The sequence below is a fragment of the Tasmannia lanceolata genome, unplaced genomic scaffold, assembly GCF_043159265.1.
Source record: "Tasmannia lanceolata isolate RefF3 unplaced genomic scaffold, GAP_Taslan_0.1 ptg000013l, whole genome shotgun sequence".
NCBI lineage: Eukaryota > Viridiplantae > Streptophyta > Magnoliopsida > Canellales > Winteraceae > Tasmannia > Tasmannia lanceolata.
In genome coordinates this window covers 16,778,053-16,849,439 of record NW_027518690.1, presented here as the reverse complement: position 1 = coordinate 16,849,439, position 71,387 = coordinate 16,778,053, and the positions used below count along the sequence as shown (strand labels likewise).

The 71,387-nt window shown below is 42.5% G+C and overlaps 4 protein-coding genes and 1 long non-coding RNA gene across 6 annotated transcripts; 3 read left to right on the top strand and 2 right to left on the bottom strand.

Moving 5' to 3' along the window:
* The first annotated feature begins 3,846 nt into the window (after positions 1-3,846).
* LOC143891022 (uncharacterized) lies at positions 3,847-4,422 on the top strand. Its single transcript, XM_077395680.1, has one exon. It carries the CDS (start codon positions 3,847-3,849, stop codon positions 4,420-4,422), a length of 576 nt encoding a protein of 191 aa, XP_077251795.1.
* Positions 4,423-23,689: 19,267 nt separating this feature from the next.
* On the top strand, positions 23,690-39,428 carry LOC143889900 (DHHC-type zinc finger family protein). Its single transcript, XM_077394296.1, has 5 exons — positions 23,690-24,052; positions 32,208-32,390; positions 37,284-37,580; positions 38,061-38,294; positions 38,412-39,428. The coding sequence occupies exons 1-5, from the start codon at positions 23,969-23,971 to the stop codon at positions 38,910-38,912; spliced, it is 1,299 nt and encodes a 432-aa protein (XP_077250411.1). The 5' UTR covers positions 23,690-23,968; the 3' UTR covers positions 38,913-39,428.
* LOC143889901 (uncharacterized) lies at positions 37,162-43,215 on the bottom strand. Its single transcript, XR_013254987.1, has 2 exons — positions 43,124-43,215; positions 37,162-37,623 (listed from the first exon to the last, which is right to left on the bottom strand). It is a non-coding gene; the product is annotated as an uncharacterized LOC143889901 (long non-coding RNA).
* Positions 43,216-47,596: 4,381 nt separating this feature from the next.
* On the top strand, positions 47,597-49,323 carry LOC143889898 (uncharacterized). The gene has a single exon (XM_077394293.1). The coding sequence runs from the start codon at positions 47,805-47,807 to the stop codon at positions 49,161-49,163; it is 1,359 nt and encodes a 452-aa protein (XP_077250408.1). The 5' UTR covers positions 47,597-47,804; the 3' UTR covers positions 49,164-49,323.
* A 100-nt stretch (positions 49,324-49,423) lies between these two features.
* On the bottom strand, positions 49,424-70,222 carry ARP2 (actin related protein 2). 2 transcript variants are annotated; one of them, XM_077394294.1, is made up of 15 exons: positions 70,066-70,222; positions 65,719-65,829; positions 65,312-65,446; positions 65,099-65,170; positions 64,874-64,952; positions 64,582-64,631; positions 63,635-63,738; positions 63,459-63,527; positions 63,299-63,362; positions 61,423-61,491; positions 60,910-60,993; positions 60,465-60,523; positions 56,799-56,865; positions 49,923-50,006; positions 49,424-49,827 (listed from the first exon to the last, which is right to left on the bottom strand). In XM_077394294.1, exons 1-15 carry the CDS (start codon positions 70,105-70,107, stop codon positions 49,747-49,749), a joined length of 1,170 nt encoding a protein of 389 aa, XP_077250409.1. In that variant the 5' UTR covers positions 70,108-70,222; the 3' UTR covers positions 49,424-49,746. The 2 variants fall into 2 exon arrangements, with proteins under 2 accessions (XP_077250409.1, XP_077250410.1); XM_077394295.1 differs by having other exon boundaries at positions 65,719-65,870; positions 70,066-70,111.
* Positions 70,223-71,387: the final 1,165 nt, after the last annotated feature.

The following is a 71,387-nucleotide window of genomic DNA, read 5'->3' as shown; positions in this document are numbered from 1 at the left end:
GAAATATCAAACTATCCATTTGCATTACCCAAATATATCTATCAAATTGTCCAAGATCAAAGCAAAATTAGAGTAAAAGACCAAATCACGACCTGTACTATTCGAAAATTCCCTCCAAAGGCAAACAAAATGAAATTTAAATTGAAAGCGATGCCCTTCCTCCGAAAAATAAACATGTGATGCGGAGGCCAAATAGGGCATCGAGCCTATGCTAACATGCTTCCTAATAAAAACCAACATAATTCTCAGGGCATTTTTTATATTAGGAACTAAGGACCGATTGGGAATAATGAGGACAATGGGGACAAAAAAGAAATGCGGAAATTCAACCTGCATTTGCAAGACTCACAATGGAGACATTTCACAAGCCATACCATCTACAAAATATTATGCTTGGCTTAAGCTAAGCATCCATAAAACAATTCAGCTGAACCCTCGACATGGGTCTCCTGTGAAATCAGATGATGCTTGTATCATCTGATTTCCTACATCAATTAGGCACACACCACCTCACCCTCCATTAACCACAGAAACTCATTCAAAGATCAAATTAGCATCCAAATCATAGTGTAAAAATGGGCCGCATATATGATAAATTCAAATCAAAGAATTTGATTCGTATTCACATCAAAGTGCAAAAGAAAAAGGCTGCAAAGAAATCAAGATCAAAGATCTGATCCAGATCCAAATCACAAAGCCAAACGGGCTGCAAATATGAGAGATCTAAATCAAGAGATTTGATCTGGATCCAGATCAACATTTTCTCGGCATCCAAACAGGCCTTAATGGTGAATAAAATTCTTTTTCAAACATGATCTGCAGAGAGGGTGATAAGATTACCTGTTGAAATGGTGACGATCAGAGACAAGAATCAGATCTATGCAACGATGACGCTCTTCCCTTCTTCATGACCTCCGATCTGAAATTGCCGGGATGGAATTGCCGTCGGGATGGATTGCTAGAAATTGGAGAGGATGGAGGAGTTTGAAGGAATGAAAGAGGGTTTAGGGTGATTCTGGGTTAGAAAATGAGATGGGTTCGAAGAGGAGTTTGGGCTGGGATTTGAAGAAATGGGTGGAGCGTAGTTGGCCGGTCGGAGGAGGCTTGGCCGGAATGTTGCCGGAGCTCGACGGAGCTTACCTCTGCAATATCTCTCCTTCTCCCTCAGTTCTCCCTCTCTGCTCTGTTTCTCTTCGTTTCTCTCCCTCTCTGCTTTTCTCTTGAAAATGATTTTTGTTTTTTCTCCTTTTTGTTTTGATGGGTGGAAATGGGTTGCAGAGAGGGAGGAGGGTCGGATTGGGTTGCAGAGGGAGTGGCCGGAGTAGGTGGGAGACGATTGGCCGACAGCTCTGTGGTGGTAGGTGAAGTGGAGCTTGGCTCCGGTAATGGAGGAAGCCTTGCCGGATTCCGGCTTGAAGTGGTGGCGGCGAAGGTGGTGCGGATTGGATCGGAGCACCGGCACCGTTGCCGGAGGAGAATCACTCTCCCTCTCTCTGCAATCTCTCTCTCTCTCTTTCTCTCCCTCTACAAACCCTCTTGATAGAAAAGAAAAGGCTGATGGGAGGAGTTGATCGGGATAGAGGAAAATGGGTTTGGGGGTTTCTCACCGGAGAAGATGATGGTGGAGGGTTTGAGGGGGTTTTGGTGGAGGTGGAGATGGGGTTAGCGGGAGGTGGAGGTGGCTGTGAAGGGTGAAAGGGGTAAGATAGAGGAGGTGGTTGGTGGTTGGCCGGTGGGTGGAGAAGATCGGCGAAGATGGAGATGAGGCGATGAGGCCGTGGAGATGGCGGCTCAACCCCTTCTCTCTTGCGGCTGCAGGAATCCTTTTTACAGAAAATGAGGCTCTCCCCTTAAACCCTAACTCGGTTTTTCTCTTTTAAAGAGGAAATGAGTCATTCGATTCCCCCCCACTTCTTACTTGGACAACCCTATTTAATGCATTTTATCACTACTCTTTTAATCCTATAGGGAAGGCTTTGGGTAAGAAAAGGATCAACATTTAAACACTCTTTTGCTACACAAAGGATTGGTATTGGCACTCTCCTAATGGATATCCCACCCCACTTCTATGATATTTTAACTTAAGCTCGCCCTACACCCCAAACATGGGTTCGGGTACCACTCATGTCAATTTTCTGGGATTCAAGCTATGCTTTTAACATAAAATCGAATCAGGTTCGGGCCGATTAAGCTCATTTTCTCATAAGAATTTTAATTTGAGATGACCTGAGTTGCACACTTAAGCGCGAGGTATCAAAGACAACAATTCAAGGCTCGAATAATGGGGTACCAACATCAAAGTCATTTGAGCCTCATAACAATGGTCAAGGATATTGGGGCGACTAAACAAGGGTCTCAATTGGCGCTTAGGGACCATTCAAGCTTCAAGAGATTTTGAAAATTATCCACCAATGAGAACTCTTCGGGTTTATTTCACACTCAGGATTCAATTTTTCTGAAATTTCAAAATTCGATTTTGGTAATTTATTCAATTTTTTGGGGCTTTTTAGGGTCTGGTCAAAATGGGGTGTCTACAGTTAGGCTGCGTGATGGATTATTTACCTTCTACTTACCTTGGTCTTCCTCTAGGGGTTGGTAGACCGAACAAGGAATTCTGGGAGCCGGTAATTGAAAAGATTGATAGGAGGTTGGACACTTGGAAAAGGAATTTGGTGTCCAGAGGTGGTAGACTTGTGTTGATTAAGGCAGTGTTGACCAACATTCCCATCTATTATATGTCTCTTTTCATGTGTCCGGTTAGTGTCACTTTGCACCTTGAAAAGATCCAACGTAGATTTTTGTGGGGAGGAAATGCTAAGAAAAGGGGATATCCTTGGTGAGCTGGAATGATGTTTGTGTCCCTGTTAAGATGGGTAGTTTGGGTATTAGGAGGATCAGAGAGTTCAACCACGCTCTTTTGGGAAGGTGGTTGTGGAGATTTGGAGAAGAGCATCTCCATTTGTGGGTTAGGGTCATTTGTAGCAAGTATGGATGCCAAGATGGGGGTTGGGAGTCTTTTGACTTATGTAGGAATAAAGGGGTGACTGTGTGGAGAGACTTTTCGAAAATGTCAGTCCCCTTTAATTCGAAAATTCGGTTTACTGTGTATGAGGGCAATAGGATCAAATTTTGGAGTGATGTTTGGTGTGCTGAGGGGCCACTAAATCTTTTATTCCCCAATATTTTTAGGGTGGCTAACAAGAAAGAAGCCTTTGTGAGTAAATGTTTTGATCGTAGTAGTGGGAAGTTACTGTGGTGCCCTTCCTTTAGAAGGAATTATTTGATTGGGAACTAGTGTCATATTCCAGTCTGTGTCGTCTTCTTGAGGGGTGCTTCATTAAGGTGGAAGGGATAGATAGAAGAATATGGACCGTGGAACCATCCGGGAGTTTTTCTATCAAATCTTCCTACATGAGTCTGATGCCTAGTACTACTCCATCCTATTCAGCCAAGGTTTGGAAATATCATTGTCCACCACGGGTGAGTATCTTTGGATGGGCTGTTTGTCGCGACCGGATTCAGACAATTAATTTCCTGAGAAATCGTGGCATGTGGCTTGTCGATCATTGCTCTCTTTGCCTTAAGGAAGGGGAATCTGTTGACCATTTATTCATGCATTGTTCTTTCACCCGATTGATCTGGAGATGTATCTTTTTGAGGTTTGGAATCAGTTGGGTTTTTTCGAGGTCTATTCGGATGTTGTTACATTAGTGGAGCGCCGTGCCTTGGAGAAAAAAAGGAAAAATCTTGTGGGAAGTTTGTTTGCTTGCTGCTTGGTGGGTTGTTTGGAAGGAAAGAAATTCTAGGATCTTTGAGGGTAAGGCGAAGTCTCCGTATTTTCTGTACATGCGCATTATCGCCTTGGTGATTTCATGGACGAGATGTCTTCCATCATTTCAATTTGTTTTGGCTTTTAACCTTTGGGAAGGTTGGAGGAAAGTGTGTTTTAGTAGTGAAAGATTGTCTAGCATCGTCCAAAGATGGGAACCGCCTCCTCTTGGTATGTTCAAACTTAATTTTGATGGTGCTTCTTTTGGTAATCCCGGGCCAGCCGAGGTGGGAGGGTTATGCCATAATGGCGAGGGCGTTGTTCAATGGGCCTTCTTTGGTTCAATTGGTGTATGCGATGATTCGGAGGCGGAAGTTAAGGTGGTATTCCACGGTATCAAGAAAATAATTGGTGATTGTCTTGACAAGGTTATTATTGAAGGGGATTCCTTAAATGTTATCCAGTGGCTTAAGGGGGGAGTGGCACCTCGTTGGAGATTCTTGCCGTTCATAGATGAGATCCACGAGATTATATCAGGGTCATCGGCTATCTTGAAGCATGTGAGGAGGGCGGCCAATGAGAAGGCTGATCTGTTAGCCAAGAGAGGTGTGAATAGTGACTCTTTACAATTGTTTGATTATCTTCCCCCTTGATCAGCCATGTCTTGTTCTGATGATGTGTATTTTTTGTTTCTTCTTTCTTGTCTTGTAATCTGTTCTATTGGGCTGTCCCATCTCGGGCTTCCCTTTCCATTCTAATATGATTCACCATTTAAAAAAAAAACAATAATAATTATGCCGCCCAACCTTTGACCGATGAGGGCACCCTCAAATCTTCTCAAATGGAGGACCAATCCTGTTCTAACGCTAAAGAGACTCCTTGTTCATTCCGAGGACGTGATGTTTTTGCTCTCAGAGAAAGGGGAAGATGTGGAGCGCACAGCTTGAGCAGTTGGGGGCTTAATAACAGAGTTTCAGGAGATCATTATAGATGACTCGAGTGATGAGTTGCCTCCTGATGGGGTCCGGACTCAGCACTGATGGGTCCGGACTCAGCACTGATGGGTCCGGACTCAGCACTGATGGGTCCGGACTCAGCATCCAATTGGCTGCTGGCACGTGGCCCTCACAAGGACCGTTGGAAGGCCAACACCTGTCCCTACTAGGTGTGACACCTGGACCAATCAGGGACTTCCACTTGCCCTCCTTAGGTATGAGACCTGGCCCATACAGAGGCCACCACCTGTCCTAGACAGGTGGCTCAGAATCACTATAAATAGCCTTCACTTGTGCTAAGGTGAGGGATCTGAAAATCAAAAACTCTAAGCTTTTGCTCTGACATTGCTCTGCACTCCTGCTCATACTGACTTGAGTGTCGAAGCGCCCGTCCGGAGTACCACTCCGGGTTGGTCCTCTGACCCTTTTCTTTCTTGTCTGTGCCCTTGTGCAGCGCAGGACTCCACTAGCCCTTCAGCCGTGACTTGTTAGCTCAGCCCATCCAGCCCTACCATAACCTGTTACCAATTTTAGACCTAACAGATTTGGCGCCATCCGTGGGACCCGTAACAAAAAGCTGTTCGGAACCTCACTTAAGCAATGGTAGGAAAACACGGAAAGCATAAGCCAACCTCCCGGACGACCCGGGCTACAGCCCCCCGCGAAGGGAGAAGCGAGCGATTGGCCTCGCAGATAGAGGTCGGGGCACCAGGGGAGCGCAGTCCGACTCGATCGGACCGTTCGGACCCTACCCCGACCCCAAGGGAGATGCGGGCCCTTTTTCAAGAGATGACTGCTGTAATTGCGCAGTTTAGAAATCCGGCCGCCGCTCTCCAGCAGCACCCAGCCGAAACCTCTCAGCCCGCCCAGGGGAGGGGAGGCTCCCATCGAGAGCACACGCCTCCGCCCCGGGAGCAGACTCGCCACTCTACAAGACGAGATCACCTCTCCCGGGACAAGCATGTGCGTCCCGAGCCTCGCTTACATCACCGGTCACGATCGCCCTCCGTACAAAGGCATGGCAGCAAGAGAGACGCCACGCACGGAGAGGGATCGCGGCACCGGCGAAGGAGTCCGGATCGGCTATGAGCCCGCCAGCAAGGAGAGGGAGGCCCGCCCACCGGGCTGAGGAGCGAGAGGACCCGGTGTTGCGAAGGATCCAGCAGATCGACCACCGGATCGAAGAGCTCGCCAGAGAGCAGGGCCGACCTGCTTCCCGGATCTTCACAAGCGCTCAACCATTTTCAGACAGAGTGCTCAACACGGAGGCCCCCGCGGGCTGGAAGATGCCCCAGGTTCCGCAGTATGACGGGACCACCGACCCCGTGGACCACCTAGAGACTTTCAGGACCACAATGCTTCTCCACGGGGCGTCGGATGGATTCCTTTGCCGGGCATTCCCCACCACGTTAACCGGAGCAGCGCGGGACTGGTACTCGCGGCTTAAGCCCAGGTCCGTGGACAATTTTGATGATTTTGGGGATAACCTGGCCCGCCATTTCATGAGCAGCAGGAGACCCAGGAAGACGACGGCTTCGCTGATGGCCCTCAGGCAGGGAGAAGATGAGGCCTTGAAAGTGTTCGTTGGTCGCTTTAACAGGGAAGCTCTCCAGGTCCCTAACCTGGATCCCTCTGCGGCCACGAACGCCCTTCTGGCCGGCGCCCGATCAACTGATCTCAGACGGGCAGTGGCTCGGCGCAACCCGCAGTCTCTCGCAGACCTGATGGCCGGGGTGGAGGAGTACATCTCGGTGGAGGAAACTCTTGCCGCCCTGGACTCCGCTGGCAGGAGAAGGCCCGAGGAGAAGAACCCTACCAAGCAGCGTAGGGATGATAAGTCTCAGAAGAAGGAAAGAAGCCCTCCCCGCAGGGAGAGAAGCCCTTCTCGAAAGGGGAGAAGCCCCCAAGCGAGAGAGCATTACACGCGGCTGACCGCATCCAGAGCACAAATCCTGGCAGCCATTCGGAAGGAGGACTTCATCCGTTGGCCGGAGAGGCAGAACTCATCGACGAAGAAAAACATGTCTCAGTACTGCAGGTTCCACAAGGACCACAGCCACGACACCAACGCGTGCCTTCATCTGAAGGAGGAGATCGAGCAGTTAATCAGCCGTGGGTACCTCGGAAGGTACTTGAAGAATGATGACAACAATAGTGAACGCAAGGAAAAGCCGAAGCCCAGAGGCCGAAGCCCTCGCGGCGCTCAACCTCTAGGCGACCGCATTCAAGCTCCGGCCCCGGACAGCCCCCCTCCTCAGGTACCTCAACCTCAATCTCATGGTGTTATTGGTACCATTTCAGGAGGGCCGACCGCAGGAGGAACCTCTTCATCAGCCCGCAGGACATATGCCCGGCAGGTGAACGCCGTCCATACCTGCAGCAAGAAGGCCAGGCTAGAGAACGAGATATCTTTTTCAGATGCAGATCTCGATGGCCTGATCCTCCCGCATGATGATGCCCTGGTCATCACCATGCTGGTGGCCAACTGGGAAATGAAGAAGATCTTGGTCGACAACGGGAGTTCCACAGACATTCTCTATTATCACGCTTTCGAACGGATGCTGATCGGAACCGACCGCCTGAAGCCGGCCAACTCGGATCTGTTCGGGTTCTCCGGAGAGGTTGTCAAAGTCGAAGGACAGATCGAGCTTCCAATCCTTATCGGGGAGCCGCCCTGCCAATCCGTCGCCATGGTAAACTTTTTGGTGGTAAGGGCCAAGTCAGCCTACAATGCTATCTTGGGCCGCCCCGGCCAGAATCTCCTCCGAGCCGTTCCTTCCGCCTATCATCAGAAGATGAAGTTCAATACACCAGGGGGTGTAGGGGAAGTCAGAGGGGACCAGCCCCAGTCAAGGCAGTGCTATGCAGCGGCGCTGAAAGGAAAGAATGCGTCCGAATCTCTGCCGATCGAGCTGTTTGATCTAAGGGATGAAACCCAGATCACAGTAAACGAGCCGGCCGAGGACGTCATATCTGTCCCGTTATATAGCGGCGACGACCAGAGGGTTGTTCAGATCGGCTCTGCCCTGCCAGAGGCCGCGCAGCAGGATCTCGTTCAGTTCCTCAGAGCCAATGCAGATGTCTTTGCCTGGGCTCCTTCAGCCCGGCATCGACCCTGCAATTAGCACCCATGAGCTCGGGGTTGATCAGACCTGCAAGCCTGTGAAGCAGAAGAGGAGGCACTTTGCACCAGAGAGGCGAAGGGCCATCAGAGAAGAGGTGGAAAGGCTTCTGAAGGCCGACTTCATTCGCGAGATCCAGTATCCGGACTGGCTCGCGAATGTTGTGATGGTGAAGAAGTCTAATGGGAAGTGGAGGACGTGCATAGATTTTACAGACCTCAACAAGGCCTGCCCTAAGGACAGCTACCCGCTCCCAAAGATTGATCAGCTCATCGACGCTACCGCGGGTCATGAGCTGTTAAGCTTCATGGACGCCTTCTCAGGATATAATCAGATCAGAATGCACGAGCCCGACATTCCGAAGACATCCTTTGTAACCGATCAGGGGACTTATTGCTATCGAGTTATGCCTTTCGGACTGAAGAACGCAGGGGCCACCTACCAGCGGCTCGTCAACAGGTTGTTCAAAGAGCAAATCGGCCGCAATATGGAAGTCTACGTGGATGATATGCTGGTCAAGAGCAGAGCTGCGTGTAATCATGTCGCCGACCTCGAAGAAGCATTTCAAGTCTTGAGGGACCACAACATGAAGCTCAATCCGACCAAGTGTACGTTCGGCGTCGAAGCGGGCAAGTTTCTGGGCTTCATGGTAAGCCAGAGAGGGATAGAAGCGAATCCTGAAAAAATCAAGGCGGTGATGGAGCTGACTCCACCCAGAACTATCAGAGAGGTACAGCGCCTGACCGAACTAGTGGCTGCCCTGGGGCGGTTCATCTCTAAGTCCGCAGAAAGATGCCTTCCGTTCTTCAACGCAGTCAAGGGTATAAAAACCGCGCCCTGGACTCCGGAGTGCCAAGCGGCGTTTGAGGAGCTGAAACAGTACTTGTCCTCTCCCCCGTTGCTGTCAAAGCCAGAGCCAGGAGAAGAGCTGATTCTGTATCTCTCAGCGGGACCTTTGGCAGTGGCAGCAGTACTGATCAGAGAAGAGTACCACCAGCAAAAGCCGATCTACTAAGTCCGCTTCCGTGTTCTGAAGAGCCGCTCTGGGAGGTGCATGTCGACGGATCTTCAAATAAAAGTGGCAGCGGTGCCGGGCTAGTTCTCACAGGACCACATGATTTCATCCTGAATTATGCCCTGAGGTTTGGATTCCGTGCGTCAAACAATGAGGCAGAGTACGAAGCCCTCATCGCCGGAATGAACCTCGCCGCTCAGGCCCGCGCTCAGAAATTGAAAGCGTACTGTGATTCGCAGCTAGTCGTATATCAGATTCAAGGAGTATATGAGGCCCGTGAAGAGCGAATGATCAAATATCTGCGAAGGGTCCGTGTCCTGGCCGGCAAGTTCGAAAGTTTTGAGCTCATCAGAGTCCCCCGGGCTGAAAATACAAAGGCTTATGTGCTCTCAAAGCTGGCGGCTTCAGGCTACACCACTCTCAAAGAAATCCGTATGGAGTTCCTAAAGACCTCCAGTATTGATGACCAGCCCGTCGTAGTAATGCAGATCGACGACGAGCCGTGCTGGATGGATGAGATCATCAGATATCTGCGCAGCGGAGACCTCCCCGGGGAGAAAAAAGAGGCCAGAAAAGTCGTACAGCGAGCAGCAAGGTTTTCATTTGATGGCGAGACTCTGTACAAGAGATCTTACACCCTCCCGTACTTGAAGTGTCTCCGGCCCACCGACGCCCTGTATGCCCTGTGAGAGACCCATGAGGGGATTTGCGGAGAGCACCTTGGGGGCAAGGCCCTGGCCATCAAAGTCCTTCTAAGAGGCCTGTACTGGCCTACATTGAGACAAGATGCACTGAGCCTTGTGAAGAAGTGCGAGAAATGTCAAAGATTTTCTCCCGCCTTTCACCAGCTTGCCGTGCCAATGGCTCCGATCATCAGCCCTCTCCCTTTTGCCATCCAGGGAATGGACATCTTAGGTCCTTTTCCGCCGGCCTCCGGAGGCCGTGAGTTCGTCGTTGTCGCCATCAACTACTTTACGAAGTGGGTAGAAGCTGAACCCCTGGCCAAGATCACCGAGCAGAACGTCCAGAACTTTTTCTGGAAATCAGTGGTGTGCAGATTTGGGATACCCCGGGTCCTCATAACAGACAATGGCAAACAGTTCGACTCGAGAAATTTCAGAAAGTTTTGTGCGGATCTGAAGATTGAGCAAAGGTTCACTTCAGTGGCACACCCTCAAACCAATGGGCAGACTGAAGTGACGAACAGGACTCTGCTGCAGGGGATAAAGAAGAGACTGGATGATAAGGCCGGACGCTGGGCGGACGAGCTATACCATGTGCTCTGGGCATATCGGACTACCCCACGCACTGCAACGGGTGAGTCGCCTTTCAATCTCTCCTTCGGAACAGAGGCCATGATCCCGGTTGACATCGGGGTTCCTTCACTAAGAATTGTTCACTTCAACGAACAGCTTAACAGGGATGGGCTCCGTGCCAACCTCGACTTGCTTGAAGAGGTCCGTGAGGAGTCACAGATCAGGGCCGCAGCGTATAAGCAAAAGGTGTCTAGATATCATGACACGAAGATCCGACCAAGGGAGTTCCGCACAGGCGACCTGGTTTTGAGGAAAGCGGCCGTCTCCCAGCCAAGAAGGGCGGGCAAACTCTCCCCGACTTGGGAAGGGCCGTACCGAGTCAAAGAGGTCATCCGTCCAGGAAGCTACCGCCTAGATACACTTGACGAGCAGCTGCTGCCGCACGCCTGGAATTCCAAAAATCTTTGAATGTATTATCAATAGTCTTTTTCTTTTGCCTTTGCCTTTGAAGGCCTGTAAAGAGTCTCTGTAATGAAAGTTCAAAAATAAATAAAGTGGAGTTGTCACTAAACTGTGTCCCTCACTTTTGAGTCACTAATATATGCCAACTCCGCCAAAAAGACTCTAAGTGTTTGCAAACTTAGCTCTTATTCTAAGTGTTTGCAGACTTAGAGAGCAGCAGTGGAGCACTCCGACGCGTCCAATTTGGTGTGGAGACCAGTTCTGACCACATGGACCCGCCCTAGTGAAGACCACCTCAAAAGACCTGCCCGGCCTAGGCGTCTACATCCGAAGCCGGCCAGGATACGGCGCAACCGCTAAATGCCAAAACACCTGTCCGGCCTAGCCGTCTACAGCCTTAGCCGGACAGGATGCGGCACAAACGCCAGCCGCCAAAAAGACTCTAAGTGTTTGCAGACTTAGCTCTTATTCTAAGTGTTTGCAGACTTAGAGAACAGCAGTGGAGCACTCCGGCGCGTCCAATTTGGTGTGGAGACCAGTTCCGACCACATGGACCCGCCCTAGTGAAGACCACCTCAAAAGACCTGCCCGGCCTAGGCGTCTACATCCGAAGCCGGCCAGGATACGGCGCAACCGCTAAACACCAAAACACCTGTCCGGCCTAGCCGTCTACAGCCTTAGCCGGACAGGATGCGGCGCAAACGCCAGCCGCCAAAAAGACTCTAAGTGTTTGCAGACTTAGCTCTTATTCTAAGTGTTTGCAGACTTAGAGAACAGCAGTGGAGCACTCCGGCGCGTCCAATTTGGTGTGGAGACCAGTTTCGACCACATGGACCCGCCCTAGTGAAGACCACCTCAAAAGACCTACCCGGCCTAGGCGTCTACATCCGAAGCTGGCCAGGATACGGCGCAACCGCTAAACGCCAAAACACCTGTCCGGCCTAGCCGTCTACAGCCTTAGCCGGACAGGATGCGGCGCAAACGCCAGCCGCCAAAAAGACTCTAAGTGTTTGCAGACTTAGCTCTTATTCTAAGTGTTTGCAGACTTAGAGAACAGCAGTGGAGCACTCCGGCGCGTCCAATTTGGTGTGGAGACCAGTTCCGACCACATGGACCCGCCCTAGTGAAGACCACCTCAAAAGACCTGCCCGGCCTAGGCGTCTACATCCGAAGCCGGCCAGGATACGGCGCAACCGCTAAATGCCAAAACACCTGTCCGGCCTAGCCGTCTACAGCCTTAGCCGAACAGGATGCGGCGCAAACGCCAGCCGCCAAAAAGACTCTAAGTGTTTGCAGACTTAGCTCTTATTCTAAGTGTTTGCAGACTTAGAGAGCAGCAGTGGAGCACTCCGGCGCGTCCAATTTGGTGTGGAGACCAGTTCCGACCACATGGACCCGCCCTAGTGAAGACCACCTCAAAAGACCTGCCCGGCCTAGGCATCTACATCCGAAGCCGGCCAGGATACGGCGCAACCGCTAAACGCCAAAACACCTGTCCGGCCTAGCCGTCTACAGCCTTAGCCGGACAGGATGCGGCGCAAACCCAGGCGCCAAAAAGTCTCTAAGTGTTTACAAACTCGGAGACAGAAGTGGATCAGTCCGGCTAATGACATCCGGTTAACCACTCCAGCTCGGCAGAGGAATGAGGAAGAAGCACAGTCGACTTACGCACAAAAAACAAGATAGCCGTACAGACAGTTAGACAAAATTGAATTTGTATTCGTATTACAAAAGTGCTCTTTTTCGCCGAGCTGGCTTACAAAGATTGAGCCTCTCGGGCCATTACAAAAAAATTTACAAAAATAAGAACTGGAGGCGTGCCCAACCACTCAGGCCTCCCCGTCGGCCGCCTCGTCAGCGACCACCTCTGCAGTAAGGGCTGCATCCTGGCCGGCCTCGGCGGTTGGAGGGGTGACCTCGGAAGCCAGAGCGACTTCCTGTTCTGCCTCGTTGGGTTGGGAGGAGCCCACTTCACCTTCTTCCTCCTCGTCCTCTTCATCCTCTGGAGGTGCGTACGGGACGTCCAGTCCGTCCAGAGAGATGTCGGGGTAAGCCTTCTTAACCTGCTCAGAGCAGAGGAGGAACCCCGCCTTATAGGCTTGGAGGCCCAGGTTGAAGAACTGTGTGTCCTTCCTCTCTTCGGCCTCCCGTACTGCCACTTTTACGGTCGCCTCGATAGCCGCCTTTTCCCTCTGGTCGGCTCTCTCCCTCGCAGTTAGGAGATCCTGGACGGCTTGGTTCTTGACCCTTTGCACCTCGTCCTTGAGGCTATTGCACTCAGCCTCTTTGACCTGAACGATTTCACTAAGCCCGTCCTTGTCCCTCTGGAGCTCGCCCTTCTCAGACTGCATCTGTGTGAGCGTCTCAGAGAAGAGATAACTCTTCTTTGCCATATCTCTAGAATATACTTGGAGCTGATAGAGGGCGGCGGCGATCGCCTCTGCGCAGGTCTCCGGCGCCTCTTTCTCGACTTCTCGTCGGTCATTCGGGAGGACGCCCTGGAACATCAGTTCTGTGGACACCCGGCTATCACCCAGGCCGGTGTCCGTTTTCTGCACGGCCCAGTTCGGACGAAAAACATTATCCGCTCTCGCCGCCGTGGCGGCGGGCATACCCAGAACTGGCCCGCCGTGCCGGGGCTCTACCGCCCGTGCAGACCCTGAGCTCTGCCCGGTGAGGCTTGGCCGGCTCGGCTTTACAGCGAGCTTGTGAGTCGCCCGGCTACTTTTGAGGGGATTAGCCAGTGCGACCATCGCCGGGGTCGACTCCGGCACCTTCCTTTTCTTGCCCTTAGGTTGGGGCTGTTCATGCGTTGGGGACGATTGGGAGCTCTGCCTTATTCTGTCCATCATGGACATCTGCTTCACCATTTCTGGACGTGAAAACAGAACAGAGTTAGAATTATAAAAAGAAAGGAAAAGAAAGGAACGGTTCAAAACATAATAGCTGGCCTAAGAATATTTACGTACATGCCGGCGTCGCACGGCTGACACCGAGCTCCACCAGGGCGGCCTCCTCGGAGAATTCCGAGCAGTTTGTTTGGCCGCGCTTCAGCTCTTCTTTGATCAGAACAAAGGTCATGTAGTCGTAGCCTTTGAGGACCGGCTTTCGACTAAGACTCTTGGTGTCCGGCGTTCTCCATTCCAACGAGAACGGCCAGTGGGAGCTCTGCTCGGTGTCCCAAGCATAGAAAAACCTGTTCTTCCATGTGTGAATGGAAGTAGGTATACCGGTGATCATTTTCACCTCGGGCCGTTGGCTGATGTAGATCCAACCGCCGTCTTTATGCCTCTTCAGATGTGCACACATTCTGAAGACGGGCAGGGTAGGATTCCTACGGACCCGAACTGCCAAGAGGTGCAGGAAACCGACCAGCGTCCTCCAAGAGTTCGGCACGACCTGTGTGACCGCCAGCCCGTAATAATTCAGTACCTCAACAAAAAACGGATGCAGGGGAAGTCTGAGCCCGGCCCGTAAGGCTTCTTCGTATAGGCATAGATCTGCACTATCGTTGCTGGCCCGGTCCCCTTCAACGGCTGCCCTCAAAAGGTACCGGTCAGGAATACAGTATTTCCCCCGGATGGCCTGCAGTTTGCTCGGGCCTAGATGATTCACCTCATACAGAGCCCCAACGTTGTACTGCGGGTTGGCCTCCATCCGTGCCTCTGCTATTACCTCTACGGGTGCGCGCGGCAAGCAAGGAACTTCAATATGTTCTTCGTCGTCGTTGGTTTCTACCCGGTGCGGTCCGTCCCCACGGACCGGGATTGTGTCTAAGTCCACAATCTCTTCCTCTCCGCTCTCCTCGTCTACTACAATTATCACCTCCTCGTCCTCAACACCAGCCTCTACAGGAGAGGCCGGCCCCGTCCTCTCCGACGCCCCGGACCCACTACTACTACTGGTCGAACCGAACTCCTTTGAGCCGGAGTCCGACTCGGAACTAGTGCTAGACATAAAAAAGCAACAAAAAGAAAAGCTAAAAGAAATTACCGAACTGAGGTGCTGACTGAAGATCTCCGGGCTCACTCATCCGAGGCGGGCAGAAAATCGACTAGCCGAGCAGCAGAGAAGGAGAGGAGAATGTAAAAAGTGAAAAATGAAGAGTAAAAACTCTGGTATATATAGGCTTGCAAGAGCGGGAAAAATCCCGCCCTTTTCCCACCAGCCGGAGTGCGCCACGTCACCTACCGCATTAAATGTGCCGCTCGCATTAAATGCGCCGCTCCGCATTAAATGCAAGGTACAAGTTCCAAAGCGCTAAGTGATGACGCCCAGAAGACAACATATCTGTCCGGTCTGGCCGTCCAACGCCTTAGCCGGAGCCGGCCAGGATATGGCGCAATCACAACGCGACAAAATACCTGCCCGACTTTGCCGCCCAGAAGGCTTAGCCGGACAGGATATGACGCGTCCGCTGGAAGACAACATATTTGTCCGGCCTGGCCGTCCAACGCCTTAGCCGGAGCTGGCCAGGATATGGCGCAATCACAACGCGACAAAATACCTGCCCGACTTTGCCGCCCAGAAGGCTTAGCCGGACAGGATATGACGCGTCCGCTGGAAGACAACATATCTGTCCGGCCTGGCCGTCCAACGCCGAAGCCGGAGCCGTGCAGGATATGGCGCAACCACAACGCGACAAAATACCTGCCCGACTCTGCCGCCCAGAAGGCTTAGCCGGACAGGATATGACGCGTCCGCTGGAAGACAACATATTTGTCCGGCCTGGCCGTCCAACGCCTTAGCCGGAGCCGGCCAGGATATGGCGCAATCACAACGCGACAAAATACCTGCCCGACTCTGCCGCCCAGAAGGCTTAGCCGGACAGGATATGACACGTCCGCTGGAAGACAACATATTTGTCCGGCCTGGCCGTCCAACGCCTTAGCCGGAGCCGGCCAGGATATGGCGCAATCACAACGCGGCAAAATACCTGCCCGACTCTGCCGCCCAGAAGGCTTAGCCGGACAGGATATGACGCGTCCGCTAGAAGACAACATATCTGTCCGGCCTGGCCGTCCAACGCCGAAGCCGGAGTCGTGCAGGATATGGCGCAACCGCTAAACGACAAAACAACAGCCCGACTTTGCCGCCCAGAAGGCTTAGCCGGACCGGCTATGATGCGTCCGCTAGGCGGCAAAGAGGCTGTCCGGCCCAGCCCCCCGTCCAGGAGATCTGCCCGGTAACGACGCCCAGAGAGTTTCACCGGGCAGACTTCTGGTTCAAATTTTGATCAGACCAGATTGCACAGGGGCTCCTGCCCGGCCGTGCTCCTTCAGGTCAAAACACAAGACCGGACCAGGCCGCCCAGAGCCCCTGGCCACTGCAATTCTTCTGGCCTCTGCTTGAGGCCGGCCTCAGATGCCCAGAGGCCTCAAGGCCGGCCAGATGCTGTTTTAACCCTCTTTTTACTTCCCCTGGCCGCTGTAGCGACTCGGAGAACCAGGGGGCAACTGATGGGGTCCGGACTCAGCACTGATGGGTCCGAACTCAGCATCCAATTGGCTGCTGGCACGTGGCCCTCACAAGGACCGTTGGAAGGCCAACACCTGTCCCTACTAGGTGTGACACCTGGACCAATCAGGGACTTCCACTTGCCCTCCTTAGGTATGAGACCTGGCCCATACAGAGGCCACCACCTGTCCTAGACAGGTGGCTCAGAATCACTATAAATAGCATTCACTTGTGCTAAGGTGAGGGATCTGAAAATCAAAAACTCTAAGCTTTTGCTCTGACATTGCTCTGCACTCCTGCTCATACTGACTTGAGTGTCGAAGCACCTGTCCGGAGTACCACTCCGGGTTGGTCCTCTGACCCTTTTCTTTCTTGTCTGTGCCCTTGTGCAGCGCAGGACTCCACTAGCCCTTCAGCCGTGACTTGTTAGCTCAGCCCATCCAGCCCTACCATAACCTGTTACCAATTTTAGACCTAACACCTCCCATGAGAGACATCTAGCATATATTGGTCTTGTTCCAGGTGCCAGTTTACTGTATCTACTCTCTTGCATAATGAATCCTAAAGAGAGCGGTATTATATGATAGGAGAAGGTGGATGGTTTGGTTTAGATGGGCATTGTGAGGCTCATCTTAAGCCCATGTGTCGTCCCACCATTACTCACTCCTTACAAGTACGGATCCTACTCACTCCTTATAAGAACAGATCCTAAAGGCTGCGTGTTGAAGGCAGAGCTATCAATTCGAATTATACGATTGCAATGAAGTAGAGGTTCCTTATACAATATTGGATGGCATGCTCACTCTTTGGAGCCGATATTGAAAACATTTTGAGAATATCAGAGCCTTAAATAGTTAAATAGACAATATATGTAGGGCGATGATAAATTCGCTCCTCCCGTCAGAGAAATTCGCACCCTTTAACGTGAATCGATGCCAAAAGCATTAAAGGCTGTCACACACACCCCTTTAACCAGTTAATAGTAAGAGTATGCCACAAGCCCTCCTTTAACCTAGACTTGGCTAACGGGTAACCCGCGCGGGTACGGGTCCTGCGGGTACGAGTAAAAAATACCCGTGATTTCCACGGGTAGGCTTTCATCAACCCGGACCCAACCCGGCTGGGCCGGGTAGATCCCCAGGTAACCCAGCAATAAATTCACCCCCTTCTATTTAAATATTCATCCCCCTAATTTTCAAAGTTGACTGTTCAGCCCACACCACATGATGATCTAAACCGTCCATTTGATGGGTCACAATGTAAATAGGTTGTGCCCCAAAAATCATTTCTGTTGGATGATCCTAGCCCTCTGATCTATAGAGGTTTGATTATACAATTTATATGGAGTTCCTCTATAGATCGGAGGGCTAGGATCATCCTACGGAAATGATTTTTGGGGCACAACCTATTTACATTGTGACCCATCAAATGGACGGTTTAGATCATCATATGGTGTGGGTTGAACAGTCCATTTTGAAAATAGGGGGTGAATATTGTCAAGGGAATAGGGACTGACCATTTATACTCTATTATTTGGTTAGCCCGGGTAAACCTGCGGGCACCCGGACCCGACCCGACCCAGCCCGCTGGTCATAGGTACGAGTACAAATTCCACGGGTTGGGAGATTGGTACCCGTACCTGCGGATTTGGTTACGGCCGGGTGTACCCGCGGGTACGGGTACTGTTTTGCCGGGTCTACTTTAACCGGTTAATACAATAACCATCCCTCCCTCTCTCTCTCTCTCTCTCTCTCTCTCTCTCTCTCTCTCTCTCTCTCGTACCCTTGGTGGGGCCGGCCAGCAGCCCTCTCTCACCTTAACCTGGAGGACCCAAAAACACTCTCTCTCCACACCCTTGATGGGCCCAATAACACACTCTCTCTACACCCTTGGTGGGGCCGAACAATTGAATGGTGTAAAATCTTTGATGGCGGGCCTCATTGAATTTTGTTTAAAAAAAAAAATACATACACCTATATATTAGCACCATATAAAGTGTATTTAAGAAAAAAAACTCTTGGGTCACTTTTAAAAGATCCAAACCGTTCAATTGGCCTTAACATGAATAGACTTGCCCATAAAATCTTCTCCATAGGATGATCCTAACCCTCCGATATGTACACGGACAATACTAGAATTTGTATCCGCAAGTAGGTGTGTATACCTTTTTAAAAATATAGTGGACCCTACTTTGTTCAGAGATCTAATCCCTTCATATGTAAGGTCCCAATGTTATCAAGTCATGCCCCAAAAGTCATTTCTATTGGGCGATCATAATGTAGGGAATCTAACTGGGTAGAACTCACGCCTAAAAGGTAGCTGTTAGAAGGAGGGTGGCCATTCCCTGATAACCCATCCCCATCCATATTACTTAACCGATGTGGGACTATTTTGCTTTTGCATGGAACCCCAACAATCTCCCCCTCCACGCGGAAGCAACGTGGACAATCTCCCCCTCCACGCGGTGGCAAGGTGGACAATCTCGCCCCTCCACGCTGTGGCAACGTGGGAACCACGAGATACTACACCAGGGTTTCTGAGATCTTCCCCGAGGGACATTCCCGCCCCTCGGAGTCAAGCTGGGGTTTCCGAGATCTTCTCCTAGGGACATTCCCGCCCTCGGAGGCAAACTGGGGTTACCACGCCCTAACTCTGATACCATTTGTAGGGGATCTAACCGGGTAGAACTCACCCCTAAAAGATAGATGTTAGAGGGAGGGTGCCCATTCCCTTATAACCCAGCCCCATCCCCATCACTTTACCGATGTGGGACTATTTACTTTTTTGTGGAACTCCAACAATCGCCCCCTCCACGCGGAAGCAACGTGGACGTACCATCTCGCCCCTCCATGCGGCAGCTACGTGGGAACCCCAAGATCTTCTCCGACGAAATTCCACTGTCCTCAGAGGCATACCGGGGTTACCGAGATCTTCCTGAAAGTTACCACGCCCCAGCTCTGATACCATTTGTAGGGAATCTAACCGGGTAGAACTCACCCCTAAAAGCTAGCTTTTGAGGGCGAGTTCTACCCAGGTCGCAACAACTGGTATCAGAGGCTAGCTTTTAGGGGTGAGTTCTACCCGGTTTAATTCCCTACAAATGGTATTAGAGCTGGGGCGTGGTAACTCCTAGGAAGATCTCGGTAACCCCGGTGTGTGCCTCCGAGGACGGTGGAATTCCCTCAGAGAAGATCTCGTAGTTCCCACGTTGCCGCTGTGGAGGGGCGAGATGGCCACGTAGCTTCCTCATTGAGAGGGAGATTGTTGGGGTTCCACGCAAAAGCAAATAGTCCCACGTCGGTAAAGTGATGGGGATGGGGCTGGGTTATTAGGAAATGGGAATCCTCCCTCTAACAACTAGATTTTGATAGCGAGTTCTACCCGGATACCAACGCATAACCAACTACACATTATTGAAATCTCTACAGATGGAATGGTTAGGTTCATCTTATGTAGATGATTTTATTGGTATAGCCTATTCACGTTGGCCGGGCCTCAGCAACTGATTAATTAGGAGTTTAAAGAACGTGTGCTCCACTTTATTTTAAAAAAAAATGCATGCACCTGCATACAGATCTCACATAAAACGTATTTATTAGATGCCATTAAAAAACACATATTTATTAGAAAAATCATTGGGGCCCTCCTTTTTTGGAGATTCAAAGCATTCATTTGTTGAGCACCAATGTAATTATGTAAATAAGCATTTCCTAAAAAATAATCTCCATAGGATGATCTAACTCTTCGATCTTAGAGCTTTATATATTGTGTTGTTCGTCTACAGATCAGAGGGTTAGGATCATCCTGTGGAGAAGATTTTATGGGTAGCCCTATTTATGTTAGGGATTTGCTAGCGTCCATCGCAAAAGGGTTTTCGCGGCTGGTCTGTCGCACATCAGACCGCCACCTCGTTAATGAAGACAATAGCTATTGTCTCCATTCACGAGGTGGCTGGTCTGACATGTAACCGACCAGCCGCGAAAAGCCTTTTGAGATGGACCTTAGCAAATCCCTTTATGCTAAAGGCTAACAAAAATGAATGGTTTGGATCTTTTAACGAAGTGGCCCAAGCGGTTTTATTTAAATACACTTTGTACGGTGCTTGCCTGTAGTGTAGTATATGTAATTCTTTTTTAAATACAATGAGGCCCACCATCAAAGGCTTAAACCATTCAATTGTTCGGCCCCACTCAAGGTGGCAATTGGGCCATGCTGGCCAGCGGCACGCCCGGCACGGCACGAAGACGTGGGCCCTGCCAGGCTGTGGGTTTAGGCATGTGGCACAAAACGGCCCGGCACGACCAAATCACTTAAAAAATGAGCATATGTGTTGTTGTCCCGAGCCGACACGGTCCACGGGCTGGGGGCCGTGCCGTGCTTAACTTTAATACTATTCATGCCGGCACGGCCCGGCCTATTGTTAAATCGTCCCGTGCCGGCCCGTGGGCCGCATTGGGCCGAGAAATATCTTGCTGTGCCGGCACGGCAAGGCCACCTTGAGGCCCCACAAAGGATGTTGAGAGAGAGTGTGTGTTGTTGGGCCCCACCAAGGGTATGAGAGAGCGAGAGAGTTATCTTATTAACCGGTTAAAGGAGCGTAGGTGGCATACATGAACTATTAACCGGTCAAAGGGCGTATGTGGCAGACTTTAATCCTTTTGGTGTCAATTCACGTTAAATGGAGCGAATTTCTCCTACAGGAGGAGCGACCTTATCATACCCATTCACCCTATATGTATTGCTGATTATACGTAAATGAAGGGAAATGCCCCCCCCCCCCCCCCCCCCAAAGAAAAACTTTAAAAGGGTGAATTTATAATCAAGCAGTGAACCATTCTCACAAAAACCGTGGTAGGGGGCGGGGGGCTATCATTTCCCTAAGGCCACGTTTGGATACCTCATGTTTTTGTAGTTGGATTCAAGTTTTGGCTACAAAATACATCAATCAATCATGAGAGAGAAAGAGGTCTAGCTGCAACAAAGTCGAGGAGCAGCGAGAGTAAAGATAATTGCCACAAATATTGATTTCCAAATAATGTCTTGCATAAAAGACTTGAAAATTGGATTTTTTCACTATTGCAGCTGATTTTGGAAATCTAAGGATCTGATCTAGAAATACTAAAAAATAAGTATTACCTACATTAGAAAATATGTGCTATCCTGAGTAAACATGGGACAACCTGCTAGTGAGAAAAGTACGTGTTTAGTTCAATCTGTGGCTGCTGTCGGATGCAACAGACCATCCGCGAAAAGCCTTATGCTATGGGCACTAGCAAATCCCTTAGTTTAAGGTAGTGCTATTTTACCCTCAGGGTAGCATATGTTTACTTTCAAGGATGCATGAAAGTAAACATGCACTACTATATTATCTTGTACGTACTACAAGTAGGGTTTACCGTCGGTGGAAGTTGAAAAAAATTGCCGGTGAAGGTTCTGCCAACGGATTGCCGACGGTCGTTGATCCGTCGATAAATGCAGCGTCAAAATATCTTTTACCAGCAGATAATTTATTCACCAGTATAGGACAACTTTGGCTGGTAGTCACAACTGTTGGTAATGACTTGTTTTTACGAATAGTCATGACCGTAGGTAAAAATGTTACATGTTTGGTAGGGCGTTTTTTTTTTCTCTAATCTATACCGGCAATAATATAAGCTCTTTCTAAAAGAGTGAAAGGCTGATTTTTGGGTGACGCACTTAGTGGCAAACTTGCAACCTCAAGGTTGAGATACAAAGCCTCAACCATTGAGCTACAAGCCCAACCACCCGACAGTCAATCTCCATATGGGACTTTACGGTCGGGCACCATATAATTTCTCCCATTATGCAATCTCAACATAAAATAAGGTGTATTTTTTCCCTTGATCATGGACACTGAAAAGGAAAATTAATGATATATTCGCTCCCTTTTCTTTTTATTTTCTTTTTTTGAGGAATGATAGATGCAAGGCCCTCTTTATTCAAGGGCCGAAGAAGTGCCCTCGAATAGATCCATGTCATTTTTTAAATCGGTTGAGAAACTGAATTCGGTTGCACTTAATGTGAGGGCCCTTGCATCTATCATTCCTCCCGTTTTTGTTTTTACTTTGGAGAAGTTTAAATAAACGCTATTGGATATTAGAATTGCACGATTGGCCTGACTCTTGGCACATAAGATATATAGGGCAGCCTCTCAATTGGACGGTTGAGATCAGTCAAAGGTGGGATCCACCTCTGCCTCAGTGGGCCCTACTGGACCATTCATCCTCTAAAGTAGTCTCGTTTCAAAGGCGGCTTGGGTCAATGGCAACGGTACATAAGATGCAAGGTAGGATGATCTTGGCCGTTCATGGCTTCAAGAAGCAAATCAGAAAACGGAAGTGGTTCTTGCCACTTGTCTTTTGCGTGATTGGGTTTGAGACTGCGCAAGAATAAAAAACACTCAGAGCGGGCCCACTTGAAAGGTAGACAAGATAGGTGAGAGTGAGATTTCAAGGGGTGATGAGTCCATGAGTGACGACACCATAGACTCAAAATTGCATCTATTTTTGGGGTTATTGATAAGGGATTGATATCGGCACTACCATGTTTTTAATAATTGTGCTAACTCAGCTTGTCTTTTCTGTTTTAATTGGCTCTGAGAACGTTTGGGGAACTGTAATAAGCTTTGACAACTGTTTAAATAATAGAAGACAAGATGAGTTAGTGCAACTATTAAAACACGGCAGTGCCAATATCAGTAGCGTGTTCATTTTTGAGGAATGCTAAATTGATGGGCGTCCTTGCACACAATGGATGAAAGGGTGCCCCCCATTGGCTGCACTTCTCCAAAGTAACATTAATTGTACTTTAGTGAAGTGCGACCAATAGGGGCGCCCTTTCATCTATTTTCTGCAAAAGCGCGCTCCAGTCTAGCATTCCTCTTGATATTTTTTTAAAGCTAAGCCGGATTGAAAAAGACAATTGGCATTATAGTAACTGTCTATTAAATCCAAGGATAATAACTAATAAGCAATCAGTTACGATTTGGACTACCACGTAAGGTACTTCGTCCCAATCAGGCCACAGTAATAGTGGCACCAGGGACTTTTGTCCTTTTGTGTGGGCCCACTTTCACGAGGCAGGCGTAAGTGAAAACGTGGCAGACTATTTCACACAAAGGCCAAAAGTTGCTAGAACAAGTTAACAAACTCAAAAAAGCTGCAAATGCTAAATGCACGGTCGGTGTTAGTCTCATTCGGAAGAAACACTCTATGGGCCAACTTATGCCACGTGTACGTAATCTAATCCATTGATCCATCTGAAAAACTCAATTCCAATCCAATTCCATAATCAAATGATCTCAATCATCGATTCAACAAGCTTCGTCTCCAAATAAAATCTAAACCGTTGATTTTATTGACTTGTTATCTTAAGCATGGAATATCTATTCTATTCTACATGCCACCGCCTAATGATCAACGGTCTCGATCGCACATAAATATTCCCTCGTCGCTCTCAAGAACTCAACAACTTTGACTAAAAATGATCTGGCCAACGAGAAGCCGACACGTATGACATCGAATTATAAATCTTTTCAGCACAAAAAGGGGTGGAAAAAGCAAAAAGCGTAGCTCCTAAAAACAATCCCTCTCTCTGTTCTTTCTTTCCAGTCCATGTCTTGGTGTTTGAGCAGAGGAAGAAGAAGAAGAATCAGCGTCCGTACGGGAGTAATTCGAGATCTCGATGTTTCACACCGGCGACTGGCTTTCCGACGCCGGAGATCGCCGGAATCAGACGTAACTCGGCCTCCGGCCGTCTTGCCGGGAAAGTCAAAACCCTAGACGAAAAGTCACTTTTTTTTTTGTTCTCTGTCCTCTTTTTTGTTATTTCCACCCCATTTTCGTGTTCCAGATCTCAAATTTGGTTTTGAAATGTACGTGGTTGGTCCGCCTCAGAGTTCCGATCCGAGTGACGTGGCGGCGCCTAGGACTTACCAAACATGGAAAGGAAGCAATGTGAGTGATGGATTTTTATTTCTTCTAGGGTTTTATTTGGCTTTTCAATCATAGATTTCTTAGATTCTGTCTTTAAACTGAAAGTTAGGGTTTTGTTGGGGTGGAATAAGGGTTTTGAAGATGGAATTAGGGTTTATTGATTCCCTTGGGCTCTATTTGGATTGCAGGAATTTTTGGGAAAAGTTTGGAAAAGAGACTTTTTTTTCTTCTAAATTACATGTTTTTGCATTGCTTGATTACACATGAAAAAGAGTGAGTTGATCCAGTACAGGAGATCTTTAATTTATAATGATTTCTCTAAATTTTATCATTTCTGTCTTAATTGTGGAATCAAATAAAATGTTTCTAGGACAAAATTTACTCAAGAAATGTTTTTCTTGCAATCCAAATAAGGCCTTGGTGCATGCAATTTCTCTTGATTTTCATTCTCTGTTTGATGTGCTTAGTTTATTTTATTGTCATTTAAAGAAAACAAATCTGCGATTAGCTTGTAACCTTACTTTCTAATTGTTTATTATTATTATTATTATTATTATTATTATTTTTTTGGGAAAAGATTGGGAGTGGAAATTTATGTCTGGTGCGTGTTTAAAATCTTCTCTTTACATGTAAGTCTGTTTTGGTGAGTGGAGATCGATTGAAGGGGTTTTTGAATGTTTGTTGAAATATGTGTGACTGGTTTTGATTTTCAACTGGGTTTAGGCTTTCTTTCATTATCTAACATGCCACAATATCGGAAAGCTTGAATTTCAGAAGATGAATGAATTTGAAGGATATTTAAGAATTCAGAGGCCAAACTTCATAGGTTGTGGCTACCTTCATGATGTTGAACATCGTAGACGATAGGTGTTATATTTTAATAGGTGATAGCTTTTACTTTGAGATGGCGAACCTTGGCGCAACGGTAGATTGCTCCATTGTGACCTGGTGGTCACAGGTTCGAGTCACGGAAACAGCCTCTCTGCAAAGCAAGGGTAAGTCTGTGTACATCTAGCCCTCCCCGGGCCCCGCAATGGCGGGAGCCTCGTGCACTGGGCCGCCCTTTATAGGCTTTTGCTTTGGGCTGTTGGGCTGTGTGGTGTGGTTCCGAGCCTTCTGATGCTTCAAAATTACCCATGTCACCCTTTTGAATCAAAAGTAGCTTTGTTCATTTTTGTGCTTTCTAGTAGCTTCTGGTCAATTCTGGTAACTGCAGTCACAACATACCTTTTTAGGTGCTCTTTTTAGATTTGGGAGTTCGTGCGGTTGGATATTGAGGCAAGTGAAGGTTTTAAACTAAATTCACAGTCAAACCTGCTAACAAATTAGAGCAGCCTCCAGGAACTTGATGCAAACTCGGAGGTTCACGGACGATTCCCAGAGAATCTTTTAGAGTTCGACGAGTTAGTCTTCAAATTTAAAGTAGCACAACCAGTCCCTCAAGTCGATATGGAAAAGGCCTATGATCACATTGATTGGACTTTCTTAGATTTCATTCAAGAGAAAATGGAAGTTGGGGTTCGTTGGAGAACGTGGATTAAAGAAAGTTTGTCAATGACATCCTTCGCTATCTTATTTAACGGATCACTAGCAGGCTTCTTTAAGAGCTCACAAGGCATAAGGCTTGGAGAAGGTATGTAGAATGAAGCACCAAGGTGGGGTCGGTATTTGCAGAATCAAGATGCGCAACCTAGGACTCATGGGGAAATGGCTATGGCGGTTCAGCGAAGAGAAAGAAGCCTTGTGGCATGCAATAATCTGCAACAAATATGTGAGTGGTTGGGGAGACTGGGAGTGTGAGGACCCAACTCTTGGCAAAGGTTCAGTGGCATGGAAGTTGATCTGCCCTTCAAGGCCCTCCTTTGAACCGTGTGTTAGACTTTTAAGGGGGCATTGGGGAGGAAGTTTGCTTTTGGCTCAATCTTTGGTTAGGGGAGACCCCTCTCTGCAGTGCTTTCAATGACCTATTCCTTTTAGAAAGGGATAGAGAGGCGAGCATATGCGATTACGTGGAAAGGAATTCAGAAGGAAGGACAAACTGGATTATCAATCCGAGAAGAAACTTGAAGGTTCAACAGTTATCTAGCCTTGCCAATATCCTCTCTCTATTTCAATCCCAGTTTTGTTCCCCGCTTTGTGCAGATCAGCACATTTGGGTGCCTGATATCTCCATGGTTTTAATGTCGGTTTTGGTTATAATTTCGCTGTTGACTGAAACCGAAATTTCGGCCAAAATTTCGGAATAATTATATTTAATAAAAAACAATTTCGCCAAATTTCAGTTTCTGTCTCAGTCGAAATCCGAAATTTCTGATTTCGGCTGAAATTTAAAACCATGGATATATCGGGGTCCTTCTCCATTCGTTCCTTCTTCTGAAGGTTGGTTAGTGGCGATAGTTCAGAAACCAAATTCTCTTGCATATGGCGGTCCAATGCTCCACCTAGGGTGGCGGCATTTGCCTTGACGGTGGCGAACAGATGGATCGACACTTGCAATAGGTTAAAAAGGCATCATATATCCTTGTCAAGCCGTTGCGTCCTTTGTGAGGCAATAGAAGAATCCATAGACTATGTTTTATTGCTTTGCCCTTTCTATTTTAATCTATGAATGGCCACCATCAGGAGCTTTTGTTTCTCGTGAGTCCTTTACCGTTCCATCAAGAGAACTATTCTTCAATGGAGTAGCTGCATGTTCGGCAAGATGGGTCGTGCATTATGGAGCCTAGTCCCCTTCGCTATCATGTGGCACGTGTATGGCAGGAGAGAAATCGAATAATCTTCGACGATAACGAAAATGCTTCGGTAAGATACTGTTTGATATCAGAGTGGATTTGGTTGCTTGGGTTAAATCCAATGATATCTCTTCCCTATTCCACGGCGGATATTATCCGCAAGTGGCGGGCAATTATTTGGGAAAAAGCAGTCAAAAATCGCCCAGTGATAAGCCTCAACTTAGATGGAAGTGCAAAAGAAAAATAGGGTCCGGTGGGGATTGGAGGTCTGCTTCGTGACGCAAATGGTAGGGCTTGGATGTCCTTCTCTGGCCCTATTGGAATTTGCAAATCCAACGAGGCCAAGGCTAAACAACGTTGTGTCTGTGGTAAGGGTCCATGAACCTTCTCTAAGGTCTCGTCTTCAATTCTCACAGGGATTGGTACCAAAGACCCTCTTCATAGCGAGGCCGAGGCTAAAGCTTTGTTGCGGGACTTAAGTGGTTCTTGGAGCATTTATCACTCCCATTGATAGTGTAGGGAGACTCCTCCAATGTTATAGCTTGGGCGAATAACTCGGCATCCCATCCATGGAGGTTGGCAAACACTATATTAGAAATCCAGGATTGTTGTGGGATCATCTGGCCTCAATTTTCACACATACATAGGGTGCCCACAAAAAATCAGGTCCATAGGATCATCCTAACCCTTCCATTTGTGGAGGTTTAGATTTATGGAGGTTTATACCCATCCATTTTAACCTCCACAAATGGAAGGGTTAGGATGATCCTATGAAGTTGTTTTTTTGTGGGCACCCTATCTATGTGAGGGCCTATCAAATGAATGCTTTGGATCATCCAAACAAAGTGGGCCCCCTATGTTTTGTGAGCGCCACCTCATATAAGGTAGCGCTAGCGCCACCTCAGAAACCCTTATATATATATATATAGAGCGCCACCTCATATAAGGTAGCACTAGAGCCACGTCAAAAACCCTTATATATATATATATATATATATATATATATATATATATATATATATATAGAGAGAGAGAGAGAGAGAGAGAGAGAGAGAGAGAGAGAAAGAGAGAGACAAGCAGAAAGTAAAACAACAATCAACCAAACAACTACCCTATACAAGAGAATAGATTAAGGGGGAGGAAGTCAAAAAAATTCCATCCGAGCCCTATCGACTCCAAATCGGGCTAGCTAGTTCACTGCACTATTAGCTGATCTCATGGCATGCCTCAAGCAAACCGACAACCCCTCAACTCGATCCTAATCTCTTCAATCATATTTGTGAACCACCACGGATGAGGATGCCTCCCATCCATCCACATAATAACATGGAGAGAGTCTCCCTCCACGATCAGTCTGCTCATGACTCTGCCTTCAATTATTTCGATGCCCTACAATAGCGCCCTCACTTCCACCTCATTAGAATCTCTGGAGCCAATTGGGCTAGAAAAACCCCACTTTTGAATACCAGCATCTTCTCTTAGAACTCCCCCTACTCGAGCAAGCTCAAGGTGGCCAATGCTCAAACCTTTGAAACATAGTTTCACCAAACCAGAGTTCGGACGGACCGTGTTTACCCGGCTTCTTTCACCTCTACATCTTTGCTTTTTGTGCTAAGGAGCTGCATAAATTTCTCTGGAGATTAGAGGCTTGGGGTGTGTTCTTTAACCTTTTTTTGGAACTAATTTTCGCTTTTTTCACTCCCTTGGAAGAATATTTTTCCAGATTGACGTTCTCTACTCTAATAACATATTCGAAAGAACAATCCTGATTTTTACGGTCTATCTTTTGGAGATGGTTTTTCTTGCTCCAAAAGATAAAGATCGATTCATCAGGATGCATATTCATGTTTTCCACTCTCTCCAACCTCGTCATCTGCGACCATCCTCATCATCCCGTTGAAGCTCTCTCTCTCTCTCTCTCTCTCTCTCTCTCTCTCTCTCTCTCTCTCTCTCTCTCTCTCTCTCTCTCTCTCTCTCTCTCTCTCTATATATATATATATATATATATATATATATATATACACTTGTCGCTGCTCCAACCCACCACCACCACTTCATCGCCGTTTCCACCCGATGTGTCGAGCCGATGCCCACCCACTTGCCCGGCCGAAGAGCACTGTCGGCCCTAGTTCGCCTCTGGTTTGCCTGCCTCGCAGCCTGCTTTTACACCGACTTGCAGCAGAACTGCGGTTTTAGTTCACGGCCTCCGTTTCTCTACTCTTCATCGCTGTTTCCACCCAAGGTGTCGAGCCGATGCCCACCCACTTGCCCGGCCGAAGCGAATTGTCGGTTCTAGTTCGCCTCGCAGCCTGCTTTTACACCGACTTGCAGCAGAACCGCAGTTTTAGTTCACCGCCTCCATCTCTCTTTTTTAACTTCTGCTAATCGGAATAAATATAAAAGGCAGGTTTTGCAGGCATGGATGAATATATATATATATATATATATATAGAGAGAACGGTTCCTACACATATGTGTAGATAAGTTATCTACACACTAGCTTAAAATACAGTGGGGGCCACATTATTTGGGTGATCCAAACCATTCATTTTTAAGGCCCTCACATAGATAGGGTGTCCACAAAAAATCAGATCCATAGGATCATCCTAACCATTCGAACTGTGGAGGCAAAAAATGGATTAATTTGTGAAGGTTTAAAGACATCCAATTTACCTCCACAAATCGTAGGGTTGGGATGATCCTATGGATCTGATTTTTTGTAGACACGCTATCTATGTGAGGGCCTTTAAAATGGATGGCTTGGATCACCCAAACAATGTGGGCCCCCACTATATTTTAAGCTAGTGTGTAGAGAACTCTCTACACATATGTGTAGGAACCGTTTTCTCATATATATATATATATATATATATATATGAGAATAGAGTTCCTAAGGGTGCCCTCATATAGCTTATATGAGGTGGCTCTCACAAAACATAAGGGGCCCACATTGTTAGGATGATCTGAAGCATTCATTTGAAAGGCCCCATCATAGGAACTCTACTCTCTCTCTCTCTCTCTCTCTCTCTCTCTCTCTCTATATATATATATATATATATATATATATATATATATATAGAGAGAGAGAGAGAGAGAGAGAGGAAAGTGAAGCTACACCACCGGTGTAGCTAACTTAGCTACACCGCCCGCTTAAAATACAATGGGCCCACATTGTTTTGGTGATCCAAAGAATTCATTTGATTGGCCCTCACATAGATAGGGTGTCCACCAAAAATCAGCTCCATAGCATCATCCCAACCCTACGATTTGTGGAGGCAAAAATGAACGTGTAAAAACCTTCACAATTTTTGTCCATTTTTGCCTCCATAGTTTGAAGGGTTAGGATGATCCTATGGAGCTGATTTTTGGTGGACACCCTATCTATGTGAGGGCCAATCAAATGAATGGTTTGGATCACCAAAACAATGTGGGCCCATTGTATTTTAAGCGGGCGGTGTAGCTAAGTTAGCTACACCGGTGGTGTAGCTTCACTTTCCTCATATATATATATATATATATATAGAGAGAGAGAGAGAGGGTGTGAGAGAGTCTAAAGAGAGAAAGGTACTTGAATTTTTCGGGAGGATGGTACAATAGTGTATACAATATAATAAAAAACGGAGCCGAGGTGAGCTTTCTTGGAAGCTTAGTAGGGTTAGGCATAGGGAAAGTAAAGAAGAAAGAAACCAGGGTGTTTTGGTGAAATGATAAATCCGCTGCCTTTTCTTCCCCAAGCTCACCCCTTTGTAGAGTAAAATGAGTAGTCATAAATACACTAGAGGGGGATGGACTAGAAAAGAAATGGAGAAGAATATATCACTATTTTTTTGGGGAAGTGATATGTGCGCCCCTTTTTTTACTTGGGACAGCCACCTCTAGGCTCTAGTGTATCTATGATTGCAAAGGTGTTGATTTACTTCACGTGGGAAGGATTCAACGGGCTTGATAGCCACGCACACTGTAGTTGGCTGTCCCCTGTAAAGAAAAGGGGCGTATTTATCATTTCCTTTTTTTCTGTATTTGTCTTCTTCTTTGATACATGTGACTGAAATTCACACAATTCATGTTTCCTAAATAAAACCGCACTCATGTTTGATAGGTAGCACCCCATGGCCACACCCAGGTTTAAACAATCAGATTTGGAGAACACGATTTTATTCAAATAAATAAAAATAATAATTCTTTGAAACGAGATACGAAACGTGATTCTAATTTTGGAACTACTCCAAAGAATAAAAAATGATTCTGATTTCTAGAATGAAAACCACAAGAATAGTTAAAGAACGCACCCTTGGTTTCTTGGAATCTAATTCCCTCAGTGTGCCTCCAGTTGGCCAATTCTGTGTTGCATATATGATTAATTGTTAACATGTACCAAACAGCCACAGCTTTTTCTTTTTTGCTAATTTCGCTCTCAACATTTCAGTTGCTTCCAATGTCTTCACATCAAAGTGACAAACACTTCTATACATTTATGTTCTCTAAAAAAAAATTGAATAAATCAGTTAGAAATAAATTATGATCTTAAAATACAAATTGTTTTGGACGTTGGATGGATAACGGTGATAGAATATTATGATGCATTTATTTGGTCTATGGATTTTCATTATTTTTTTCTCCCCTTTTTTGGGGATAGGCCAAATTTAGTTGAAAGGTGCCAATTTTAGGTTGGCCTCCAAGACATTGTTACTTGCCCATATTTGAGAAAGTCAATCTCAAGTCACTCAATGCCCATAGGAACTCTACACATTGTGCTAATGTCTACAAGCGGGTTCAATGGTTCATAGTTGTAGGAGCACACCATTTCAACTAGTGTGATAGAATCTGTAGGGGTGATTTATTTAGTCTTGTATGGTTTGGAAATACCCAGATTGTAAGTAACTACACATTTGACTGGCATCTGGCCTAAAGATTCTCCAAGATACCGTCTTAGACTCTGATAAATCAAATGCTTTTATCAATCCTGGTAAGATATATAGATATCCATTTTGTTGCATTTGGTATCTTCTTTCATGTCAGAGGCCGGTGAGTTTTTGATTTCCAAAAAGGAAAGCGTCCTTATCTTTTTACTTAGCCTGTTGCATCTCATTACATGTATGTTAATGCTATTTATCTTTAGACTCGTCACGAATGCCTTATGCAATGGATTCTTACTTTTTTATTCAATGTCTACTGGCGGGGAGTTATATTGATTGGTTAATGTTATTAATACTATCACATGATGTTTATTGAGCTTCTCATCTTGCTTTCATCTCCTTAAAAACCACAGTGATTTGAGTTTTAGCTTTTTAATTGAGAAAATCTAGCACCGAGATAACAGATTCATTGTAGTCTTTTGGAACTTGATTGTCTTCTCTTGCTTATCTAAAAAGCATTTTTCATTGGAGACTTGGAGTTATGATTAAGACTGTCTTCACTGACATGGTTGACTATTTGTTATGCAGATATTTTTTCTTCAAGGGAGGTTTATATTTGGACCCGATGTGAGGTCTCTGCTGTTGACCGTATCGCTCATTGCGGCTCCAGTCACAATTTTCTGTGTATTTGTTGCGAGAAAACTTATGGATGATTTTTCTTACCACCTTGGAATATCAATAATGGTGGTTGCTGTTGCATTCACATTATATGTGAGTATCATATGTCTGAATCTCATATACACATTTCACCTTCTACATCCCTAGTGATCTGCCTGCCATGTAACGTGTGATGTTTAACAGTATCTTACATTATTTGATTGCTGATATTTGATATATTGATATTTGACTCTGCTTGAATAATACTCTACATAACTTGGCATTTGTTTTCTCTTGTCAAAACTTGTCTTTCCAATTACTATCCCGATGTCTCTGAGCTGGATATCTGGGTAATATTATTAATAATGGGAAATGGGAAATGATATCGACACAACCATGTTTTGATATATGTGCTAACCTATCGCACTCAACTCAGCTCAACTAAGTGTTGGGATTAGACTTAGTCAATTTGAGCCGGGTAGATCCTTTCACCTTCTTCATGAAAATTTTCTAAAGGATTCATTAGCCGACCCAACTAGTTTGGGACAAAGGCTTAGTTGAGTTGAGTTGAGTAAGATAGGTTAGCGTATATATCAAAACATGCGCTAACCTATCTTGTCTTCTAGAATTTAAAGAGCTGTCAAAAGGGTATTACAGTTCCCAAAAACCTCTTACAAGCCAATTAAAAAAGAAAAGACAAGCTAGAACCGCGCGCATAACAAAAAGTAGTTGCGCTGATATCATTTCCCTAAAAAATTTCGTGGTGTTAATCATTTTCAATAAAAATTGCATTTGTGATTGAAAACTTCAGTTGACCTATGTTCAGATCCAGCCTCCATTATTGCATCTTCATTATCCTTATGTTAAATATCTCGTCCTACCGGAGGAGTTTTGTTTGGTTTCCGTTGATCTTTTCCTCTCTCTTTTTTTTGTGTGTTTCTATTGTCTTTTTTAGACATCCTCAGTCGTGTCGCTTTGCTGTTTTGGTTTACTGAGATCTCTATCATTCAAAAAAAAAATGTCAAGCACTCGGAGAGGCTTTTGATGCTATTAAACTGTTATTACAGGCTGTGTTTCATATTGATTTCCATTTCCAGCCTGTGTCGCTTGTTAGCTTCTTCATGTAATGACTTCCAGTGCTGCTACATATTCTCTGCTAGTATTTGGTGAATCCAGATATCTTCGTTATCTCTTCCTTCTTAGTGCCATCAAAATTGTAGCACCTCTGAGGTCACATCCTTTTTGGTATCCCCATGCTTCTCTTTATAGCATTCAATTGATTGTCATGAGATATATGAGATACACTTCTTATTTGCTCAGTAGTTGTGGGTCTCATGGTATTCATTATTTGCAACTTTTTAATCCTATTTTTGGGCATTTTTTTTCTTGGTAAGTAACGAATTTACTAGGCAATAAGAATAGAATACAAAGGAATAGACAGAGTGGTGCATGGCCAATGAGGAAAGGACTAATCCTTCGCTCTTCGAAAATTTCTCCCTAAACTAGTCAAATTAGGATTCGCTCAATGTGTCCAAAATAGAACCAAATCCAACCACAATATTTCAGATAATTTAGTCAGATCCAACGGTTGGATCTTGACACCTGATCACTTTGTAAACTTGATGGCTAAGATTATTCTAATCATCCATCAGATCTTTTTTATCAAATATGTTGGAAATGTTGTTCACAGTGTTCATTATAAACTGTAAATATCCATGAAATCTTTATGTCTCAAAATTATAAAAAACAGAACAACTCTCAATTTCAAAGATTGAGATCAACCTAAATAATCATTATATTTCAGATCAGACGCGATCTTAATAAAACCATTGACTAATATATGATTTTGATCCTCAAAACTCATAAGTGGAATTTGGGGCAGAATATGTAACCAGTCAAAGAGATGATACTTTGATTCCTGATGGTTTGGAATTAAAACAGATGGATCTAACCCTCCAAGAGTGCGGGATTCCACATGTAGGAGAAAACTAGACATCTTCGACGACCAGACATCTTCCACTCATTTGCTTATGGAGGGGGAAGGGGAAGAAGTGATAAGACGCCTTCTAGAAGCTTCAGGCGACGATCTTGGGATTCCACATGTAGAAGAAAACCAGCGAGGACTAGAAGAAGAAAATGTGCTTCTCCACCACTTACAGACTTAAATTTCAGGATTTCTGTTGCTGCTTCTAATTGAAATCTATATCTAGAACGGTAAAGATTTTAGTGTTTTCCTCTTTCTCTCCACCACTTGCAATCTTAAGTTTCAAGAAAATGTGTTTTCTCCTTCCTCTTCCTGAAAATTTGACATCTTAAATCCTTGAAATTTCAGGGTTTTCTTCCCCCTTCAACTGCAACCGATCCCTTTAACCCTTGAAATTTTAGGATTATTTTCATCAACCCATTTCGTTTCTCTACTCAGTCTGGCCATCTAAGCTCTAATTTCAGTACATCCTGCAATGTAAGGCTTTCTTACGAGCGTTTAGTGGGGACTATTACGCTCTCAAGGCCGTTCAGTCGGGGCTAGGGGCAGCAGCAGCAGTGATTGTGATGGACAAATCAACTGATGTTGAGGATGCGATAGCATGGCTCTCTTACTAATATGTGATCTGATGTGGTCGATCCCACAACAATCACTGTAGGCGCCATAGAACAACAAAACTATATAGACTTGGGAATGGAGTGCTTGGAGAGGGCTGAAGAGGGGACCACAGTTTCCCCCCCCCCCCCCCCCCCCCAATACAAAAAATAAAAAATAAAAAATAATCATCAGAGGGATCTGGGTGTATTAGTCATGGGTTGAAGGGGACTTCTAGTTGTCTGATTGCGGCCAAGGAATGTGTGTTACCAAGAGACCTAAAATTTCGAGTGGATTTCCCAGGGTGGTATGGCTTTCTCCATTCCTTGCTGCACTGCATCACCTGTGATCCTTTTTATCTCCTCAACATGAGCTGTCGGTGTTCATTAGACCGCGAAGGTTGGAGCAAATGCCTAACTAAATCTTAAATTTCGATGCTGGGATTGCTCGCTCCTCTGGCCCCGTCTGCATCTGATTTTCATTCTATCTTACCATTGGATGGCAGCAATTTGGAGGCTCCAATCTTTCCTTTGATGGAGACGGGGGACCATCTCAAATCCAATTTGGCTGTCTAACTTGTGGTCAGGGTAAACCTAAGTCTCCTAGAATTAATCTAGTGGTTCCTGAACTACGGTAGACAAATCAACCTCACTAATCATTCTGAGTCATGTGTATCCTTCTGGGATGCCCAAGGTAGATGGTCTTATGGACCTGAATTCTGTGCTGGTTGCAAAATTGAATATGAATTGCATATTGTTGCCCAAAACATTAATCTTTTCTCTTCTTTAAAAATTAAAACTTCCCAATACTACCAAAATCCTTCTAAATTAATTTTATAAACATCTGAAAACTCTAAAGGTAAAATACTCAACCCTGTTTTAAAAACCGATAAGCATAAGAGAGGTGTATGCGATTTTTAAAATTCAAACCAAATTGGTTACAAAGTATTTTAACATTTTCTTAGAAGATTCTCACCCAAATACAGCACTCAGATATTGGTTCCTTGCCGTGTCCGTATCCCAAGATTATGGAACTCGGATGATCCCGTAACCGATTCTCACAGTATCTGATACCCGTACTGGTATTTAGGTAACATGGATGTAATTTCTAGAGTGATGACTGGATTTATAAGCATAATTATAACAATGATATCATGTGAAAGGTTTGTCGCTGGGTGTATTACAAACCTTATATCAAATATTAGAGGAGCTGTTATGTGAAGGAGGAACCATTACTGTCGTTAAGACCTGGGAAGGTGTTTTCCTGATTCAAAGCATTCAGTGAGTTGTTTGTAGGCAATAGGAGGTTCAGGCAAAAACAAGTCAAGAATATTTTACAACTAGGTTCTACTTCAAGTAAATTAACCAAGCTGTTGAAAAATGCTACGTTCTATTTTCATTTAGCTATTTAATAATTTGTGGGTTAACCCACGTCAAAATATTTTTCATCTAATCCATTTAGTTGTGAAAAAATATTTTTGGCTTCTCCCGTTGCTTCATTTTCATGTTTGTGCATTAGTTTTTTGTATCTTTTTCTTCAAATCGTCATTAGAGAAGTTGCTTAATGGCCAATTGGGCAAGGTTTCAATTCAGTGGACATCTTTTGTACTATGGTGATTGCGTTGTATGAAATCAAAATATCCAAGTTTTCTTTGCTACAATTCTGTCCTTCATCAGGTTAAAACAAACTCAAAGAAAAACTTAGTGGACTTCATTTTGGAATATAGTGAATTTTCCTTTCTCTGATTGACGATGATCCGTGGAACTAGGGGCAGAACATTGTAAAAAATGATTGTTACCTGTTGAATGAGTGCCTTTTTCTTCTCTCCAGAAAAGATCTAGCGAACGAGCAAATACGAGCATGGCCAATGAAAGGAAAGAAATTTCGGATTTCTAAGTGTTGTGATATCGTAGATGTCTTTGGGAATTCCTTGCGACAGCCGTTTCTTTCTGCTGGATGGTAGGATGCCAGTGTTGCAAATGGTGGTCGTGTGATCCTGATCTAAATTGGTTTTCATTTTTTATTCTGTTTGTTGTGCTACCCCCTGATTCGAACACTGTTACAAACTAGTTCTACTAATGTGGAGCATGGTTGTCTCAGCAGCGGTAAACTAGTTTTACAAACATCATTTCAAAACAAAAAAAAACCAAGTTTTACCAACGTGGATCATTGTTGTATCAACACCGATGATAGATTCCGTAACACGGGTGGAAGAGTTACTGTTGTATGTAATAGGGACTTCACTGACCTTAATTTCATTCAGAGAAAAGAGGCACATTATATGAATAGATCTATCAATGAACATCATTAGCATATGGATTTGTATCATTAAAAAAATCCTGCATAAATTTCATATTGTTTCTTACTCACATGTATGCATATTATTCCCCCGCTCTGTAAAATCTGATCAGAGATTTTTGGTTTCTCAGATTTTGGTTCTCCTCCTGCTCACCTCCGGAAGAGATCCTGGCATAATCCCTCGTAATGCAAATCCTCCGGAGCCAGAAGGCTACGATGGGACTGTTGAAGTTGGAGGTGGCCAAACACCACTGTTACGTTTACCTCGCATGAAGGATGTTGCTGTAAATGGATTCACAGTAAAGGTCAAATACTGTGATTCCTGCATGTTGTATCGCCCCCCTCGGTGCTCACATTGTTCCATCTGCGATAACTGTGTGGAACGTTTCGATCACCATTGTCCTTGGGTTGGGCAATGTATTGGGCTGGTAAGTGACAAAACTGTCCGCAACACGGCTTTAGAATTATTACCTAGTAGCAATATACTAGTTATACATGCACACAGAGCTTAAGAAAATTAAAACCCGAGAGAAAGTTCGTATAAGAAAGTAAAAATAGGGAAATGATCCTAGCAAAAAAAAATAGGGAAATGATATCAGCACAACCATGTTTTGATATTTTCAGTAACCATCTTGTCTTTTAGTGTTTAAAGAGCTGTCAAATTGTTATTGCAGTTCCCAAAAAGCTCTCACAGGCCAATTAAAAAGAAAAGAGAAGCTGGGTTTGTACAATTATTAAAACACAGTTTTGCTAATATCATTTCCCTAAAAAAAGTCAAGCATTCCCGCATGTAACTGCCCCTAATGGGAACAACCACTTACCTTTTGTCATTTTATAGTATAGTATGTGCTACCATTTTTTGCCTATATTTTTTCTTGTCTCTTACATATTTACAATTCTGGATGCAGCGGAATTATCGTTTTTTCTTCATGTTCGTCTTCTCAACGACACTGCTCTGCATATATGTTTTCGGGTTCTGCTGGGTCTATATCACGAGGATAAAGAATGCTGAGCAGACAACAATCTGGAGGGCAATGACCAAGACCCCTGCCTCCATTGCGCTGATAGTTTACACCTTTATATCAGTCTGGTTCGTGGGTGGCCTCACTGTCTTCCATTTATATCTCATCAGTACGAACCAGGTAACATGCCAATCTTCTCTTTAACACTCCAACTTAAAAATCCACCTAAAAATCTAAGAAGTCTACTAATTTTCTTTGGTTGATGGAAGAAGAATTATTCATTTTTTTGCCTGGCAGACAACTTATGAGAACTTTAGATATCGATATGATCGGCGAGCCAACCCCTATCACAGAGGGGTGGTAGAGAATTTCAAGGAAATCTTCTTTACGAGCATTCCTCCCTCTAAGAACAAATTTAGGGCAAGGATACCACAAGAACCGGGTCTACAGCCACGCTCTGTGGGTGGAGGCTTTATTAGCCCGAATATGGGGAAAACCGTTGGAGATCTGGAATTGGGTAGGAAGACGACATGGGCAGAGGGAGGAGCCGGCGTTGGTGATTATGAACGGGGGCTGAATAATGATGGTTTGGACAACAAGGATGGTGGGTTTGACAATGGCTCCCCAGACTTAAGCCAGGGCCTCCCTACTGAAGGCATGGAGGGGCGAGCTACACTTCATCCACGGCGCTCTAGTTGGGGGAGAAAAAGCGGGAGCTGGGAAATATCACCTGAAGTTCTTGCTTTGGCTGCTGGGGTTGGGGAATCAAATCGTGTCAGCAATGGCAGTGGAAGCTAAAAACCAGGAAATTAAGTGACTCTTGGACAGAAACCAGGGTGTAGTAAAAGAGAGAGAGGGAGGATGGTGGGTTTGAAGTGGGTTCATTTGGCTTGAAACTTGCAGCTGACCAACTGTTATTGCATGTGCATCTTTGTGGAGTTGTTCTGCACGGAGGTGGGGTTGGGCCAATGTATTTCTTGCAAGAAATTGTGACATTTTTTTTGTTTTGTCATGTTGTTGTGTGGCAGTTTGTAGTGGTGTTGAATTTGTTGGGTTTGGCTATTTTTATTTTTCCTCTCAATGTTTTATGGGAATTGATTATGAGAATGAAGCTTTTCTGAGAATTTGGGTGTATAGGGAGGAGCTGGTGAATTCAGTATGGAAGGAGAATCTCCTTAGTTTAGGTGAAGACAGAAAATTCAAATTTATTAGCAGTACACGCTCTCCATTTAATGGCAAAAGCTCTTGTTTGTATTGTAACTGATGAGTATATATTGGTTTGATGCATTTATGAATTTATGGGTTTGACCACCATATCCAACTCGTACTTTATGCGTTGTCCTTAAAACTATCTCAATCCTTAGACTATCTCAAGATTTTGGCCACTGCATTTTCAACCCATACCTTCTGATGTTGGCTCTACAGTCTACTGTGAACTACCTTTCCCCTATACTGTATAAAGTCTGGAGCACTTTTATGATGCATTGGAGTTTTCACTTTTCACAACCATGTGCTTGATTTAAATGTTGAGTTTTCACTTTTCACAACCATGAGCTTGATTTAAATGTTTAAATCTCTCGCGCGCCTTGAGAGCTTGGTAAAGTTCTTAGTGAATGTACTTCGAGTCGAATAACTTTCAGATTGGCTAGACATTGCTCTTTGCACAAACAATAGAATTGAGGAATCATACACTTGTTGGCAGGGAAATGCACCTCTCCTCCCTTGGACAACAGTGTTCAACAAAGGGACGTTCCAGAACTGGTCACAGTTCAACGTCTACGGCCAATTTCAACTTGAATTACCAAACCAACTGTGACCTCACTTGCAACAAAAGCTCTAGGTTCCTCTTCTATGACTTGGAAATGTAGGATAAGAGGAACGAGAATGACAATAGGAATGTAAATTGCTAGAAAAAGTAATTGGAGGATTATACTTCCCGTAGACCTTGATTGTTTTGACAATGAAATGAAAGGAAATGAAACGATAAAGAAGCCTTGAGGTTAACGAGGGGTACATGGAAAGTAAAATAAAAAGGTATTGGTGGTTGTAGGAATGAGGAATGATTTGAGTAATGATTCTTATGCAGAGGGCTTCTGAATTTATAAGCCTCTTCAAAACCCTCTCATTAGCCCTTCTTTTCGTATTCCATAGGGTGGTTTCCACAGGTAGGGTTGTTCTGAGTGGTGCAGCAGTGGGGTGCAACCATTGCCTGCAACTATCTAGTCTACGAGAGAGCCCATAACTAGGGAGCGACATAAATGTGGTTTAATAGAGGGAAAAATATAGGTTTATAGAAGGAAAATGTGGTCTGATAGAGGGTAGGAGTAAGGGTGTCAATTTTGGCTCGGGCTCGGAAGCTCGCTCGAGCTCGGCTCGAATCCTTAAGCCCGAGTTAGGCCAGGCTCGGCTCGGCTCGTTAAGGCTCGTTAAGAATTTAATATATTTAAATATATATATTATATATTAATATATGCATTAAAAGGGTTGTCCATGGAGTGAAAGAGGGGGCAAAATATGTCACTTCATTTTTTGAACCCCATTTGTTACTAGGACCACCCCCCATAGTGTAAAAAAAGTAGTCAAATTACACTAGTAGGGCTGTCCAGGGAAGATGAGGGGTGTGAACATAATATAACCCGAGCTCGGTAAGGCTCGCGAGCCTGACCGAGCCGAGCCCGAGCCCGAGCCGAGCCTCACTTGTGAGCTTAACGAGCCGAGCCTGGCCAAGCTCGGCTCGGCTCGGCTCATTTACACCCCTAGGTAGGAGTTAGGGAGCACCACTTTCTATGTCAAGTGTTGGTCATATTTCTGGGGTCTAGTTGGGGATCATCCTTTGATGTTGCATATATAGGCGGTAGGGTTTTCTATGATTGTTACTCTCACATATTTTTGTAAGTTGAATTCTATTTTATCTATAACAACTATTTGTCTTAGCAATGTTTCTATATTCTCTGTTAGGTAGCTATTTTTCTATAAACAAGGACTCTAGATAGGCTTTATCCCTTTTTTTGAAGGACTGGAAGCCGTTTGGATACATGGATTTCATAATTCAAGATTGTAAATCCTGGATTTTAGTTTGTAAAATCATACAATCTAAAATTTGGATTTTACAATCCTGAACCAATCTGACAGTCTAGCATGTCATCACCGGATTAGCTCCACCTAGGGTATTTAGATATTTTCAGTATTTTTTCGGGATTCCTTATAGGGCTTCTACTTAGTGAGGTTATCAGGGTTCTTAGAATCTCTACACCTGACTCATATGGTTTCTATAAATTCTAACGTAAATTACTAGAAATTACCAATAAACGGAAAACATCTTATCCCCTCATTTCCCAACCCCCACCCCGCCCCGAACGGTTGCTTCGGGATAAATTCACCCCTTTTCTTTGCCTTCAAAACTTAAAGAACAACCTTCCCGGGCGTGATTTTATCCGTCAGAGGGGGAAATATCATTTCCCATTTAGGTTTAAGTAGAGTTCTATCTATTTTAGCTATAAATACTATTTGTCTTAGCAATTTTTCGAGTTAAGTAGCTATTTTTCGATAAACAGGGACTCTAGATAGGCTTTATCCCCTTTTTAGGACTGGAAGCTGTTAGATACTTTGATTTTATAATCCAAGATTTTACAAGCTAAAATTTGGATTTTATAAGCTAAAACCTGGAGTTTACAATCTTGGACTGATCTGACAGTCTAGCATGTGATCACCCACCTAGGGTATTTAGATATTTTCAGTATTTCTGGGACTCCATATTGCTATGTTTGGTTGCTTGTGATGGCTCGGAGAGTAGTGGATAGGGTGGACATGATTCGGGTCCAACCCGAGGAACCGAACGAGTCACTTTGGTTCGCTTCGGTTTGGTTCCAATTTTAAATGATTCTATTTTGGTTCAGATTTTTGGGAACCGATTATATATGGTTCGGTTCTGGGTTTGGGTTCCTGGAACCGAGAACCGAGCGTGATACGGCCCCTAACGGATAAATCACCCCCTCCTCATAACGGATAAAATCCCTCCCCCGCATGAACCCTTGATAATTTGCACCCTCCAAATGTCCCAAAACATCATATGGATCCGATCTTCTCCCACGGCCAACCATGATAAATCCTACTAAAATCATAGATTTTATAGGCTCTTATGCCAATTTGATGTGGACGCAAAGATGAATATTTGATAGAAAACCAATACAACTGTTTGTCATTCATGGAGCAGAAAACCACCGAAAACTTTCTCTACTGAGAAGATTAGGAAAAATATAAGATTAGGCAAACTATCTTCATTTGGTTAAAGGTTGGGTACACCCAGAACCGAACCGAGCAAGTTCGATTCTGGTTTGGTTCGGTTCGGTTCCAAAGATAAGTGGTTCGATTCTAGTTCCAATTTCTGGGAACCGATTATATATTATTCGGTTCTTGGTATACCCCAGAACCGAACAAAATCAAACCGAACTGAACCATGTCCACCCCTAGTAGTGGAATAGGAAGTCAAAGGGAGGAGACAAGCATTTTGATTTGCCTAGAATATAGGGCTATTACTAGGGTTCCTAGGATTTCTAGCTGAATCTTAGGGCTTCTAGAATTTCTAAGGTAAATTACTAGAAATTATATAAGGTAAATTATTGGTGACTGACTTTAGTAATTAACTGAAATTTGGGGATATAAGCACAACCATGCTTTAATAATTGCACAAACGTAGCTTGTCTTTCCCTTTTTAATAGGGTTGTAAGAGCATTTTGGGAACTGTAATAATCCTCTACAGCTCTTTAAATAATACAAAGACAAGATGTGTCATGCAATTATCAAAACATGGCTGTGCAGATATCATCTTCTTTTTTTTTAATTGAATGTTTATTCCGAGGAGAAAGACGGCTCATCACGCACTGTGTGTGAGATATACACATCCCCAAAAGCGCCAAAAAGGTAAAAGTTATCTTTTTACCTGGGACAGCCCCCTCTAGTATAAAAATTAGTCATGACTTATGTCTTGGTGGAAAAGAAAAAAAAAGTACCTGATCGAAGCTTTGAGGTGCTTCTAGAACTGGCGCGAAATATCTGAAACGGAAAACCAGAAACTTCTGAAACAACTCCCTCGCTCCCTCCCTTTTATAAATTCAAAACCAAACCCCCCTTCCCTTCCCAACCTATTCTAAAGAAAGAGATAATGGAAAATCCCTTCTTCAGAAATTACTGGAACGCCCCTCGCCCTCGCTACCCTGCAACTCCCCACACAAAGCCATCTCCATCTCCAAAGGTCATCTCGATCCCGGTCCATTTTATCGGATCCGAGAGGACCAGATCGGACTCTGCTTCTAAGATCCAGAAGGTTTTCAGGGGGTTCGTGGTGAGAAAGAACGTGAAGAAGATTGTTGGAATACAAAAGGAAGTCTACGAGATGGAACGGAGGATTTCACAGAGGGGAATGGTAGATCTGTTAAAGAGGGTTGGGAAGGAGAGGGTGAGAGTGAATGAGATGCTCATGGCGTTGCTCTTGAGGCTTGATTCGGTTCGTGGAGTTGATTCCGGGGTTAGGGATTGCCGGAAATCGGTGATTCGGAGAGTGATTGCTTTGCAAGAGGCAGTTGATGCGATTTTTGCAGGAGAATCTGCAGATCTTGAGAAGGAAAGGGAGATCGATTCCAATGCTGGAGAGATGAGAGATCTAGTTCTGGAAAAGAGAGATTCTGCAAATTTTCCAGGTAAATCTGAAATTATAGGCGATGATACTGTTGATCAAGTACTAGAAGTTCAAATTCCAGTTGAATCTGCTGAGAAATACGAAATTTTGCCCGATCAAACCCTAGAAATTCAAAATCCAGTTGAAATTTGTGAAACTTTGTCTGATGCGGTAGATCAAACCCTAGAAATTCAAAATCCAGTTGAAAATTGTGAAACTCTGTCTGATGTGGTAGATCAAACCCTAGAAATTGAAAATCCAGTTGAAAATTGTGAAACTCTGTCTGATGCGGTAGATCAAACCCTAGAAATTCAAAATCCAGTTGAAAATTGTGAAACTCGGTCTGATGTGGTAGATCAAACCCTAGAAATTCAAAATCCAGTTGAAAATTGTGAAACCCTGTCTGATGCGGTAGATCAAACCCTAGAAATTCAAAATCCGATTGAATCTGCGGAAAACAGTGAGACTCTCTCTATTGCTGTTGATCAAACCCTAGAGATTGAATCTGTAGAAAATAATGAGACTGCACAAAATCGTAAAGCCATATCTGTTGCAACAGATCAAAACCTAGAAATGCAAGAGTCAGTGGAATCTGTTGATAAAATCAACGAAGAAGAAGAAGAAAAGAAAGATGAGATGGAAATTGTGGGAAAGGAGGAGATTGGAGGAGAGAAAGGGCGGGGTTTGATAGAGAGAATGATGAACGAGAATGAGAAAGTAAAAGAATTGGTTTTGGAGCTGTGGAAGAGAAACGAGAAGCAGTGTCAGATGTTAAACGCTTTGATGAATAGGGTGGAGAATTTGGAGAAACAGATGAAGGGTAGGAAGAAGAAGAAATGTTGAGAATGTTTTGAGGGTATTTTTGTCTTTTGTGATTGTGACGGATTTTCCTGAGCAGGGGCTGTTTTACATTCTTAGGCCCTGTTTTGATTGTAAGAAAAACATTTCTGAAATAAATTTTTTTCTTTCTTAGGATGGAATGGATAGTATGGTTAATTTAAAGAGATATCATAAATTGGAGGTCTTCTAAATAATTCAAATTATTTTTTTTGCCCATTAACTCAACCTCGAGTTGAGGAGGGTCAACCCTAACTTGATCTACCTTTAAATCTCTCAATCCTAATTCAACCGCTTTAACCCGAATTTCAAAATCGACTTGGGTTGGGTTCAGGTTGGCCCAGGGCAAACCCTAAAAAATAAAAAAAATTTGATATCGGGTTTGGGTTTAGGGAGATGGGGATGGGTTTGGATCATGTTTAGATTGCCCAAGGCCTCAACCCCAACTTAATCCGAAATCAAATCGCGTTGGCTTTTGGGCACAAATTTTGTTATGTGCTTATGATTGTGGGTAGTTTTAATGCAGTAGTTATGTAGATAGTGATATGTGCATGTTAGTGGGGTTAGTTAGATTGTGCTTATTAATTATGTGGTCATGGGTTTAAGGTTGTGGATGTTAGTTATTTCCTATGTGTTATGTAAGTGAGTTAGTGATGTAAAACTACCTTTATGCTTGTATTTAAGTTTGTATTTCAATGGAATGAAGAATAAAAGAATTATACAGCAAAGGAAACTTTGTAGGAGAGTCATGGTTCCTCTCGATTTGAACCACTAGGAGGTCCAGTTGCCTCGAATCAACCTCCCTTCCATTCTCTTTCTATTTTCTCTTTGTTTATTTCCGTTACGGCCAATTAGGCACGTAGCAAATTTGGAGTTTAAAAAAGTAATTCATGAAGAAACTTTAAAGTTTTGACACTTAAAAGTTAAAATCACAGGTGTATGCCCATTCAACTCTTAAATTATTTGAGTTGGAGTAGTCTGATCAACTGTCAATTGTACTCTAAAATGCTTCAATTCTCTTGTGATTATATGTCAATCAGCAAATTTGATCTGCAATCAAGTAATGAAGGCTAAAGATTTGTCAGAATTCATGACCAACAACATAATCAAAATCAAATTCTCATCAATCGGATTTAGATAAGATGGCTGAGATGAGAGTTGATCCCAAATAGGGATTACTAGAGGGACTAAAAGAAATGAATATTTGAGAAAAAAATCTTAAAATCATAAAAAAGTTGGTTTTTAATGATAAAAATTCTCTTGCAGATCAAGTCTTTACTGCCAAATATGAGCCCTTAATCAACTTTGATCCTATGATTTATGTACAACATAGGTGAAAAGACAAAATTTTAATTCTTTACAAGAGAATTTGGCTTGAAACCTATATCATATTATCATTTCAATTTGACTCTACTGCATGTCTCACATTTGCTTAAATGGATAAAATCGAAAAACATCTCATCATAGCAAGTGGGCTTTAGAGAGACCATGCTCAATCCTTGATTATTTTATTTGATCACAACCATTGATCGCCAATGTGATCCAGGGTAAAAGATTAATCAATAAGGAAAAGACCTCATTGCCGATTTGCCGTTACTTGTAGCCAATTGAAGGATGGCACTTGCGTGTTTCTCTGATTGCACTTTAGTTGCTCGTACTCTATTTAATGGAAATCCATTACATTTTCAAAGACTCTAAGGGGCCGTTTGGGTACACGGATTTTACAATCATGGATTTTCCTCAAAATCATAGTTGGGAGACGAGAGAAGAAGGAGACCGACTGCTTCACTTCTATTTTGAATCTTGGATTTTAAGTAAGAAATCCAGGTTTTAGAAATCTCTCCCGCATCATGAGATTTCTAAAACCTGGAAACATGAGATGATATGCTGCTCTCTTGCTAACAGAAAGCTGGTGCTTTAGTTGATCCCAGAGTGATAAAGGGTTTGTAGCCCCCGGTTATAGGCCTGTGACCATAGGGTGAATAAGGCAGCATTTGGCCTTGCTTTATTGAACCGATAGTGCAATCCGGGGATCATTCACGACTAGTAATAGAAAGGAAAGTCCTTTTTGAAAGAGACTGCCATGAAACTTGAAGGGTGAGAAATCAGAAAACAACGGCCGGTCAGCTTCTTCTCTTGTGTCTCATCTACAATTCTGAAGAAATCCCGGATTCGAAAATCCACGTATCCAAACGGCCCCTAAGATACTTGAAAAATCAGAGAAATTATCCAAGTCATGTAACCTTCCAGCCTTGGAATTGATATAGACACCCTCTCTTGTTGCTACTCTAACTTGTAATTCCATGTCAACCTATAGAAGAAGGGTACAATTGAAGAAGGAAGGCCTCTCAAGTGTCAAGACACTCCAAGTCCATGTCCAAAGAGAAAATGTGTTCTCCAAGTTTGCAAGTGCAAACTCTATAATATACATTTCTTTCCTTTGTTATTCATTTTCTTTCAATGGAATTTTTTTGAAAAAAATTTCAACTGAACTTTTCTATGGTGGATTTTTTTTTACACCTCAAACAAAGCATGGTGAGGCGCAACATTTTACACCATATGTTTTGATGAAATTTTCATATGGTAGAGTTTTTTACACTTTCACACCTGATGCACAGCATGGGTGGGGCCCCCTATTTTACACTTCATGTTTTGACCATCTCCATCCAAATCCTTGCATAGGGTGGGGCCCACCATTTACACTATTTTTCAATAGGATGGGTCCTACTAACTCAACTCAAACACATATATCAGATGGGGCCCACCATTTTTCCTCATATTTTGATGGGGTGGGTCCCACACTATATTTTGATGGTTTTCTGTTTTATCGTTGGGTCAACTCACAACTCAGGTATGCTAGGAGTAATCCTAACCTTTAGTCGGCATTGCAAATATGTGTGGCTAAGATCTTGTGGGCCCCTTGACATTAAACTTTGTATAGTTTTTGATAAAAGCAAGACCTAGATAAATCTCATCTTACAGAGAAAATCCTAAACGGCATGGAAAGTTGGGGAGAAGAGAAGGCATATGAAGAGCCGAGAGTTGCTTCTTCTTCTTAAAACCCAAAATCCCCTTTTCCCTCGCAAGAAATAAAAGAGAAAGAGAACCAAACCCTAAAAAAACTAGAAGCAGCTTCTTGAATCTTTGCTTTCGAAATCCATCCAGATCTACGAGAGATAATGGAAAATCCCTCCTTCAGAAACTCCTGGAACAAAGCTCGGCCTCGTAATTCTCCCAAGGAGGTAGTATCAATTCCCATCCACTTTTTCCGCAATGAGAATAACAGATCTGATAATGCTGTGAAGATCCAAAAGGTTTTCAGGGGATTTATAGTGAGAAAGAACATGAAGAAGATTGTTGGGATACAAAGAGAAGCGGATGAGATCGAACGGAAGATGTTAGAGAGGGAAACGAGAGATGAGAAGGAACGAGATAGGGTGAATGAGATGCTTATGGGGCTGCTTTTTAGGTTAGATTCGGTTTGTGGAGTTGTTGATTTTGGGGTGAGGAATTGCAGGAAGGGGGTGATTCGGAGAGTGATTGTTTTGCAGGATAAACTCGATGCGGTCGGGAAGGAAAGGGAGGGTGATGCTAATGATAGGAGGATGGAAAATCAGGCAATGGAAAAGAGAGATTCTGTCAATTGTTTGGGTAATTTCGAAATTATAGCTGAATATACAGTCAATCAAGCCCTAGAAAAGAGAGATTTTGTCAATTGTTTAGGTAATTTCGAAATTATAGACAACTATACCGTCGATCAAACCCTAAAAAAGAGAGATTCTGCTCATTTTTTAGGTAATTTCGAACTTATAGCTGACTATCTTGTCAATCAAACCCTAGAAATCCAAACCCAAGAAATTCAAGATCCGATGGCTGTCGATCAAACCCTAGAAATTGAAAGTCCGGTTGTCAATCGAACCCTAGAAATTCAAAGTCCGGTTGTCAATCAAACCCTAGAAATTCAAATGCCAGTTGTCGATCAAACCCTAGAAATTCGAAGTCCGGTGGTCGATCAAACCCTAGAAATTCAAAATTCAGTTAAATCTGCAGAAAATAGTGAAATTCCCATTGATGGTATCGATCAAACCCTAGAAATTCAAAATTATGTTAGAAGGGCAGAAAATCGTGAAGCGTTATCCAATGCCATCAATCAAACCCTAAAAATGGCAGATTATTTTGAATCCAAAGATAAGATCAATGAAGAAGGAAATATTGGTGCAGACTCGATGGAAGGAACTCCAGAGATATTGAATCGGACAAAATTGGCAGAGAAGTATGTAAGTGAAAGTTTGGTGGAAGAAGATAAGGAAGCTCGAGAGATTGTAGGAGAGAAAGGGTGTGGTTTGACTGAGAGGATGTTGGAGGAGAAAGAGGAACTGAAGGGATTAGTTTCGGAGCTGTGCGAGCGGAATGCTCTGCAGTGCCAGATGATAAACTCACTGGCGCAGAGGGTGGAGCGTCTGGAGAGACGGATGAAGGGGAAGAAGAAGAGGCAGGAAACTATGAGTGATGCTAGAAAATGTGGGAGGAAATTGTGACATGTTTTTATGGGTGTTTTTTCTTTTGTGATTGTATCGAATTTTTGGGAAGGGGTGTTTCTGATTTTTTTGAGATTTGTACAGAGATTTTCTTTGGAGACTGGAATCACAATCGTCTGGTGGTATGTTTTCTCATGCAAATAAATGTGATTTTAGATTTTTTTTGTTTTCAGTTGCTTTCAATGTTTATGATATGGTGTTTTTAATCAGCAGATTGAACTTCCCTGGTGTCAAAAATCTTAGTTACAATAACACCTATCTGAGTAAAAATCAATAATTTCCATTCAAAAAAAAACTTAGTTACAGTGGGCAAAATAGTTATATGTTACTGATGCAAATACTCAATATATTCAATAAAATTATAGATCCCCATCTTTCAGCAGCAAGCTATGTAACAAATCAAGCAAAACCCAGCAGAATAACCTCATGAAATCTGTGAAACTTCATAATCATGCTTTGTTGCCGAAGATGATGTCCCTGCAGTTGTAGCAGCACCATTTGATGTGTAGATATTTCAATAATTAGTGTTGGATTCATCCAATATGTTGCCCATTTATAGTGACTGAAATGGCATATAGGGTAATCACGCTTGACCACATTTTCTTAAACAATCGACTCCCTCTTCCTGATAATCTTCCCTGCTTATCCAGAACTCTGGTGCATCCTGTCCATGATTGTCACAAGATTGACTTGCAAAATTCAATACGAGTATGTTCTATAGATCAGTTTCATGATGAATAGGAGTGCAATATAGTGTACCTTCATTATTCCTGCAAGAACTGCACCCCCAAGGTAAACCATATGCTTCCTTCGTGGTGGGTCCTCTATTCGCAATCGTAGTTTCTGTTTTCCAAAGAAGTAAGCATTAAAAAGATGAATATGAGCAACATGGTGATTAGTGGGTTTGAATGAATCAATCACAAACTTTATTGATGGAGCATTAGCTGGTGCAGGAATTGGAGTAAACAATCATGGGGGCTTTATGTATTCAAATCCCTTGGGTTATTTGAGTTGGTTTTGCTTTTTCAATCTGTTGTGAACTTTGAGAAAACCATCAAAGTGTTTGAGGTTAGGAATAGTAGTCTGCTTGTGACCTTGGAAATTGCGGCCAGCCTGGTCCCATTGATGAATGCAATTGGACCGCTAACATTTCAGTGGAGGGTCCCGTGTTACTTCATGCAGGTCCAACTGCTTCCACCAGTGGAGCAGGCGACCATAATTTCTGAGATCGCAAAGAGACTGCCTGGGTTTGGATTACTTTTCCTGTTTGAGGATTTTTTTTTTTTTTGGTGATCCCAGATGAGCAAGGAAGCGGGGTTACTGTCCCTGCCACTGCATACGCTCTGTCACCTTTCATGGTAAGAATGATGATTGTTTGAGTTGGGGATGATGTAGGCGAGCTTGTAATTTCTGGGATTTCCCATAATTTTGGTTGCTAGGTCAGTTTTTTGCCTCCAGTGAAAGAATATAAGAGTTTGAGGCTTTGACAGTAGATGTTTCCTACCATTCAAAAAAAAAGACGGTAGATTGCCCTTTTTTCTGAAATGATAACAAAACTTTATTAAAGGAAAAGATTACAGGGAAGAGGAATCCCTCAAATTGGAGTCATACAAGCCCAGAAAAACAACAATAACAGAAATTAGAATAGCTCTGCAACAATCTTGCTGCAGACCAGTCCCCTGAGTTCTGATTCTTTCAAGTGCTAAGAGGGAGGGAGTCTCCTATCTCTAGCCTGTACCTATTAGTCCTTTGTTTTGCCAATTCATCTGCCAAAGCATTTTCCAATCTATGTGGCTGAACCAGATTACATAGGTCTTGAATCTCGCCAATAATCCATGCTAGTTTCCAACGCCTGCTTTGCCATGTTGGTTAGCTGCACCTTTACGATGTTTAGAAATTGGCTGGATTCAGGCCATTGTTTGTCAGCATTGTCCACATTACACTTGGAAGTGACAGATATAGCATGGAGTTTAGGCGAGGTGGTGGAGACCACATCCCAAAACCTAAAATTGAGAGAGAGAGAGAGAGAGAGAGAGAGAGAGAGAGAGAAGTTGAAAGGATGCATCATAAAAAGGAGGGAGGTATCAAAGAAGAGCAGGAGGCGGCGAAAGAAGAGTGAGAGAGTTGGGGAGAAAAGAAAATGTGACAAACCCCACAATCCCTAATGATGCATTTAATATACTAATCAAAGAAAGACTAATAAATTGGGCCTAGTACATTTCAATACTCCCCCTCAAGCTGGCAGTATACATCACTCAGACCTAGTTTGCTTACAATTTCCTCATGTTTGCTCTTACTAACGGTCTTAATTAAGACATCTGCTAATTTTTTATTCGTACTTAAGATAAAGTAGACAATCACTCCAGAAACTAGGTTCTCACTTATGAAGTGCCGATCAACAAAATGGGTTATGTGATGGCTGCTTTGTTGGCACAGTACAAGTTCATAGGCATGTGAGCTAGACCACCCCAACTCTTGTAGCAAAATCCATAGCAACAGTAACTTACGCTTACAATATGCCATGGATCTAAACTCCGCTTTTGCACTGGATCTGGCCTCACCTGAATGTTTCTTGCACCGCAAAGTTATCAAGTTTCCCTCCTATTGGTGGTGCAATAGCCTAAAGTCAATCATCTATCCGACACTGATCCTACCCAATCACCATTGACCCACACTTCTACTCTCATGTGGCCATATCCTTTAAATAATAAACCCTTTCTTGGATATACTTTGAGGAGAAATTATACAGTGAATGCGCATGTAAGTCGGTATTCACGGTACGACAGAAGTACCACCCTTGATATTTGATCTAGCAGCAGCATCTTAAAAAGTGCACTGCTGCTGGATCAAATATCAAGGATGCGCCTCCCATCCACTAATGACATTAAGAGAATCTCCCACTTTCTTCATTGCACTATTAAACCTCTAAAACCATGCTCTATGAGATTGTTTCAGTCTATAAAGAGTCTTTTTTCAATCTACAAACTTATCCGACTAGTCTTTGAACTTAACCATGTAAACTTCTTGTAAACCTTCGTAAAGAAATTCATTTTTCCCTGTCACAATTATCGAATTCAACTTCGCAACTAGGATAAATATCTCTTAATAGTCGATGCCACATGTTTGTGTGTACCCTTTCCCATCTGCCTTGTGCTTCAATGTAAAACCCCATTGGTTACTTTCCCTTAGGAAGCGGGTACTAGATCCCTAGTTCCATTTTTTAATGCTTTATCTATACTTCCATAGACTCCCTCTACTTTGGATGACTTACAGCTTCTATGACACTAAATGATTTGGACTCAAAGGACAAGGCAGCTACAAAGGAACTATACAGATGGGGCAAACATTCATACAAAACAAAGTTATAGATAGAATGCATAATACAAGATCATTGACTTTTACCAAAAGTAACGGGAAGATCAAGGTTATTAATCGGAGCTCCGGTTCGGGGCATGAGATCAAGGTCATTAATCGGAGCTCCGGTTCGGGGCATGATATATATATATATATATATATATATATATATATATGAGAGAGAGAGAGAGAGAGAGATGAATATGAAGAAATTGCCGTTATAGGTGCAAGTGGGAGTAGAGGTGAGAAGTTTTCAGTTTAGTGAGGGAAAAAACTCAGAATTTTATGTCAGTTTCCTTTTCTAACCATTTAATTAATATTTCTGTATATCTTAAAATTGTATTAAAAAAAACTTATGGCTTTGTAGAATTTTTTAATGTGAAAAGATTGCGCCCCCAAGTGCTCATAGTGTTATAAAGATTGTTGGAAGAGTATTTTGGTCATTACATGTAGTGTTGATGGTATTATTGTCTTTACACATGTAACCCTATTAGGGCTCCTATATATACATCATATTACATGGGGCCTCCCTACTGGAGACTCCTCACCTTCTCCCTCTTCTCCTTCATCTCCTCTCATCCTCATCTTCTAACATGGTATCAGAGCTAAGATCCTAAGGAGGAAAAAAAAAGAAGAGTCTCTCTCTCTCTCTCTCTCTCTCTCTCTCTCTCTCTCTCTCTCTCTCTCTCTCTCTCTCTCAACCCTTGCCCAAACCCATGCCATAAAAGACCCCCTCTCCCAACTCCACGTGCATCTCTCTTTCTATCCTTGCGGGCTACTCTCTCCCAGTTATCCCCCTCTCGCATTACGTTTTCACCCTACCGTAAACCTCTCAAACCCATTTTTGGGTTGTCGTAACACCTCCCTCACCCATACGGCTTTTTCGTAAGCCCTCCTCCACTATTACCATAAATCCAATCCCTCCCTTAACCTTTCTATAAACCCAAACCCATTCCTAAATCCAAATCTCAACCCACAATCCCAACTCTCTAATCCCAAAACCTAAATCTTTCCTTTCTTTATCTTTTGAATTTCTATTTGGGAAGAAATCTTCTTCCCAAATCCCTTTTCGCATCCCCAAAACCCTAAATCTTCATCCAAAACCCCAAATCCATCCATCTAAACCCTAAACCCTTTCTTTTGGATCGCTAAACCCCAAATATTTTCTTTTAAATGCCACTTGTCGATCCATCACTCTTCCAAAACACACACACACACACAAAAAAAACACTAAAAGATCCCTTCTTGTACATTCTTTTCCCTCTTTTATCCATCAAACTTTCTTTTCTTGTTCTTTTTTGTTATTTCTCCATAATTCTTGTTCTTTCTTCTCCTAATCCATTCTTTTTCTTCTTCTTCATTTCTTATTATTCTTGTTTGAAATCCCTAAATCCGTGTTTTTTTTTAAATCTAAATCCATTGTTGTGTTCTTTCTAGTTTCCTAACTCACTCCTTTATGGTTTAAATCCTCCCTATCTTTCTCTTTTGGACACCTCCCCCCATCCACTCCATCCTACTCTTTGTTTTCCGTCCCTATATTCTTTTTATTTCATGGTGTTTATCTTGATCTCAAAGGTGCACACTAAGTGTTTGGTGAAATGTCCAAGAGAGGTGTTGTGCCTTGAAGTGGTTCTTTTGTTGCAAGTTGAAGGTTGTCAGCCTCAACTTGCGGGGGAGTGTTGATGTAAGTTCCATGGATGGAGTCTTGTGAGGTCCCCCTTGTTGATTCATAGGTTGGTTGGTTAGTTTCTTCTTCACATTGTTAATTGTTGGCTCTTCGTGTTGTTAGTTGTTTCCTTCCGCTTGGTGTTTGTTGGTGACTCCATTTGATGTTCTTTCACCATTCTTCGTGTTCTTTTGTTAGTTGCTCCTTCTACTTGTTGTTGGTTGGTTCTTGGTGTGATTCATTTTATGTTGTTGAGCCTTCGTTGATGGTGATTTGTTGGTCGGTTGGTGGCTTCTTCACACTTGGTTGGTGGTTTGTGAGCCCTATAAGTTGTTGGTTTGTTAGTTGTTTGGTTGGATTGTTGGTTAGTTAATTGAGATTGGTTGTTCGTTGGTTCCTTCCGCTTGATGTTGTTGATGCTTCTACAAGGTGAGTGTAGTTGCTTGGCATAGTTTTATGCATTTCTTATTGTAGTGGTTTGTGTTGCAATCCACTTGGTTGGTGCTTCTACATGTGTGTAGTTGCCTTGCGTAGTTTTTCGCATTTGTTGTCGCTGTAGTGGTTTGTGTTGCAATCCACGTTGTTGGTGGCAATATGCCCGGTCGTTTGAGTTGCATTCAGCCTTGTTGTTGGTGGTGGCTATATGCTCGGTCGTTAGCATCGCTTTTGGTCTTGTCGTTGTTGGTGGCTATATGCCCAGTCGTTTGCATTGCATTCGGCCTTGTTGTTGTTGGTGGCTATATGTCCGGTTGTTAACGTTGCTTTCGGTCTTGTTATTGTTGGTGGCTATATGCCCGATCGTTGGTGTTGCTTTCAGCCTTGTTGTTGTCCAGGCAACGTGTTGTTTGGCTGCCGTTGATTGGTTGTTTCTCCCAGGCGACATACTGTTTGGCTGCCGTTGGTTGGTTGTTTCTCCAAGGCGACGTGCTATTTGGCCGTCGTTGGTTAGTTAGGAAGACAACGGCCGAACGATTTGGCTTTGCTCACGAGTTTTTTCTGGATTTGTGGGGATATTTTTTTTTGTTTCTTGTGCACGTGTTACAATGGAGGACCCATGCTTTTCTCCAGCAGGGGACCCCGTTTTGCTAGCAACCCTCAGAGATAAATGAGAAATTACACGAGGACAAACTGCCTAGCCTCTAGGGAGAATATAAGAGAGTCAAATGCCCTAATCCAAGCTTGGCCAAAGGATTATGGCTTTATTGATTCGTTATACTATCTTTTTACATATCATTTTCCATTTTAACTTATTATGAAATGTATTATTGCACAGCATAGACGTGATGCGCAGAACTTTTATGTTTGGTAAGAGTTGAGTGGGAACTCATGCAGTTGGGTGGGAACTCATGCTTTTCTACTAAATTCATGCACATTCAAATAACAAAAGCACTTGCGGAAATAGAGCTCAAAAGAGAAGCCACAAATGGCACCTCTTATTTTATGTAGATGCATATTAAGTTGACCAACCATGTTAAGGATGGTTGGATGGTGGTGGCTTGTAGGGTGGCTTATGGCAGGGACTTGGAGGATTCTTATAGGGTGTCTAGGTGGCTGATCGGATTCTAAGCCTTCTTCCGTTGGACGATGATCTGGGTAGTGACTGTGAGGTGGTAGCTTCTTCACTGGGGTATGCTTGTACTTACGCAATGGCTTCTCGACCGGAGGACCCTTGTACATAGGCCGTGGCTTCTTTATCAGGGCCCCCTTGGAAGATTCTAAGGGTTCCTCTGTTTTAGGAGGAGGAGGGGCGTGGAATGGGTATTCTTCGGCGTGGTATTCGTGGAATGCTATTCGTTGTATTTCTAGTTTTATGTCAGATGGGTTATGGCCATAGCCGGATTGAGAGGCAGTGGTGAGGGCCAGGGCTCCAAGGAGCAACACTAAGAAGTGTGAGAGGAATGGCATGTCATGATAAAACAGTGGATGAGAGCTGCCCTTTTAGAAGGAAATTAGGTGATGAAAGCCCAACAAGTGGTAGCATATGATACCATTATTTTCATGTTGGTACAATATGGAAAACATGCAGCCGTGTGGTTTGTCTTGTTCTCTAACTGCTGAATGCACGTGGGCCTTGTAGGTGGGAAAGATTAATCAATAGGGAAAAGGCCTCAATGCCCTTAGTTGTAGCCAATTGGAGGATGGCACTTGGGTGTTTCTCAGATTGCCCCTTAGTTGCTCCTACCCTATTTAATGGAAATCCACTACATTTTCAAAGACTTCAAGTCATGTAACCTTCCAGCCCTGGAATTGATGTAGACACCCTTTCTTGTTGCAACTTTAGCTTGCAAGTTCACAAATTATAAATTATTATTATTTCTACCACCGTGGTTAATTTTTTTATAATTTAAACTTTATAGCTTAAGGGAACTAAATATTACTTTTAAGAATATGTGATCTCTATGTGCTATTGAACCACAGCTGAGCAATTTTAAATAGCAGGCTTGTGCATGTGCTGAACAGAAAGGGGAGAGAAGGCTCAGGATCCTAAAATATGTTGTGCTAGAAAAGATACTAAAATTGAAGCAAGCTAGAAAATAAATGGGCCATTTGTATAAGATGAAATTTTAAAACCAAAAAGAACAAAAAAAAAGGAACATCGACAATCTGAATTTTACCTTTAGGCCATCCTTATTTCCCTTCAAGACAACTTCAAGATAACGGTCAAATATTTCTTTCTCCAAACTGTTAAAACAAATTATGCAAGATAAGTTAACTGCTATACTGAAGAAGTAAAAAGAAGAGATACTCCAAATCAATTTATCCACAAGTAGGGTTGGGCCTGTAGCTCAATGGTTGAGGCTTTGTATCTCAACCTAGAGGTCTCAGGTTCAATCCTAGCTTACCTATCAAAAAAAAAATCTATCCACATGAAATAAATGACACATTTTCACTAAAATGCAAAACTGGAACATTAATGCAACATTTGTAGCGGGTAGATATATAAAATAACAAATAAAAAGAAAATAAGTTGGAACAAATGAATGCATGTCTGTGCATAAGCACAAAGTACAAACGGACAGAAAAGAAAAAAAATCCTCAAGATGAAAATATCTTCTCGCACAAAGAATTCATGTAAATAATTTATAGAGAGAAAATAAATCCTAATTGGACTCCGGACACCGACATCCCTCTAAAACATCTCATAAAAATCTAACAAAATTCATGAAAAAACATTTCAAATCGAAGTGGCAAGCTTCCAGATTCCAAATGCAGGAGGACAACAGGTGGGTGTTCTACTGATGTAAGCATGACAACAGGTGGGTGTTCATCAGTACAGCCATATTTAAGACATGTAATTTATCTTTGTCCTATAGTAATCCTGCAAGAGTGCTGAAATAAATGATTTAGGTGTTGTGGGGCCTACAGGCCACTAGTTAATGGGTCTTTTTCCTATTGTAAATCTTCTTCACAAGGATCAATGGGCCATGCCAGTCATAAGGCCAGAGTTATTGAATTTCGATGAGATATCTAAGTCAGTAGGGAGTTCAACCTCATATGCATTGTCAGCCATCTATTTCAATATTTTGCGTGGTACAATCTTCTTAGCCCGAAGTTTATTATAGCTACAAGCCTTAAACCTGTAATTGCATAGTAAAACTATGACTAAATCTCCCACTTGGAAATTGTTCTTCCTCTTGTGCTTGTCAGCTTCAAGCTTCTTCATAACATCACCATTTAACTCATGAAAGTGTTCAACAAAATTCTACACCTCTAACATTAGAGTTTCCCGACTTTGGTACAATCACCAAATCAAGAAGATGCCTTGGAAGATTTCCATACACAACTTCAAATGGTGCTCTCCTGTTCAGATTCTCCAAATACTTGAACCCAAAACACAGCTTGTGGCAACAAGTTCCATAACTTCTATGTCTCCCGCCAAGCTCCATAGAAGATCAACCAAACTATGGTTGCCCACATCGGTTTGACCATCAATCTGAAGCATTGTTATATTGGAGAGAAGTACTTAATAACTTCTACGATAGGAACTTCATGTCACGATATGAAGCAACAATCCAGAACTCACCGTGTAATCTAACCACTCCCTAAACACAGATTGGATGTGTGTGGTGTGAAGCATTTTCTTACACGAATGAGATGCACCATTTCAGAGAACCTATCAACAACAAAGAAGATAGATTACAGACTAGAAGACACAGAGATGATGGATTATCATTTTAGTACAATCACCAAATCAAGAGAATACTTGAACGCAAAACACGGCTTGCGGCAACAAGTTCCATAATTTTGGCTTATGTCTCCCGCCACACTTGGTAGAAGATTAACCAAACTATGGTTGCCCACCTCGGTTTGACCATCAATCTGAAGCATTTTGTATTGGAGAGAAGTACCTAATAGCTTCTACAATAGGAACTTCATGTCACGATATGAAGCAACCATCCTGGACTCACCATGTAATGTAACCCCCTCTTTGAAATACAGATTGGATATGTGTGGAATGTGAGGCATCTTCTTACATGAATAAGATGCACCATTTCAGAGAACCTATGGACAACAAAGAAGATGGGTTACCTTTTTGGTACAATCACCAAATCAAGAGGATTCCTTGGAAGATTTCCATACACAACTTCAAATGGTGCTCTCCTGTTCAGATTCTCCGAATACTTGAATGCAAAACACGGCTTGAGGCAAGGAAGATTTCCAACAAAACTTCAAATGGGGCTATCCTGTTCAGATTCTCTGAACACTTGAATGCAAAAAATGGCTTGCAGCCAAGTACCATAACTTTGGCTTATGTCTCCCGCCAAGATCCGTAGAAGATCAACTTACCAAACTATGGTTGCCCACCTCGGTTTGACCATCAATCTGAAGCATTGTTGTATTGGAAAGAAGTACCTAATAACTTCTACAACACCTCTTATCACATCTTAGACCAGAAATATCTCTCATCTACTCTTGACCATTTCATTGACTGAAATGTCCGTCCAGACCTTTGCCAAATAACTTTCTATTAATACTCTCTTTAAGGAACGATTAGGAATATAAAGATGATTGCTCCTACAGATACAGTTCTCATAAACTGCATGCCCTTCAAGTGCAACTAGATCATAACTCCCCAATATTACAACGAATCCATAGAAATCCTTGATTCCTTCGAATCCCACAACTTGTAACTGGCTGCAACAAATAGAGAGTTGCATCTAATCAATGTATTTACTACTCAGTTTTGTGCCTTCGCCTTGTGTTTCAACACAAAAGTAAACGCGTGTACATAAGCTATCAAATTTGCAATTCTGCGATTAATATTGTCTTGTGGATTAGTTTGTTGCAAGACATCATGAACTAAAAAATACCCTCTGGATTGCTCTGTGATGGCCCATCAAATCAACAGTCTCAATCATCAAACACATTCCATCTGTGCATTGGATCATGGATTTTTCATCCATCAAGATGAGTTCGTCTTACTCGTCGATCTCATGTAAAATATCGCCTTTGCAGATCATTTAGCTTCTCACTAAAATACACTACAAGTCTTCCTTCTTAGCTCATTACTATGCCTACCAAACTTGTGATGCGTCACTTTTCTGAAACACTTTCACAAACTAAGCATATTCCTCTTCGCCAATAGGAAACTCCAATGCTTTAGGTGTCTAGACAAACTCTCCCTTCTTCATGCAATTGGTAACTGAGCAATTAGCAGACTGAAATTTTAAATATGTCTTCTGTTTAAATATAGTCAAACTAGAAACTAAGCACACTTCCCATGGTCTTAGGCATAGGCCATTCTACTATACCAGCCACCTTGCTCTCATCAACAAAACTCCATCTTCCAATATCACGTACTCCAAAAATATGGCAACAAGTTATGAATGAAGGTGCTTTCTCTCATATTTTAAGAAGAACAGAAGGTATATTGTGATTCAGTAGACGCCTACGAGGAATTGAATTGAATTCAATCATGACATCAGCAAACAAATTTACCACTCTAAAAATGGTTGTTGACTTGTAACTATGATTTATTTACTATTTTGGCATTGCTTTGCAGAACTGGGAACTATTTCCTGTCCTTTACTCAAGCGAGTGGGTTAACTAGAGCAGTATAGATGAACCTTTTTGGAATAATTAATAGCAAACATCATGCATCTATTGTGTATAGGATTTTCAGTTCTCAATAATTGCTTATACTCGGTTCTAGAGAATGGCAATGGGATATGAAGAAAACAATTAAGAATGTAACAACCTTGTTAAAATATTCAAATATCATGGGAAAGAAAGCAGAGGCATTTGGTTTAAGTTGTAGTAAAGGAAAACCAGAATATTACCGACTTGGCAATCCAGGGTACATAGTACTCCCTCCACTTAGAACAATATGCTGGTAGAGCTGCAAATGGTAAAAGAAATTATAAATGTGAAGATATGCAGAAGATATAGGTACTTGCAATTGTAAAAACAAATGAGAAAATAGCATGCAAAGAGCCTCTAGAATAAGTTCCTAAAACAAGTAGCTCCTAAGTTATTTAGAGCACGAGATTTCAACTGAAAATATGCATCATACCATCATCAATCAGAAACCTTTAATGCAAGCTGAAAGAATCCAATGCAGAAATTGTAATGGAATATAATATTAATCAATGACAAGGAAATAAACTTATAAGACTCTGCAGAAGGCTTGGCGTACAAAAGCTCAAAATTGACATTTAAAAATGATTACATTATTATTCAGGCTAAAAATTATTGGGGATATATTAAATTTCACAAGTTCAGTACCATCATCCGATTATCTATATCCATTTCCTGAATGCAGCGAAATACCATGTCAGCCATACCATCACCTTCAACATCTATGAGTTCCTGCACAGATATTAAATCTTTTAATGGTTTTAAAATAAACAAAAACACATAAAAATACTATGATGTGATAGTATGGGCTTGATTCAAGAACTAAGGAAAAGTTCCAATGGCTTGCAGTTTTACAGCTTATGTGATTGCTCTATAAAGTTCCAGAAAGTGTTTTTATATGAATAAACTCCCCCGATGAAAGTAATATAATAATGCATATTACTTGCAGAATTCTAAAGATACACAACAGGACAAAGAACTACTGCAGACACCCTTTGAATAGTAATGTATGCCATAATAATTTTGAGTTCTGAAAAATGATAAACGTTAATAACAAGTTATAATCTGCCAATGCAGTACGAGAATAAGAGCATCAAGAAATTTTGTTGACTCCTGGAAAGTATTTACTATTCACAAAACTGAAAGAAAATATCAAATTACCGGAGTGAAAAGAGCCTCTGGGGCCTGGAACCGTTCAGTGCCAACTTTAATAACCCTTCCATCAGGGAGCTGATCATACAAATTCAGAACCAATGGGCAAAAGAAAAATAGAATAAGGGTCAGTAATTTATGACAATTCAATATAAATATCTCATCCACAGATTCAATGTTAAACAAGTACGAAATCCGAAGGTCAGAGCATATCTATTATGCAGCCATGGACTATAATCATGACATAATCAATTGCAAGACACACATTCAACCCCTCGTCAAAAATGGAATAGTGAGCTAAAAGATACGACAGTGGCACAATTTACAGCCAATGTAAAATAGTGTTTGTATGAAGCCATTCAGTTATGCTTATCTGAATACTTAGTTTCACATGCAGTTCTGAAAACGTATGACTTTCAAGCTTTACCGATCCAAATACAATTTCAAGAACTTATTTATATGGGTAGATAGGCTTTTATGGTATATGTGGCTTATTTTATCAGATGCGGATCAGGAGAGAAGGCTCACAAGATACTGCAGGCAGTGGGACCCTCACAAGCATCATATACTCATAGGAAGCTATTTTTAATCTGCATCGCTTAGAAAACTGAGTCTAGATAGCTTCCACAAGTGGAAAATGCTTGATTGAGCATCCAGAAAGCCTAATTGCCTTTCATTTTATCTATTCTTTACAGAATGCTATTATTTTCTGGCCAATCTATCTAAAAATAGAAGAAAACGACGAAATGGTAGGTTAGATGAGTGAAACTGCTTCAACGAGCTATCAACTCTCCTGAATACCATACCTCTGAAATTTGAACCAAAAGCATGCCAAACAATCAGCCAATTTAGAAGATGGAAGAATATAATTGAAAATTAGTACAAAATGAGATTAAGCATTCCAGCAACAAAAGAAGACAGCTAGAAGGCGCCACCACCAGACCTAACCCATCTAGCATGATGCATCTAATGGAGAAAGCAAAAGTAATGATAAAGGATGTAGCAAAACAAATAGCACAAAAGCTCATAATGAGTGCACGACACAAGCTAGCTCAGCTAGACTATGTGGTCAATTATCAATTTTATCTCACCACACAGACAAGGTGAAAACAATGACCTGAAATTAAGGAATTACACGTATTAAGCCTGGTTCCTGGATGAATATCTACCAGTTCTGTTGTGGGACCATGCTGCCCAATATCGGTAGCAAAAATTTTATGCAAATGATTATGCAATGCTTGGCTGGAGCAAAATGGCAGAAATCATACATGTGGGTCCCATCTTCTGTGATCCAGACAGTTCATTTCTAGTGGACTATGCCATAACTAGGCCATGACTCAAAAATCTCCCCCATTGGATAATCATAGTCATCCGATCGGCGGACATTTTTTGGTTGAATGTGGATCATTGGACTTTTTCTAAACGTCATTTGCACACCATTATTCAGATGATTATATGGTACAGATTTCTAGGGCATGGTGCATCCATGATAGGGTCCACCAGATGAACAGCTAGGATCATCGAACACGTGTCCCATCTGCACGGTTGCTGGCCCAAGATTGCTCAAGGCGAGCATAGTATAAGTCCTCTTTCCTGAACATCATGTGCACTGTTCAAATCATATAAGTACCAAGAGCTGCTAGTTTGCCTTAATGAACTACTTGCATTTCATAAGGAATCTAACTAGAATTAAGTATGCAGACTCCAATACACTTCTAATAAATGATATTGAATTTATTTCCCAATTTTAAAACTGAGGAAAAGGATAAAAAAACAACTTGAAATTTTCCTAATGTAACAGGTAATATATACATAGATACTAGAGGATACATGGTTTTGCATATGTCAATGCCTATTAAAAGAAAACAAGACGAAATCATCTTACGGTGTAATTTTTAACAAGGATAGTAGTCTCCAGACCCAATTGGTACTCACGTTTGTAATCATAGCTGTGATGAAATAAAACTCATGATCAGGTAACGGTAACGGAACTTTCATAAAATCCAACATAAAAGCAAGCTTTTTTTAGAGGTATAGCAATTCACCTGATATAACAGAGCTTCTCTTTGATTTCCCGAACGGTCTCAAAGTCGGATGTCCTATTCATTGCATACCTTTAAAACACAACGACTAATGCTCCAGTTAAAAACAAGAGAACCACCAAGAAGAATGACAATTCCTATTGATTTATGGGCATGTTTCATTAGGGATAAGTTCTCACCCTCTTCGTAGGAGCAGATCTACAAGATAAGACGTTATGTGCCTTCCAGCCACATTCATTCGCTTTGTAAGATGTGGGAACGAGTAGCCATCAACAACTGGCACCTAGGTAAGAACATGCAATAATAATTTTAGGATTCATGTTGATTAGGTTAGTTGTAATTGATTTGATTACAGTCTGGGTGATAGTGGCAGTGGCTTATTTCCTACTTTGACAGAGGCTACATTTAAATATATGAAACATGCTCCCCCCATCTATAAGACATTAAACAAGACTGAAAGATCCTGTCCCACTGACTAAAATGAAACTCCGAACAAAATAAAATTGGCAACTAAGGCTTCAAGTAGTGTTTCAAAACTCATACTTGGTCAAGAACTTGGCCTTGTCAAAGGGAGTCAACTCATGCAACTCAATGATTGACGAAGGCAATTTTTCATCAATCCAGACGAATTAAATAAGTTTTAATTAACTTGATTAGGAAAAACTCGGACTCAAACCAGAACTCAAGTAAGGTAAAAAGAAGTCAACTAAGGCTAGTTGACGATCGACACGGGGAGTTTTAAATAGTGGTTTCTAGTGAAATTTCAAGGGACTATTATTTGCTTGCAGAGTCTGGACAGAAAATGTGAAGCATGACTTTTCTCTGTATATGCCAAAAAATGAAGAATAATGTATTTTTACACGAATTATCTAGCACTTAGTGCAAGAACCTATATAGAGCAGATCAATTCAGGACTACGCTACACGTATTAATTAATATGAATCACAATAACGATATTATTTTGCCAGAGAAGATGTGATTGGACTGGCAACCTCATGGTTGAGACACTGAGTACCGTCCAATTGAGCTACAAGCTTGAGCCCATAATAAAACAAACAATAAGCAACACTCCCAATAAGTTCACCTCCAAATAAAAACCTCTCTATATATTTCCCAAAGAATTTACCACATGAGTGACACCATCACCGGAGTCGATAACAAGGCCAGTCAGCAAACCTGTCAAGAATTCAAGAACAACCAATAAAAATAAATAAAGATATCGATATCAATCAACAATTTTGACAAATAATGGTAAAAATTTTTGGAAACCACCAAAAGAAAGCAAGTCATAGCTACTGCTTTTCCATGTGTACACTAATGATTTCCAACACATTCCAAGAATTGCTATAAAATTTCAATGACACGGTGGTAATTGCAGACAATTTGTGGTCTTAACCTTCCATTATCTTTATAAGCACCTTGAGCGTACAATGTTAAAACGGCTTGTATTTGAATGAAGACGCCTGTGAAGTTGTACTTCTCAAACATGGTCTCTACCTGTGAACAATAAGTCCATGCCATAAGAACTAAGTGCAAGAATGCTAAGTACGTCATATTTTACAAACATTATAAATGTTCACATGGAAAAATGAAGGACAGCCTTGTAAAGGAATTTATTAGCAAATCCATGGGACATCACCGACCATTTTTTCACGGTTTTTTGAAGGATTGAGAGGCGGGTCTGTGAGTAAAATCTTACATTCTGTTGGGTCTATCTGTTGCAAGACAATTGCAGGAGAAAATGTTAGATCTGCTAAGGTGAGATGGATTACTACGAAAATTCTAAGAAAAATGATGAGGAAAGCAAATTTTGAAATAACAAAATTTAGACAGTATCAAAAGCATTGAAGCAATACTTTTAATTCATTGAAAAATGCATGGTCCCAGATATAGCCCATGTCGTCCCAGTTCTGCACGATACCATTGTTAACAGGGTAAGATATATCCAGCTGATGCCGTAGGTTTGCACATCCTTCCCCTACAACTATATCCTGAACGTTAAATAGAAAGCACACTTCAGCATTGGTAATCTAGTACAAGTACCGAGACATGTACTACATCTTAGAGACATCGAACAGAAGTTCAAAAGATGCATTTTTGTTGCTACATCTCCAGAGACCAAAAAAAACTATGACATAAAGTACCTAATTGCTTATTGTATTAATCTGTCACTAAATTATAGCTAGTCCATAACTAAATTTAAGCAGCTTTTTTTTTTTTTTTATAGATGGCAATAAGTGTCATAATTTTATGAAAGACTCACCTTTAACTCCTGTTCCACCAGTGATTCTTCATAACGTAGCATGGGCCTCCCAACTACGCAGGGGAATACAGAGGTAGGGAAATTCTCTCCAGCAAAGCCACATTTAACATACTGCATGGAATATGGGATGCTCTCTGGGCAGTTTAGCTTATCTTCAACATATAATGAAATTTTGTACACAGAAAAAAGAATAAACAAAAATATGCTTACATAGATAAAGATAAAATTGAAGGGTCTTCAAACTAGAAAGTAAAGGATGAGCACTAAAGGAAGAAAATTGTATTAATTTTGTGATTTTTATTTGAACATTCAGAATTCTTTTATTGGGGAGATCCAGGACCGAGTGGGGGGATCTTCCATATCTTTCCAGCCCGTAAGAAGGTCAACTAATGGTGATGATGACAAATAAGCTTGGTTTGGAGATTTTTTATTTTCTCTCTCCTTGAGGGCTATGATTTTCTATTGTATGGCTGTTATATTCCCTTTCTTCTCTTGTATTGGTCATCCCGGTAGTGGGGCCCTCCGCTTTTCTTTAAAAGGTCCATGTTTTGGGAAGGTGGGAAGGTTTAAAGCTTCTAGAATTTCTATTTTGATTTGAGGAGGTTTAAGTTGAAGTAGGAAGGGGGGAATAGTGCTGATTTATGTTAAAAATAGTTTTTCTTTGGAATGTTTCTTTTACTGTTGTATAAGAATTCTAGTTTATTTTAAAGCTTTTAAAGTTAGGAAAAATAGGAAAGGTTCGGATTGTTTGTGTCTAGAAAGTAGAGAGGAAAGTGTTTTGGACTATGATTTAACCGACACTTTGAATTTACTGCTGACAAACATATCCCGCCGTGTCCGACACGACACACGTGTCCAGCCATGTCGACACTCCTTTGGACACTTTTAAATGTACTGCTACTTAATGTGGGTGTGTGGACATGTTTTTGTGCCATGTCAAGTGTGACATTCTGTTTTATTATTGCATATTGTGTTTACCTATTTTATTATTAATTCTTTTATTATAAACTCTTTTTTAGCTCTTCTTTAACTAATTTTTGTTGTGGTATCATATATATACTTTCTATTTTAGCCGTGTCCCCGTTTCTAAATTTTGGGGGTTCGCCGTGTCCGACACTCCGTCTGCGTGTCGACACACGACACCCTTGTCCGTGTCCACAAATCACTGCATATTATTATCTGCTTTGTTGCTTCATTTCTGTTATGGATGTGATATGAGATAACCTATTTTGGGGTACTATTAGCAGGAGCCGCGAGGGCTATACCCGTCCTCACTCAAGCATCACCGCACCGATAGTACACAATCAACGTAGTTGAAGCTTATACTTTGTTTCTTTCTCTTTAGACAGCACCGTATCCTAGCCCACATATTTACTTTTTTAAGGTATGTGCTTAGTTTTGTTTCATGTAGAATTTAATTTCAAAACTTGTGGTTGTTATTTTATTTCTCTTGCAACATAATTGGTATAGAGAAAGTTTGATCTTGGGATTTGTGTTTGGTATCAGGTTGCAACAAATCAGGGTTGTGGAAATTTTGATGGAGGTTGAAGGCATATGAATCAGTGTTTCAAATTAAAGCCCTAACAAAGTAACAAGACAAGTAGAGACCTTGACGAGATAAATGAATAAAGTTAGTGTACGAAAATCAACTATTGCACAGAGGATTGGTCGGGACCACAGAGATCGGCAATTCTTTAGAGAATTCTACTAACCAACCGACAGGTGTCCAAGGTAAAACTCAAGCACGAATCCAACCATTAGGTGGAAATGGGTTTGCTTTGGTTAAAAATTGCATGAAGAGGTTTTGGGAAACCAAACTCAATAGACCAAAATGAAAGGCGAAGACTTCGACTAATCCAGCATGTTGTACACGAAGAAGAAAGTTATTAAAAAGTGAGAAAAGAAATCAGGATCCAGACTCCAAGGAGCATCTAGAAGAGAATGTGAATGATTCCATGTTTTATGGGGCATTCGATTGCTTTGAACAGTACAATGAACATGATGATTTACAAGAAAATTTTGCTGAGCCAATTTGTAATGACGACATTGATGAATCCATGAAAGAGAATGAAGGCTATATCGAAGCAGACTCATTCAAAAAATTTTGGGTCATGTTTGATTTCAATTATTTTGAACAGCAAGAACCAAAGGCTTTTAATGAATTTTTCAACGAAGAAAAAGCTTGAACATGCTGTTCGTAATGATGCAATTAACTACAAAAAAGATAGTATACTTTTTTTGGAAATTACTTGAACAAGAACTTTTCTAAAGTATATGTATAGAGGCTTTGTGAAGAAATGTACGGAGCTCTACTCCAAATACCTCATTCGGTAGAAGGGGTTTCCACAATATCTTTGTCTAGAAGTTGAAAACAATCAGGGTGCATATTCGCTGGCGTCAATTTTGTCCAACCATGAGGAAATTAATGCGGTGCAAGTCTATAGGTCCTTCAAGCCAGAAATTGGAGAACCAAGGGAACAACATTGAAGAAAGAAAACTACATTAATTTAGTTGTTTTTTATAAAAAAAAATAATTTATTCATTTTTATTTGAATGTACGGACATTTAAATTGGGTTTTAAAAAGTCCATGTTTTGGAAAAGGCATAACTGATTGAAGCTTCTAGAGTTTCTACTTTGAATTGACAGGGAAGAGGTTTAAGTTGAAATATGAAGGTTGAGTTAGGACTTAGGACTGGTTTATAGTTACAACTAGTTTAGGATAGAAAGTTATAATTTTACAAGAGATTTGGGTTATGTTTCTCTGGAAAGTATCAATTTTATGCAGATAGTTTTGCCTTTTTCTTTGCTATCTTCTTTTTGAGATAGCCTCATAACACAGTGTCCGTATTGTCTTTATTAAGTTAAGTGCTTGGTGCTGTTTTGTTTTGAATTTAAGTTTGAAACCCCCTTTGCACTACTCTTCACAACCCAAAGCAACAATTTCCAAAGCGAAAAACCAACCCACTTGGAAAATATGCAAATTTTTCATTAATTAGTTGGAAGGAACATTTTAAGAACAAAAAAATACAGCAGATTTTACAGTGGATACATCCGCTCCCAAGCCACAACAAAGTTACAACTTCAACCAAATCTACATATTTCAATGCTCAATTTTTTGATAGATAGACTACTGATAAAAAGATATGATGATGATTGCTCGTAGATATATGTTATTGGGTTATAGTTAATGGTATGTTAATACAGTAAGTTACAATCGATATGGTTAATAAACACGGAATACTATAGCTGTCCTAGATGCACTTCTACATGTTTTTCTTCTCTACATATACTAAAATACACACGAATATTTTGAACAGAAAATCCACAGTCAATTTTTAAAAAATGTTGACTAAGTGTCAACCAGAAATTCAGATAATCTTCTCTAAAAATATAATCCCTTCTCCATACTTTACACCATTAAGAGAATATTCAAATGTCAAAGTTGCACACACATTTTTCTACAGGTTTTTCTTTTCTACATATACTAAAATATGCACACAAATATTTTCAACAGAAAATCCACTTAGTGTCAATTAACCCCCGGGAATTCGGATGTTCTTCAGTGAAAGGATAAACCCTTCTCCAAGCTTTACATCAATAAGAAAATATCCAAATGTCAGAGTTTCAAACACAACGTGTATCCTTCATGGGCACACAAGTTCCTTTAAGGCAAATGGGCAACATAGGTGTATGTTTAAATCTCCAATTTTTTTTCAATTTGGAGCTTCAATCACAACTACATTACTCCCATTCCTATCACAATCCTTTGACAGATGTTGAGTTATTCCCACTCACTGTTTTACAAACAAAATTCATTACAATTCTCACTCATTACATAAAACAGAAAAATCAAATTAAAATGTACAAAAATATAACAATCCTTTTAGTCAAATAAATGCTACCATCATAGTCATTAAAGAAATCTCCTCCACATTTTTTAACAAGAGAAGTACAATTTTCCCAAAAAGCACATGATCCATGTCATCACAACCCCCCCAAAAAAAAAAAAAAAACATCATCGAATCATTAAAATTTTAATCATAAATTGAAATCCTGAAACTAACAGAAGAAAAAAAAATTGGGGAAATGAGAATCAAAATCAAGATCAAACAGTAAAGGCATCAGATCTACATGTACCCTTTGTTGCTATGGATCAAATCAACGAGATTATCGGATCATTTTTTTCGATCCAGGATTATAACAATTATGAGTCAATTGATGGAGTGTATCGAGAAATGAAATAAAAAAACCTAAAACAGTTTTTTTTGTTTGTTTTTACTTTTTAGGGTTTGCTGAGAGAAGATGGAGAAGATGGAGAAAATGAAGAGAAGAGGAAATTTATTTACCCCGGTGCCATTGTCACAGACGATCACATTTCTGTTCTCCATCTCCTCTCTCTCTCTCTCTCTCTCTGAAACAGTGTGCGAGCACTTTTTACGTCTAGTGGGATTTATTGGGAGAGGTCATTCCGAGTCAGTCGCGACGGACTGATGAGATCGGAATCTCGGTTGGTCCTGCATAAGTGATCGTGTTGTGACACGTGGGAACACAATGACGTAATAGTAGTCGCCCCTTCGAGAATAAATTCGCTCCCCCTGAACGTGTGAACACGTCTCTTTCTAGGAACCTTTTTGAGGCCACGATGAATGGTTTAGATTTTTGGACGGTGGACACCATAAAACATATGTTTTTAAGAAAAATCTCTTAGGTCCACCTGGTTCGAACATCTACACCGTTCAGTTGTTGGGCCACAACTCACGGTGGCAAATGGGCCAATGTGGCCACATTGGCCCATTTCTCAGCCCGATGTGGCCCGCGGGCTTGCACGGCACGGCACTATTTGGCCACGGGTCGTGCCGTGTCGTCACGAATAAGGTTGAGGTTAAGCACGGCACAGCCCGTGTTGTGTTGGGCCGGCACGGCCCAAGACAACAACCACATAGGCTCACTTTTCAACTTATTTTGTCGTGCCAGGCAGCTTGTCGTGCGTGCAGTGCCGTTTCATGCTGCATGCCTAAACCCTCAGCCCGGCACGGCCCATGCACTGTAGCAATTTGTGCCATGGAGTGCAGGCCGAGCCGCGGGTCGCCACGGCCCAATTGCCACCTTGAGCCACAACTAGGGATGCAACTCGAGTTGGGTTCAACCCGAAAAAAGTCGAGTTGGGTCGGGTTGAGACATCTCCATAAGGAACTGTGCAGGGTACTACTGGTAGAGGACAAAGAAAGTTTCAGACGGGTGTTGTTGTGGACACCATGACTCAAGTTGCAGCAAGCATGACTGAGATTGCCGGTGCAATAAAAAATATCCGGGTTCCGGCCAATTTCTTAGGTCAGTAGTATTATACTGCCATGATTTCTTCCATTCCATAGATTTCAGAAACCATTGCCTTATTTTGTACTCCTAAGAGATCTGAAATTTGGAACCCTAACTCGTTTTTTTCCAGATCTATACCTTGAGCTTTTCATTCCAAACCCTAGCCTTAGCTTCTCATTTTTCTCCGATCAATTCATATTTTCCGACAAGATTTCGTCGGAATCCGACCAGAATCTGGTCAAATCTCCGTCAATTTCACCACAGATCATCTTCTTTTTCTTCCTTTCATTTTTCTTGAGCCTTAGATCCTTCGATTCTTGGTAATAGTTTTGTCCTTTGGTATAAATCTTAC

Bases quoted from the DNA above. Each gene is read 5' to 3' on its own strand.
- LOC143889900 (XM_077394296.1), top strand. From the start codon at position 23,969: ATGTACGTGGTTGGTCCGCCTCAGAGTTCCGATCCGAGTGACGTGGCG. The intron at 32,391-37,283 runs GTGAGTATCATA...TTGGTTTCTCAG, and splicing joins CTGTTGCATTCACATTATAT to ATTTTGGTTCTCCTCCTGCT. The intron at 37,581-38,060 runs GTAAGTGACAAA...TTCTGGATGCAG, and splicing joins TTGGGCAATGTATTGGGCTG to CGGAATTATCGTTTTTTCTT.
- ARP2 (XM_077394294.1), bottom strand. From the start codon at position 70,107: ATGGAGAACAGAAATGTGATCGTCTGTGACAATGGCACCGGG. The intron at 63,363-63,458 runs GTGAATTGCTAT...ATTTCATCACAG, and splicing joins GAGAAGCTCTGTTATATCAG to CTATGATTACAAACGTGAGT. The intron at 60,524-60,909 runs GTACTGAACTTG...TACCATTTGCAG, and splicing joins ATATAGATAATCGGATGATG to CTCTACCAGCATATTGTTCT.
- LOC143891022 (XM_077395680.1), top strand. From the start codon at position 3,847: ATGCGCATTATCGCCTTGGTGATTTCATGGACGAGATGTCTTCCATCA.
- LOC143889898 (XM_077394293.1), top strand. From the start codon at position 47,805: ATGGAAAATCCCTCCTTCAGAAACTCCTGGAACAAAGCTCGGCCTCGT.